The 72,089-nt window shown below is 37.6% G+C and overlaps 1 long non-coding RNA gene across 1 annotated transcript; it reads left to right on the forward strand.

Annotated features, from left to right (window-relative positions):
- Positions 1-19,279: 19,279 nt before the first annotated feature.
- LOC135446424 (uncharacterized) lies at positions 19,280-30,018 on the forward strand. The gene is made up of 3 exons (XR_010439806.1): positions 19,280-19,704; positions 29,128-29,181; positions 29,551-30,018. It is a non-coding gene; the product is annotated as an uncharacterized LOC135446424 (long non-coding RNA).
- The last annotated feature ends 42,071 nt before the right edge of the window (positions 30,019-72,089 follow it).

Here is a 72,089-nt window from a genome sequence, read left to right on the forward strand (position 1 = left end):
TGTATTTAGTGTTGGACATGCATTTAGATGTTTTTTTCACTCATGAGCAAAGTTCTACGTGAGTGAAATAGAACTTCTCTGCCTTATTCCTCCTGATAGCTTGTCTGGTGGCAGGAGGGACAAATCTATGCTGTGCACAAGGGTAGTGTTTACAGCTTGCCTTTTCGTATTACAGCATCACAAAAAAAGCAGGCAGAAGGGTTAATTTTGAATAATTTTCTTGTATCAGTTAACCTTTTAAAATTCTTTTTTTCCGTCATTATTTGTTTATATATGTATATATATGTTTATATAAGTATAAACATATATATATATGTTTATATAAGTATAAACATATATATATATGTTTATACTTATATATTCCAGTGAAGATGAGTTTTGAATGAAACTCAAAAATTAGTAAGATCTCTTGTGTAGTTTTGAGAGGGTATTGACAGAAGTAGCAGTCTCATTTAAAACACAGAAGAAACACAGATTAGTGTTCACAGAGAGCTAGAAATTATGTACAAAATGAACCACCATATACAACTATCAGAATGCAATAGATTACTTGCAAAATAAAGAGTCTGTATGTTCAGAAATTAATTTAGGACATGGCTGATTGTGCTAGGATTTATACAACAGCATGTGTAATGGCTGTGATTCCTCTTGCAGTGACTGTCTACATTCCTTTTAAGTTGCAAAGCCTATTTTATGCCTACCTGAATGTCCGCTGCCAGTAAAATATGCATTTTCTTAAATGCAGTGATGCTCTTCCCCACTTCCCAGTATAGGTTTCCAAGCATTAAAAAAAGGAATTCTGTTCCTCTTATTTTTATAGCAATTTTACAACAATATTTCAATTAGGAATGGAAGCACCCCTCTGAAATTCTGTATTTAAACTCTGCTATTTAAAATAGCACTTTTGTTTCTGACATCATTATTCCAATGTCCAATATTTGTTTTTACTTGAATTAATAATTTCAAACCAGAAGATAAGTAAAAGTTAATAGTTAGAAATCCAGGTAAATATGTGCACTTCAATGTTAGTATAAGAGGATATAGACTTGACGAATGTGGTATAAATTTGGTAGATGAGAAATGTAAGTAATCATATGACATTTAGGTGTGATTACTTAATTGTAAAGCATTTACAGTGCAATTTGTAACAATTGCATTAAATTAAATCACATTTGAAATTCATTTTTTAATTATAAAGTATTGTTAAGAAAAGCACATGAAACTAGCATTTTTGCTTCATTTTCATTCCTGTTGCAGAAAAGGAAAAAAAGACTATAGAAAGTGACATGTTACAATGAATTCTTTGTGTATTCAGAATAATAATTTTGCTGCCTTTTGATAAAGAAGCATTATATAATTTAATAGCTATTCTTCTGTAACTGAGTGCTACCTGAGCACAGTGCTTGGCAGATCTGTTGAGCTACTTGCCAGTCATGAGTAGGGATCCAGCTTTGCCCTCCCCTGCATGCAGAACATCAGTATTGGTGAGAGAGACAATTCCTCTCCCTGCTGCTGATAGTTTTGGGAACTTGACCTGGGTGCAAAGGCTGAAAGAGGCTTTCCTTCAAAAGCCCAGAGTCTTAGGATCTAAGGACAAAACTGTGGCTTGCACTGAGCAGGACGCTGGCGTTGCAAGGCAGCATTCCTGTGAAGCAGGCAGAAGGGATGCTTGGAGTACTGCCACTCCCTGACTTCTCTCAGGACTCAGATGGTCTTCTGTGCTCTCTCTGCTCCTGCTGTGTGCCCTTCTGCAGGATTTAGCACGTTGCTTCTAGGTGGATCCTCTGGTGTGTCAGCTTGTTCTTCCCCACTCAGCCCCCCAGTACTGCAAGACAACTCTACCTGAAAAACTCTACCCCTTAAGAGACCGGAGGGCCTGTCCCTAAAGCAAGGCAGAACTGCCTCTTACCTCCCAGGAAACAAATTCTGTGTACCTTTAATACCTAGATTCTGTCTGTTTATATACCTTTATTGGTGCCTCACTATTCTTCCTTGGGAAGTTCAACTTTCAGCTTCCTTTGGCGCTCCATTATCCCTAGGCCCGGCAGAGGACAGTGTGAGTTGTCACAGCTTTTGTGAATCTGATGCACTGAGTGGGGCTGTAGAAAAGCGTGGGACAATCACTCCCCCGGAGTGCCGCTGTCCCAGGCTGTGTTGGCTGTCCCTCTCTTCCCACCTGTGTCAGCCCCTGCTGCGGGATCCGGCTCAGCACGGCTCAGTGCCACGGCACAGTCAGCCGCGGCTCAGCCCTGCGTTAGTTTCGCTGGGAGAGTGCTGACAGCTGAGCGTATCGCATCTGACAGCTCCTGTGCTTCAGGCGTGCCCCGGATCCCTGCCCACCTCAGCCTGAGCTTTAGGGAGCCTGAGAAAACAAAAGCGGGCCCTCAGGCCAAACACGAAGCGCTCAATAGCAGATGTTTGCTCGGAACAGCAGCATCACTGACATTTACCCTCTTCAGCAAGTTCTTCTCTGAGCTTAGATGCTTTATTCATCTATCCTCTGACAATTACTCCTCTGTTATGCAGGTTTCACCTCAGTTTACTTGGCAAATAAAGCCAAATAGCATATTCATTCCTACTAATGAGTAACGACTTGTAATAAATAACTTCGCTATTCAAGCTTAATGCCTAAACTGCAGCACATTTGCTAAGCTGTAGCTGGGGTGTTTTATTGTTGTTTTTGGGTGGTTTTTTTCTCCTTTCTTCCTACCTCCTTTCACTGTGAGAAAGTTGAGGCTAACAAGCAAGTTATTACCAGTGCTCAGGCATGTGCCACGATTCAGAATGACAAATGATGCATCTTAAAAGCCCACAGGTGGGCAAAGTAGCTTGTGCTTCCAGGATGAAAAATGAAAGGCTGGCTGACCCACCTGACACACCCTGCAAACAGCTCATGACTGCTCTGTGGAAGCAGAAAACTCTCTGTCTTTACATCCTGACCATAGTAAGTGGAAGGACCCAGTAACTCTCTTTCTTCCTCTTTTCCTGCAGCCCTCTCTACAGCTTTCCATTTAAGATGAAGAGCACCTGCCCTGCTGATTTTCTTTCTCCTTTGTGATCTGGACCAAAATGAGGGCAGATCAAGAGCCCATAACTACTTTTGACCGTATTTTGTCCTTACATCAAGTGTGATGCTGGAATCATTTTGCTGATGAGGAAGGGTAATTCCAGGCTTTTTTTGCTTGGATACCACTAAGTGACCCACTAATTGAGAATTTGTATGACTTAAGTGGTTTACCTTTGATTGATAAAGTCCTCTGTTTTTCTTCTATGTCATACTTAACTACAGGTTATTTTCCTTTTACCTTTGAAATAATTTATATTTGAAGATTAGATTCTAAACCTAAATTGTTTTGCTCTCTTAACAGGTAAAAATATCCAATGAAGATGATATGCTTGAAAGCCTTCTGATCTCTACACATTACATTGTCATGTTGATCACAGGGTAAGATTTCTATAAGATCCAGTGTTGATCTGCATTCTAATACTTTCTGTAGATGATTACTGTAATGCTACAGTGCAGGCATTAGAATCTCAGCCTGCTGGCTTAGTTTGGGATGCTTTCTGGAAGGTGCGTGTAATGGAATCCTGTAGGCATATTGTGGAAGATAATAAGGATTAGCAAAGTAAAGCAATCCGCTGGACTGTTAAATAGAATAGCTTGTGAGCACTTAGCACGGACAACCATAGGAGAAAAAACCGTGAAGGATGTCTGTAGAATTTGTGCTGTTCTGACTTCCTGTATTAGTACCAGACTCTTCTCTTATAAGGAAAAAAAAAAAAAAAAAAAAAAAAAAGTAGGGGTAGAGAGAAATGGTGAGGCCTGTGAAGACACACAGCAGTTGGACTGTTCTGACACTGCTGTGTGACTGTGTTATTGTGGAATAGTGTTGGCAATTTCAAGTATATGTGTCTGGACAACTTTTATAAGTTTTCTGAAACAAAATAGGAACAATTAATTCCACTGCTCTGATGATGTATTTTCTTTTACTAGCAATTCAGTAGGTGTCACTTAGCCTGTTTTTTTTCAATGTATGCCATTTTGAGAGGGAGAGGTGCATATAAAGTGTATATACAAAGAGATATGGAATATGGCCAAATTTTCTGTAAATTTTTACATGGTCCAGAGGCTCTGTTTAGTCAAAATTCTTCTGAAATATACTGTGAATTCTGACAAAACAGAAATATGGGGAGAAATGATGGCAATTTTGAGTTTAATAAAAGAGGCATTTTTGTTAGAAGGGCAGCAACATTTAATCTCAGAATGCAAACTAAAATGCAGCTAATCAGATTGCTCAAATTTTATATAAATTGAGGCATATTTTATTTACATACCTTAGAGGATGAGGTTAAGTGATAAACATGGCTAAATTGTTGCCACACTCATGAACAGTTTCATTCAAGACTGTACATGTGGCTTGTATACAACGTTTACATTTGCAGTTGGTCCTTTACTTTTCTATTGAGCAGATGCTTTGAAAGACCAAGTTAAGACTGTAGTGAACTATAGATTTATAATTCATAAGGTACACTTTGTGTCCATTCTTCCCCTGAACATAAATTTCCTGGTGGTGATGAGTTCTGAGCAGGGGCTCTGAGGACAGTGGGTATATATTTCTCTGAATCTATCTCCAATTACTTCCATGAAGGCTTGGTGATGACACAGCATGGGATGATTCCTTCACTGTAGGGACAAAGATGCAAGTGCAATTATAATTGACAAAAGCTGCTTTATTTGGAAGTTGAGAGTTGTCTGATTAAAGGGAAACTCTGTTGTAAAGCAGAGTTCATAATCTCTCTGGCCATCCCTCTGAAAGGGAAGGTGTGACCTAGAGGTCACTTGCTACTCATATAGCTAAAACATTTTAAACACAATTACTGATCTTTTTACATTCTGAAGATTTAGCAGATTAATGATACTTGGTGGTGATTACGGTGAAGTTTTTGGCATTGTAATAATTCCTTCATGTTGCGAGGCTCTGCGTTGTTAACTGATAAGAATTCAAAAACACGTTAATAATTTTCAAGTAAAAAAATTCATCTGCTCACTAGTGCTAAATAGTTGCAGCTTATTGATGCTGATGAGTGTTTTTCATCACTTAAAGGACTGTCCTGGGAAGCATAATAATTTTTCACTAGTGGTTAAATACTTTGCAGACCCAGAATTTTCCATGGTGGATCAGCTGTTTAGAATATTCCTGCTTATCCCATATACTACTTAATATCTTTGATTTGGTTGAGATGTGCACAAAAACAAAAAAAAAAAACCAAAAACAAAACAAAAAGACAAATAGACTCTTTTAGCAGGCAAAACACAGTGCAGTTCCCTCAAGCTGACTGCTCAAGCTGGCTGTTCCTCACAACACATTCAGTCATGGAATCTGTCAGTACTCAGACACAGTCTCTCACTAAAAGACTCTCATACCTTGCCATCTGTCATGTTCTGCCTGTTCCCATGGTAAAAATGTCTCCCCCAGTTTTGTCAGATTTGACAATCATTTCCAGTGAGAATGGTGATGGAGCAAGCTTCAGAAATGTGTTCCTTTTCCCACTTTTTCCCTTGGATTGATCACATCTCACTTTAGGACTCACATATGTAGTCCTAATTGACTTTGGTGGGTCTTCTAAAGGATGAAGACTGATGCACAGAAAAGGTTGTGCCTGAACTTTGTCAGTAGGTAACAAGGTAGAAAGAGTTTGCTTTAAATTTTCTACATTCTTGCAAACTTTCGGTAGAGTTACTCACCTTTAGTAGAAAATCATACATATTAATTGGATGCTGTTCGCATAGATTTTCAGAAATATTGCTACATATTTCAGAAATATGTAGCAATGATGTTGGAGATGGAGGCAGTGAGAGGGCAAGAAGTAAAGAACTGTCTGCAAATATAATAAATAGCAGGGGTGTACTGTGTATGGATAAAATGCACTTTCATGAGGAACAAAGAAATGATAACACTGTCATATACATATTTCACCTTTAGCTATCCACCACAATGCATAAATACTAATCTGACAGCTCATACTTCTCTCTTCCCAATCAAATATGAATTTACAAATATTAATCCTGTATTTGTTCCAGTAGAATAGCAAAAGGAGATCTGTTACCACAAATTAGCAGCTTCAGTGACTTCTGAAATATTCTTAACATGTTCCTTTGTCACTGTGATGCTAATTTTATGTTCAGTCTTCATCCCATTTCCCAGATCATCAGTGTCTCCATTTGTGAGCTAAAATAGCTAAGTCTCTCAGCAAGCATCAGTGACACACAGATGATCTCCAGTTCCCTGTGCACCAGCTGCAACACATCTTCAGTGAACACCATGGACAGAAGAGACTTAGATGTGCCAAAGATTATGCCACAGCATCTGTACATAATCAGCGTGCTCATGACCCCAGTCCATCCCACTGGTAATATCTACTGATGTCTCCATCATTCCTCTCAGGCAGACCTTTCATGTGCCTTGGCCTTTTTTTTGCATGAGGATTCTTCACTGTAAAAATATCTAGAATTAATAGCCACATCCAATAATAGCCACAGGGTGTGCATTTAGATATAAATTCAGTGACTCTGTGAATAGCAAAGTAAAGAGCATCCTCACTAAACAGAGCTCTGTTTAGCTACCATAGCCCTTGTAGAATATCCAATTAAAAACATTATAGTGCATTCAAAGAAGACCTGATAAAGCAGGGAAGTGTGCTTGGTACCTGTGGTGGTTATGGCATGTACATAGTACAGCAAGTACACTGCACATAGCCAGACTGTCATGCATTCGTGACTTTAAATGCACTGTAAGAATTTATGCTAGCTGAGGAAGTGGCTTTATGTGGTATCAAAAATAAATTTCTAGTAATTTAAAAATATGGGCCCAAGCTTTGATGACTGGATGCACTGTTAATGATCTGAGAAATTTCTGCAAATCTAAAGTGAATATATGAATCCTGCAAGCTTTCCACAGTAGCTTTTGGGTTATATGTTTCTAGAAGTCTTGCTAAATACACTTGTGGTTATGTGTCTGTATTTTTCATACAGGTGGGCTGGTCAATATTGTGTGTGACCTTAATGTACAGTTGCTTTTAATAAATGCTTGTCAAAGAAGCCATCATGGAATCCATTTTCTAAGACGAAGCCTTCTGTCAGAAAATTATTTTATATTGTTACTTTATTTTTGTGACCCTGAAGTTCTCCCAAGTGAGAGAAGTGCATTGGATATTCAGGAAAGGACTTAATGGTTTCACAAAAAGCCAGTAGACATTAGAAATAATAGTAGTTTTCCACCTAGGAAAAATGTTCTAGGTTTTCTCATGAGTATCTAGGAATTAAAATGTAACTTCAGAAGAAACTCGTCTCTTCTGTTGGCTCCCTGTCTGGCATAGGAGCACAGCAAGTGTTCTGTGAACTACTGCTTCCAAGTGTGGATTTTCTAGAAAATCAGGAGAATGCTACAATGTGTGTCTTTCATGTGTTAAGTCAGCAGATGTTCAGATCTTCTCATTAAAGGCTTCATATTCATTTCCCTTAGCTTACACAGTTTATCACAAATCCCAACATTTTTTATCAGGATTTGCTATCATAAATACAACAGAAGGAAAACTGTAGCTAGTAGACCTGGTATTCAGCAGTTGCATTTTGATGTAACCTTGCAAAAAATCTGTGAAATCTTTCTGTTTCACACTAAGTGATGATTTTATGGTGGTAGTCACTGCAATATGTAGCTACGTGTTTATGTCATTTTACAGTCTTGTCAAGAATCCATTTCTACTAGCATCACAAATTGTTCAGAGAAACCTGTCAGGCTCTTCATGCATCTAAAAGAATATTTAGAAATATTTGTATTCATCACTTTGTATAAATTCAATGCTCAACTTGTTTGTGTGATTAAATTTTTTTAGACTTTGTGCTATCACAGAGTTAAGTGCTTAGTATATTTTTTTGACTGAAATAGATATTTGCTGCTATTATAAGGCAAGGGAAATAAATAGGAGATGCCAGATTAACATATCACCATAACCTGAATTTATTAACAAATGTAAAAAACTGAAGAAAATGGGAGCATGAGCGTTTTTTTTACAACGGAGACAGTACTATTTTCTCATTACAATTTGTGATGCTGTATAGGATGCTGTTCTTCTGTGGAAATCTGTTGTTAATGCTTATTTTTGTCTGTGTCACATTGCTATTACTGTGAAGTGACCTCTTTGCTATCTGGAGCAACAGTCCAGTCTTGTCCCATGATAGGGGCTCCTTAAGTAAAGAGAGACTTACTCCTTCCAACAGGCTCTGGTATCCACAGGCAATTACTCTAGAAAACCTGTGTCATGGAAGACCATACAGTGTTGAGAAAAAATGTATAGCTGGGCCACTTAATTCCAGACTTCATGGACTGATGACAACTTTCTGGCAGTTGTAGGCACCCCTGTCTCATATCAATAAACCTACTAGTGTAAATTCAGAAATGTAAGGGACAAAAATGATGTGCAATAATATTTCTCCGTACTTTTCAATGACTGTACCCTTTGGTGGGCATCTCTCTGACTTGTGGTTTGTTACTTCTGCAAAAAAATATTTTATTAAATTAGTATTTCATCTGCTTACCTCAACAGATGACTTCATTATACCTCCCACTAGAGTTCATTATGAGTCTTTAGTTAGTTTTAGAGTCAGAGTCTGCTGAGGGTTCTGTTTGGCTAATTAAATTTCCCTTTGAGAAATTAATGAAATTTACACTAAATCCTGTTCACTGTTTTTACTGTGGAAGCCGCTGAAAATCAAAGCTCTTTTTCTTGCTTATTTTTATTTCAGAGCCTTATCTTTGAGCTATCCAAGTTACTGGCTATATGATCTTTGTAGTTTTCCACTACTGCAGACTACTAAGAATAATTTTATAGTTTAGAGTAGTATTTATTGGGTTCTTCTTTTTCATGGTATAAGACTTTCTATGTCCTGGAAGCGCATCTAAAGAAGGGCTATGAGGTATTTTAGTGATGTAAGTGACAGTTTTGGCTTTATGTCTCATTATCTGAAAGACAGCATCTCCAGCAGCACAGGCATATCTCATCCTGCCAAGGCCCAATGTGAAACATAATGTGTGAAAGAGACTCCAAATGGGGGGAATGGATCTCTTTCTTGCTTAAAATGCTATGAATTTATTCCTTTAGGGTGAATGACTGTATTTTATAACTCCAGTTTTCAGGATTATAAATAATTTTAGGCCACTGAAGTGACAGGACAGTACATCTGTGTGAAAAGTGAATCATCTGGGGAATAAAAATGAGCAAGATCACTCTGAATTAAGTGCATGAGCCCAAAGTCTGAGTTATTGGTTTGATATTCAGATGTTAAAGTGCAAGAGCTCGCTTTGTGCTGTGGCCAGAGCTGCTGGAAAATGTGATCTCACAGATTGAAGCTGCTTGGATCTGGCCCTGGAGCAGAGATGATAAAAGCTCTGGTATCCTGTTTTCCCTTTCTGGGTTGTCAGCAGTGTTTTCCAGAGCCAGAGGATCTAAGTGACATGAGCATCCTGGTGACAAGGACATGAGGACCTCTGCAGTCTGTACACACAGAGATCCTGTGGGATTACCTGCCCCAACTTGAATGGGCAAGGAAGTCCAGCAATACATACCTGGCAATTGTGTCAGTGTCTGAAAGCTGGCCAGTAAAACTGATATTCTATTGTTAGGGCTAATGGTGATAGACAGACAGACAGGTGAATAGATATTTGATTGAATAAAGAGTATTTGATTGAGTAGACACTAGAAGGTCTCAGAGGTGGTTGTTTTGTGTTCACAGAGTGAACACAAGAGAGCTAGGGCTTTTAAATATATAAATTAATTACAATTTATTCAAATGGGTAGTAAAGTTTAAATGTAAACTTTCCAATTTGAACAGCCTATTGGAGTGTCACTTTTTACAATGACCCAAGTAATCATTCAAGAGAGTCCTGGTATGTCTTACAATGTCAGGAGAGGTTGCAAAGGGAGTGGAACTTCAGTTTATTGATTTTGGGTCTTAAAAACTTTCAGTGACTATTATCTGTAGTTAACAGATCCACAAGACTCATGCTGATCAATTTCCTTATCTGAAAGTCGTGCTTTTCATACTGTAAATTATATCCAATACTCCCTGAAGGCTGTATAGTTTATAGATTTTAAAAGAGAATGTGGAAAATGAATGCATTATTTTCTTGCCTGTTTTTGATGCTGTGATTCTGTTATTCATGGAATGCTCTATTTTAATACACTTTATGCTTTTACTAGCATTTTTACATTTCAATGTAAAAGAAAAAAAATATTAGTCTTTTATCACTCATACTGACAAAAGCACTTCAGCTTTAATCCACCCAGAGTCAGTAACTGCTATTTCATCTTAAAGGGTGGTGCTCATAAACTACAGAAAGGCAAGGGCTAAGAGATTCTTTATGGTGTAAATGTTATAGTGAATCTCATATTTATTGAGGGGACCATAATTATGCAGAGCCATTACAGTGGATATTCATGGCACTGAATCAAGCAGTATCTCTGAATTTTTTATCAACTCCATGAGCCTGAATGAGGTACCTGTATCTTTTCATTGCATTCCACTTTTCCTCCCATTTAAATCAACTTCCTCTGAAAGACTGTGTTGTTGCATAAATATACATGGCTGCAGCAAAGGAATTAAGGAAGACTGTAAGCATGGAGACTGTATAAGGGCTGGCTGAGTTATTGGTAAAGTGTTTAAACCTGTTGCTTTTTTAAAATTTATTTTGTAGCATTTTCTGTACCATCTTCTATTCATATGTTTGACTCATATCTGAGCAATGTTCTAGTGCAGTGGGCACTTTTTAGCTCCTTATTAGGAAAATACAAATTACTGATCACTGCTTATTCAAAATGCTTTTCCAGTGGTGCTTTTCTTACTGATTATTAGCATGAAGAGGTTACAAAGCTGTCCACACAGAGCAAGTACAGATTCCTTATTGATGTAGGAATCACCAGGTTTTGTGATGCTGTTTATCATTCAAAAAAACAGAACTAATAACTATAAATTGCATTGTGATAATGACATTGATATTGGAGAAGAACTGTTTACAAGGCCATGCAGTGATAGGACAAGGGTAGTTGCTAGAAAACTGAAAGGGGATACATATTTAGATCAGATATTAGGAGGAAATTCTTTACTATGAAGGTAATGAGGCATTGACACAGAGAAATTATTGTTACCCCATCCTTGGAAATGTTTAAGGCCAGGTTGGATGGGGCTTTGATTAACATGATCTAATAGAAGGGATCTCAGCTCACAGTGGAGCAAGAACTAGAAGACCTTTAAGATCCCTTCAAACCAAAACCTTTCTATAATTCCATGGCATTTTTCTCGTAACCTTATTCTCAGGTAGGGGCCTGGGAAACCGTGTCAAAGGAAGACAAATGAAGAAGCCAATGCATGTTTTTTAAGGTAGTTTCTTTACTGAAATAGCTGTTCAATATCCTAAACCCTCCAGAAACCTGGTCCAACAAGGAAAGGTCACGAGTAAGAGCTCTGCTTCTTCCACCTGACCTTGCACCAGCAGCTTTGCTCTAGTGTTTAATCTCAAGGAAAACTGAGACTACACTCTAAAAGTCAGTTTATCAAACCATGCATCTTATCTGCCTGCCTGATTCTATAGAAACTCTTTCTGATATACATTTTCTGCATACAAGAAAAATAACATTAATTAAACCAAAATATATAATGAAGATATATTAGATATAAATCCACCTTTACACAGCACACAACTCTGTGTGCAAGCGTTGAGATTTTCATATTTCAAAACAGAAAAAGGTTAATAACTGAGAGAAAATTGAGGAAACTTCCTTTGCTAATTTTGTATTCTGTAATTGTTCAGGAGAAAGGAAAGGAAAGGAAAGGAAAGGAAAGGAAAGGAAAGGAAAGGAAAGGAAAGGAAAGGAAAGGAAAGGAAAGGAAAGGAAAGGAAAGGAAAGGAAAGGAAAGGAAAGGAAAGGAAAGGAAAGGAAAGGAAAGGAAAGGAAAGGAAAGGAAAGGAAAGGAAAGGGTGAGATTTTAAACATTTTTCCCCCAATAATGGGGAAATAAGCATCCAAAGAATTTCAAAGAATGATAAATTTACTCTTCAAAATGCACTTTAATATTTTTTAGTTTGCAATGAAAAGGGTTCCAAAGTTGCATATGACCACTGAATTTATTCCTAATTATTGACATTATGTTTGGGAAGAGAGGATGACTCAGAAATCACTACCTCACTGCTCCTGTCCACTCTTTGACAAATGTCCATCTGATTTGAATCAGCTAAGTTCTCATAGTTCAAAAGATTAAGGCACACATGACCAGGAAAAACTGACTATTTACACAGTACAGTGTAGAATCAGGCTTATTTTGTGCAAGGAGTTAGATGAAATATTTGTGAATGTTCATCTAGTTCTCCAAAGAGGCATAATTTGAGAACTCTCATCTCAGAGCTCTGGTTATATTTTGGAAAAGCTAATCCAACTACTGAATGTTAAACTGGAAAAAAAAAAAAAAGTTGTTACATCACTGTGTATCTAAACGATCAGGTTTTCTATTACCAGTTTGATCATACTGTTCAATTTATCTGTTGTTATATAAATTATAAATGTAAAGAGAGCAAACTCCTTTGCTTTAGCTGCAGGTGGTGTTTTGTTCACGCTGGCCTGCTGTCAAAACCCTGGTGGGAATTGCAGGCTGGCTCTATTAGGACCATTCGCTTGCCTCAGAGGCGCTGTCGATGGCACAGCGAGGAACAAAGGATTTCTCTCCCGAGCCCCGGCCTGGGCGCGGTGCCCGGCGCGGCGCTGCGGGCGCGTCCTGCTGGGCACACGGGCACAGCGCCGGGTTTGCCGCCTCCGCAGGAGGAGCAGGAGGAGGCAGCCGGAGCTGTCTCCAGAACAAGGGAATGAGCTGGTTCCCGGCAGCACAGCGCTGCGGAGAGCGCCGCTCAATGAAGCGTGACAGGGACGGGAGGAAGGAAATCAGAGCGCTCGGCAGGCAGGCCATTTAAAATGGAAATACAGGCAGCCCTCATCTCATCCCAGCGCTGACACTCCTCAGCATCTGCCTGTGCCACTCATTCCGCGCACATTGCCAGGTGGATATCAAAACAAGCACAGCAGGCAAATAAATGCGCCAATCTGAGCAAATATTCTCTCTCCTGCAGGAGCTGTAGACAAGAATGACTGACAGGAACTCACTGCTACTGATGATCTTGTTTTTATCTGACTACACTCTGTAGGTTATTTCTTGTCATGCCTTGCATTTCAGATTACTTATATAGGTCTCTGGTAAACTGCCCTAGTCATATTGGTGTGTAAGAATATAATCTGAACATGCTGTGTTACATCAGATTACTATCTGAAGGAAATTCCGGGATAAACTTTTGTGGTTTAATAATTGAAATGTATTGGCTAAGATTTAATAGAACAGCTGTTAATAGATCAGAGATCTTCAATTGCTGCTTTAATAATTTTTCTGCTTAAACCAACTGTATTGGGATTAAATGTAAACCAATGATTTTGTTGGTTTTTTTTGTTTTTTCACTTCAAACTTGTATGTTCAAAAATAGGCGAAGTCTATTAGGTCTTCATGGATCTGTTATTAAGAGACGTGATGGCCTGACCACAGTCTGTTGCACAGACACTCTTTTATCTGAAATAAGGCCTGATAAATTCCTCCTTTGTAACAATAAATATTACACCTATGATATTTAGAGAGGCAACTTCTTTTTCTCAATCTGGAGGCCCAGTTGAGAGTGTCAGCAACGTAAAAATCACACAATTAACTCCATCTTGACAGAGAGCTTTACTTGCTTCAGTAAGATTTGGATCAGGCTCATTACAATCCTAGTTCTTATTTAGAAATTGAAAACACTAATAGTTGTCTACAATACAAGGTATATGAGAAAAAAAATTGTTAATCATGAACATTTCGATTATTGCCATAAGCAATTCAATATTGCATATCAGAAAGTACTTTTGGTCTCTGATTTCTTCTGCTTCTATGACTCCTCTTTTGCATGAGGACCTATCCCTGCTTACCTTAGGTTTCTTTATATTATCATTAGCTTTTCTTTATTTATCTTTGATTCTTCCTCATTCACCACTTGCTTGTCTTTTCCTGTCCCTCAGGCTGTCTGTATTGAAGTGGTATATGGTGCCACAAGTGGTATGTGGTGCCATCCAGACCACAAGTCATGTGAGGAGTAGCTCAGGTAACTGGGGTTGTTTGGAGAAGTCTCAGAAAGGACCTTACTACTCTCTACAACTGCCTCAAATGTGGTTGTTGTGAAGTGATTGTTGGTTTCTTTTCCCAGGTAACAAGTGATAGGATAAGGGGAAGTAGCCTTGAGTTGGACCAGAGAGGGTTTAGATTGGATATTAGAAACAATTCCTTCACTGAAACATTTTCAAAGCACTGGAGCAGGCTGCGCAGAGAAGTGGTTGAGTCACCATCTCTTGCAGTACTTAAATGGCACTTGGCAACATGGTTTGGTGTTGGACTTGGTGGTCCTGGGTTAATGGCTGGACTTCTTGATCTTAAGGGTCTTTTCCAACCTAGATGATTCTGTGATTCTATGACATATATACTTGGACTTTTTGAGGCAAGATCCTGCCTATTATTATTGATATACAGATATTGTGTTGCTGCTGTTTTACATATATTTGGTTTTAGTGTCTGGATATATGTACTTTTGGTATCCTCTTGCCGTGAATGGAAGACCAGTGTCTCAATAAATTTGGACAGTCTTTGGACAATTATGCAAATGTGTTGCTGTATTAAGCTAAGCTCATGAGCCTCAGTGCTAGGATTATCCAGCTTGCAGTTAGAGGAAACTTCTCCAATTCTGTGATGTGTCCTACTGCATTGCATGGAGTATTTTAGGAAGTGTATAGAAAGGACACTTCAGAATTAGATGGTAGTACTAATAATTTGTGCAGCACTTTTTTTCATCTTTGAATAGATCTCAGATAAGAAAACTTGTTTTATTTAATTCTAATTAATGGAAAAATATTCAAAAACTCTTCTCCCACTCCCAAGTCTTTCATTCCTCGCATAGAGCTTTTAATTGGGAGAAAAGAATGACTTTACTTTTTCTTTGCTTACAGGAAGCAGCGGTAGAGATAATCATACTATTTCAGGCTGATATGATGTGTGTGAAATAGCCTTTGTAACCATTTCATATTTACACATTTAGTCTATGCAACAGTTTTTCAGCTTATATTTTGGAAGAAGAAAATGCGTAAATGATATTAAAGTGATTTCCATTTTTGAAGAAATGTCTCTTCATTCAAGAAGCAAATGTCTCTTTGTGTGTAGAAGTTACATCCTTATGAGTGAAAATTAAACATCTTTCAAAAATCATACTATAGGGCATTCTCTACACAGCATGCATTTCCCCTTTATGCAGCAACTTAATTGCAAAGAGGAAAGAACATTATAGCTGGTTTGTTAATTGTGATATTAGTAAGGATTTTAAGCTTTACTTTCTTGTTCTTCACAAGCTGTTCAAATTTCTAGTCTGAGGACTGTTTAATTTGGACTGGTTCTTTGGTAGATTTTTAATCACTCTCAGAGCATTTCTACATGACTTCAAAAAATTTCAAAAATTTTCTATATGATTTCATCATCTCTGAATCATTTCATTATGTCTTACTATGTCCTAGACCTTTCCCCTCTGGTGGTTTGATGTACAAAGGAAAGGCAGACTTCTATGATAAAGGTGATAAATGCAACACTTGCAGATTGATGAAACATTTGGCTGTGGTATCACCTAGCTAAGAAGTTAAGGGAATTTGACAGTTTGCAGCTTTTGCACAGTTAAAGTACTCGAAGTTCAGTTATGATATATTGTTCTTTCCAGATATTTTCAGTTACTTTATCAATTTTTCTCTTGTTATAAACCGTTTAGCAATAGCCTACATGTTGTTCACACAGTGCAATTTTTTTCTGAAATGAAAATCACCCAGTACGTCTCAGATAATTTGCCTTTTAATATTTTTATAGCAACCCTATTCAAAAGTCACATTGCATTCATCTAAAGAAACCCTTAATGATACTGCATAACTCCTCAGCTGTAGAGTTCTACAATAGCTTTTTGATGCACTATTTATTCATTGTTAATTTTCTTTCATTAGAGGCTGTTGTGCTTATTAGTCACTTACCATAAAGGCACCACTTCAGGATTCAACAGTGCATTGGGGTGATATTTTTGACGTGAACTCATGGACATCTTTCACTACCTGAAGCAAAGTCTCAGAGCATCACGTAAGGGGAGGCGGTGTAATTGGGCAATGCTTTTCGTGGGCTTATGAGGGCAGATCTAATTTAACATACAAATAATTTTTCACCCCTTTTTCCCCATCTCCTTCACCACTTATCCCACTCTTTTTCGACTCTTTGGATCTTTCCTCCCACTCTTCACACCTACTCATCCCATACCTCCCAAACAAGGTGCAGCATCCTTTTGTCTATTTCCCATTTTCCTCTGTTCCTCAACTGCTTATTCTGCTCCTCCCATCTACTTCCAAACTTCTACCTTTCAAGAAGGTAAGTGTAATTTAGGTGTAATGAATGAAGAATCTGATGCTTTCTACTAATTCCACATTCTTTCCTGTCTTTACCCAGATGATGTGATAGTTTGGACAGCCTCATTTTTAGAGTAGGGATTTGTTTTGACAGGGGCCTGGTTTTTTAATGTATGCATTTCTGAAAGCACATGTTCCCAGAGGCAAGGTTTTAGCAGAATGTCTTTATTTTGGAAGATGGATGTTAGAAGGATTAGAGCCATTTCTTGGTGCTTGTAGAAGTTTGCTCCTTAGCCTCAGGCTCGCTCTGAATAAGTCATGCACAGGTAGGCTTTATTCCTGCAGTCAAGACATTCTATTGTGCTTCAAGAATGAAGCTGTCAGCAATCGTCCTAACACTGTAGGCAAACATGTCAGAAGATACCTTTTATCTGCTCACTTTTTTCAAAGGAGAGGAAAATGAAATCAGTGTTAAGTCTATCAGTGAAGCACATCATCAGCTGTGATGGTGCCAAGGGTTAAAATGTTATTAAGATCCTAAGCTAGTTCCCATTGCCAGTCTGACTTTTGACTTCAACATGGGCTGAAAGAGTTTCTTAAAAAATAAAGCAGCTTTTCAGGTGATGGATAAGCTCTATGGCAAGCAGAAAAGATTACAGTAATATTTTAAAAGAAGTGTTTGCTATCTGGCCTCAGAAGTAGTAATTAACCTGTGTGAGGCCAGAGCTATGTATTACGAAAAAGTGAAAAGTATCTCTGCTGTCTGCAGAAAAGGCAACTCGTGTATTTTACAGGCAATGTAGCATTCTAAAGTGTAGACTTTTAATACTTTCATTTTAAATGACAGTGGTTTGGTCTGTAACTGTAATATACTGCTGTAAACCACCTTTACCATGCTCTGTATTCCCTCTGTGGCTCTTTGTTCTTCAGTGGAACCTGAAAGAATAATACAGACAAATTTCATTTCTTGTTGTTTCACACTTCTGCACCACAACAGTATGCGTAGCTAACAGGTTAACAAGTATGCCCTGCTCATTTCTTTTTATTGAAAATATTTAACAGGTCATAGAAACCTTCTAAACCTCACAGTACTCTTCAGATCTTGCAGTAATAATAATGTTCATTTTCCCTTTTCAGTCTTTTTTTCTTTATTGCTCTCCTATTTTACTCTCACACTCAACCTTTTTTTATAACTTCTGACAGGATGCTGCCTTCAATCCAGTCCCTCCAACAATTATATATTGTGGGTTTGATTTTACATTAGGGATTTAATGATGCCTGTAAAAAGAATCTTGGTAGGAGTTAATCATTCTAAATTCACTGGGGCTGACTATCCAAACAACAATATAAATGAAAGTTGAAATTACTTTCTATCTACAGAAAGAAATGTTGAAATTACAGGACTACTAGTTTATATGGTATCAAAAAGAACTTATAAAGGGCAGGTAGATGTAAGTGTAGTGTAGAAGACTCAATAGGTTTTTCTCCTCTGGTTTTATTAAAAATACTCCTTTGAAAGTGTATTTTGTATACCATTTTAAACATGAGGAAGTTAGAAGGTATCATCCACACTTCTGCAGAATTCTAAAGAATAGTGAAATATTTGAGGTCCTCTGGCAGGGTGAAGTTTTCCTGTCATTTAAATGCTCAGTCTTAACAGGAAATGGGATGCAATCCAAAGTGCAAGGAGCATGGATTGTACTTTTAAAATCCTGCTGCTTTTGAAATTAGCTTTCTGGAATCCCAAATAATGTTAATAAATTCTACATGCATGATATACCAAAATACATATCTCTTGTGTGTCTCAGGAATGTAAGAGTGCTTATTACTAGACAGGTAACTCTTTATGAGACATAGGGTGCGGTTTTATTGAAACTAATAAGGATTCCAGAAAACAGGGTTTACTCTGGCTTTTGCTTATTCATGTTAATGCAGATCAGCTGTGTTTTGGTTTTGTATCACAGCAATGGCAAAAAACTTTAGAATAATCTATATTTTTGTCACTTGTCGTTGGGATTTTTGTCTTTTTTTTGTTTTTATTTTAAAAGCTTCTGTTTTGTTTAAAAGTTAGAAGATTCAATTTACATGTTTCAGTCATCCAGTCAGTGAGGAAAATCAATATGGCTTAAAGGACCAATTCCACACCATAATCAAAAAGCATTAAATATCTAAAGTGAGAAGTAAATGCAGAGAGCATAAATAACTCTTGAAGTGAACATTTAGCTCTCTAGCTTATGTACAAATAAGTTTTTCTCATCTGTGCATCATGTCTGGCTGAATTTATTATTTTCTTAGGGTTTTTACGCTGGAAGCCTCTATAGTTCAAAAGTGTAATACTGCATCATTTTCTTTAACTTTTGCTGCACTACTTTTACTCCCTACTCTTGGAAAGACCTGAATTATCCATAGTCAGACTCCAGGGAATCAGGGTAAAAGTAGTAAAATTTAGTGTGTCAAGAAGGATCTTTATGAGTCAAATGCAGTGTGCCTTTCAACTCCTTTTGTATGAAATGCCTAATTTTCTGTCTAGTTTGGTGATAGTTTCTGTTTAGGCTGTTCATGTAGGCACACAGTTTGTGGTAATTAGGAGAAATAATGGGCTACAGCTGTGAGCAGCAGGTGAGCAGCACTGACAGCAATGAGCCATGGAGTGCCCAGGGCACTGACCAACCACCAAAGGGACACACAGGTGCAGTGCATCAATGAGAGGGTATAAAAGGCTGGGCTAAAGAACAAGGAGGGCAGACACTTGGAGCTTTCTGAATGGGTGTGGTGTTACTTGGTATGTGTTGAAGCTTTCTGAAATTTATGCTGTGCTGTGTGTCATGGCTGTCTCAACTGCAACATGTTCAGTGTAATACCTTGGCTGAAAAAAGAATTCTTGTTGCACAGCAGCTTAGACTTGGCAGTTTGTTCATGTGTTTAAATGACAAGCCTACTGCTCTGCACTTATTACAACAGTGCTGAGTGAGTGGGCACAGTGTTATGGCATGGTGCAGAAATATGGCAAGGGCTGGCATCAAAATGGGGCTTGTTTTCCCCCTCTCTGTTACTGGGCTGCAGTTTGCCATTGTTAAGGTAGCTTTAATTGTCTGACACTGGCTGGTCCTTGGGTCCTGTTTGCCTGCCTTGAAGATCTCTGTTGGAAAGCTTCACATTAGGCAAACAGTAAGTATCAGCTGAGCAAGGTGAAGAGGGAATGGGTGAAATTAAAGTATAATGTTGTTTTAGCTGTTAAGTATTGCCTTTAACAACTTAATGCTTCTTCTTCTTCTTCTTATGCAACAGGTACATAGAACTCCTATAGACCTTGGGCTATGTTTTCAAGTTTCTGGCTAAAATAAAAATCTGATTCCAACTTATTTTATTATCAGCTTTAGGTTGAATATTTTAGACAACACTTGTGGGAATATCTAGTAACTAAAATATCCCACTTAACTATATGTAAATATTTGTGTATCAGAGATTCAAATTAATCAATAATTTTTAAAGGCAGTAGACATTTTTCTACTTTCCGCTAAAATTAATTTAGTCCCTACAGCCCTTATGTGCAAAGAAAAAATGTAGTCCATTGCACTTCTAAGAATTCTGCTTTTGGATTTCTTCTGCTTTACTTTTGCAGATAGTAATAATTATTTTTTTCTCTTTTTTTTTTTTTATTGTGGTCAGCTATTGTCATAGAGGTTACTAAAAAGATATTTTGTAGTGCATACTTCATTTTAATCCTCTGTTAACATTTCACTAAAAAATGTGATTATTTTTTCTACCAATAAGTTAAGTTGCTTACTAGCATGGGTTCCCCAAAAACCTCAGGTCTGAGGACCTCTGCCATTTTAACAAAACCTAGGTATTTGTATTAGGCTGTGTTTAAAGACTTGTAGTATAATATGAACACTGTGTATTCATAAAAAGTCACGTTTCCCTAAAGCAATTGAGTAAATGTTTGTGTAAGTAATTGGATTTGCTATTTGTTTACTTTGTATGTGCCTTTGGGTATCATAGGAGAGTTAACCCTGCTGGAAATCTTGCATGATGTGATGGTCTTGAGCTCTCATGAGACACTCTAATGTGAACTTCATAAGGTTGAATGATAGACTTCTAAACATATTCTATTTTCCATCTTTGTTTGCAATTTTTTATCAAAATATTCTCTAGCACTTTTAAAGCTATTCCTAACAAACATTAAAAACTAAACTTTATTAAAAAAAAAAGATGTGTGCCACTTTGGTTTGACATCTGGACAGAAGTTAGTGCTGGATCTCATTTTATCTGAAGCATTTTGACCATCCATAAAATGTAACTAAGTTTTACCCAATTTTTTCTTCTGAGCTAACTCTTAACACTATAATACAGTACATCTCCAAATCTCTCTGTCTGTTGCCAACATGATTATATATAGAGCCTCAGCATTAAATTTTGAATTCTTTGATTTTGTTAAAGAGAGTGACAGAGTTACAAAGGAAAAAGTTTGTGGGAATACAATTCCTCTTCCCTTTAGAAAAGTGATTTTAAAGTAGAAGTTACATTATTTTCCACTTTTTGCTGTTAGTAGATCTCCTGGGTACAGTTACCCTAGAAACATCATATTCTAAAAGAATAAGAATATATGGAACATTTTTTTGCACCCATTCATAATGTCTGGAAAAATGATGCTGCTGATAGTAGTAGAAAAACATTCAGTTTAGCTGAACCAGGAGCCTAACCTCTAAGATAAAGTTTGGGAAAAGAGAGTGAAATCTCGGTTTGGAATGTCTGGAGTTGAAAATACTTGATGCTTTCCAGCCTGTTTTTTTCAAGGCCAGCTGGTGGCTTAGAAGAGAGGATTGTATTTATGGTCTTGGCTTTATCAAGTGTATTATCCAAAGCAGAGCACAACTAGAATATAATATATATTAGAATATAATTGCATCATGAAGTTGTAAAGAAAGATGATGTAATATTCAGGTCTAGGCTCAGTTCCTAATTATTATTTATAGATGTCATGATTACAGCAAAATTGGAGTAAACACGGCAAATTCAGCCTTTTGAATTATTAAAATACTGGAAGCATTATTGCTATTAACTGTCATTCCTTTAAATTTCTGAGAGGTGTTATTGGCACTTGCCTTATTTTGCATGAATTTTGAGGTGGGGCATGTTATCATGATCAAGTGCAGCTGTTGAAAGGCTTTCTAGAGCCTGCAGGATGGAATTTTCTTAAGCTCTCAAAGGGCACTTGAATCTACATAGTACTTCGTATCTACTCAGGATACAAACCTACACAGGATCCCCTGAAAAGGATAGTCCTCATTCAACATTTTGGAACTTTGAAATCCATGCTATGTATGGGTTGTTTCTGTTGAAAGGGAGATTCGTCAGATTGGACTGGCCTAAATGCAAGGTTGCATGGTCCATTGCTGTCCTAGCAGTGACAGGAAGATGCTTTGTGCAAAGCAGGATAATTCTACCACCAGTGAGGTTGTCAAGTGTTGTTGATTTATTTACCTCCACTTCAGGAGATAATGAAATCTCTGTTTGTCTGTTTCATTTACTGAAAGATTTGATTTTATGTTACATCACATACTGTTTATAGTTCCTAAAAGAGATAATACATAAACTTACCTTTTCACAGTCATCTGACTGTAAATGCTGGTGCCTTGTCATGGAGTCTGTTAAAGCCTGTACCACAACAACCAGTGGTGCAGGAGAAGATCCAGTTTTCTATGTTTGTAAATCTTAACAAATGAAACCTTTAACAGCCCTTGTGTACAGTTGCACACAGAAAGGTACTCTGTCTAGGAATGTGACATCTCTGAGTGAAAAACAATAAATCAGTCAGGATCCTCAGGTGACATCTCAAGATTCTAAATCATGATATTCGTGACATAAATAATATATGAAAAAAGTAAGAAAGCCATAAATGACAATGGTGTTTCATATTAATCTGTAGCTATTTTTCTATTTAGTTTCAAATTTATTTCCTCAAAGCTTTAGTTTTCTCTCTGAAAACAGCAGAAGTATGAAAGAGAGAAAAAGATGATGGAGCTTCTGGCTGTGTGTTTTTTGCACTAACTCATTCATTAGCTTTTCTTTGAATTTAAAGCTGATAAATTGTGAACTATTGAAAACACTTGCGAACAGAACAGCTTCAGCTCTGGTTTGTGGAAGGGAATAGATGTTCAACAGATGCTTGATCAAACTTTTGGACAGAATACTGAGGATCTCAGAAAGTGACAAAGTAGTCACTAAAAGCAGAAAAAAGCATAAAAGAGAGAGAAACATTCAAAATTGTGCTACAAGTTACAGGAAATACTGCAGATGATGAACTGGGAGTACTTTTAAAGCAATAAGTTAGGTTTAATTTGTTATTGAGAAGGGAAAGAGTAGCATTAGACAGCATAGTATTGTTTGTTGTTTTTCTCCCCCTTAGATGTTTTTATACGGATTTCTTTCTCAAGGAAAGACACCCACTTGTCAAATACTGAGCATGATTCATGTAGATCTTATTTATTCCAGAGTGCTGCAGACATGTTTTGATTGTGTCTTGCCATTGGTATTATCCAAGCTAGCAACTTCTGTTAGTTTTGGGGTGGGAATGTAGCACTGGAGATTAAAGATATGGTCACTGCAGAGTCAGGCAGAACATCAGTCATGTGCTTGCTGAAGGAGCAGAAATAAAAAAAAAAAAAATAACACCTTCAGCTGACCTGTTGGAGCATGAATTTTATACACTTACCTTCAGTGATGCTGTGAGAACATGTAAGTAGTTAAGGGAGGTCACTGTGGTGCTGTGGCAGTCAATATAGCCAGGCAGATTGATGAATGCCTGACGCAGCATATGCAGGGCTAAATGCCCCAAGACTGCTCCTAACACATTATTGCCTCATGCTCAGGGACAAGTGACATCATCTACTGCCAGTTTAAAGAGACTTGAAAAAAGAGAATGGAGGCTGATGTATCAAGTCAGCAGTGAGGAGAAATATTTGTATCATTGACAGTCCAACTAGAGATTTGGAGTCATTATCAAGTTTGTTTGATAAGGAAGAGGAAAAAAAAAGAAAAACCAAAAGGAGAGAAAACCAAAGATTAATTCCTGATTAAAAACCAAAATTTTTTGTCTTGTACAAGCTTTCCTTTGAAAATTATTCTATATTTTCCTCTTGAATGTGGTGCATTGCTCTAAACAGATCTTGTCTCTCCCTAGATTCATAGTGATAGCTGGGTATTGTAGGAACTACAGCTGAAGACTGAATTTTATATGTAAGCATCTTTATTCAGCAATAATAACAAATAAAAGGAAACCACTACATACAAATGTTGAAAAAACATTTGGTAAAGCCCAGCTCTCCAGCAGACCAAGCTCCAAGAAATGAACCCAAGGGTTCCTTGTGCCTAAGCATCTTTTATCAGTTATTTTTGACAGGTCTTTGTATCTTGGACTATTTATTTCCTGAAGGTTGTTGCCTGCTATAAAACATTGATACTTTTATTGACTTATTAACTGATTTAGCCAAGAGGCAAAAAGTAGCGTAGAGAATGCTGCTCTAGGTGTTAGAGCAGCACTTTGGCATTCAGTTCTCACGAGACATCTTCAAATGCTATATAAATAATGTTTTCTATCATGCACATCCTCATTATGCAATATGACTGGTGTCTTTATGTGGACCCATGGTAATTCACTGCCAGATAATACACATGTTGCTCTATTATCTAGCTGTTTATCAATCATCTTAAGCACCTATCCCTTCATTTGCAACGCTTTATATTTTTCAGGTCAGCTCACTGTTGCCTTAATGTGCAGTCACAATTCCTTATTGTTCTCCTGTCTTTTTCCTCTGTGAAAGCTCACTTCTGAAAAAAAAAGTATTTAGATACCATGACAATACAGAGTTTGTGTACATGTGTCTAGGTGCCAAACATGGACTGCAAGATGGGGGCCCTGGAAGAGGTAAAAACAAGCTGACTCTTAGAGTGTGGGGTGTGTGTCCAACACTGGAAGGTGGAAGATGAGAGCATCTCCCTTCCCACACACATGGAACATCCTTCTCATTTGTGAATAGCTTCTGTTAGCAAGCAGGAAGACAGGGAGAGACTGATATTTATAGTCTCAACAGCTGGAAGAGCCACCCTGGATGGCGCCAGTCAGAACTGTTCTCCCATGTCAGAGACCAGCACATTGTGTTACGCTCTTAAAAGCTCTGCTGGCTGCACTCCTTCGTGGCACTGACAGCTTTAGAGAGAAGTGATGAGGAAAATTTTATAGCAGCAAAGAGTGACTCTGAACCAGGGAGATATTCAGCTCAGCTGCTCAGTGTGTATGCAGTTACACAGCTAATGCCACATAAGACAAAGTACATTTACCAGGTGTATAAGAAAAAACCCACAGAGATACAATAACACAGTTCTACCTTAGTGAATCATCTTTCCTAGGTAGAACCATTATTTAAAGATTGTAGAGACCACAAGTTAAAGCAAATTAATTGCTTGAAGATGGGGAGAGAGATAGCTTTTTTTTTAATCTGCTTTAATTTAACATTCTGGAAACTTCCTTTCCATTTCAACTAGTTTATTCAAATTTAATATGGGGGTGTCAGAGTATGAAAACGTCTAGTTATGATGTTGTTGGAGAATTTCAAGTTCCACTTTAATGATACTACTTGTGCCTGCGTTGAGAAGTATCCATGGAAACAGTGCAGTAATTCATAAACTGTATAGCTGTATAAAGTCTCTCTACCACAAACATGTTTCAGCGAGAAAATCAAGAGGATACTTTTTATGTCAGTGTTGCACAGCTAAAGAGGCCCTCTTAAGTCAATTATTTGTGCCATTCCACAGTATATAAAATTATTCCACATTTTCTGGCTTTAGGGATTGAGAAAACCAGATCAGAACCATAAAATTCTCACCCTCCCAAGCAGATAATGTATCACAAAAAAGCCTCAATTTAAGTTTTCATGTGACCTATCAACTATAAAGTTGGAGTCAAACTGCTACTATGAGATTTTTTTTTTTGTTAAATTAGTAGATCATAGTTGAATAAATGAAAGATAAATAGTACCTGCTTTGTTTTGTTTGGGTTTTAAAAAATTTTTGTTTGGTTTTTGGGGTTTTTTTGTTGGTTTATTTTAGGTTGGTTTGTTTGTTTGATTGTGGTTTGGGGTTTTTTTACACACCTGTAAACATATCATTTTACTCAAATTAGATGTCAACTCTTGTTCAAATAAATGCAGAAATTTTATTTCTGCTATATTCTTGTAAAATGCAAATCAAGGAACTGATTTTCTAGACTTGGGCTTTTCAAAGACTAGTTGTCTAGCTTTGGTCAAGTCAGTGAAGACCACATGTCCAAAAAAGGTTATTTCTCCTTTCTGTTTTCATTCAAAATGAAAAATTCATGTTGCTGTGATCCTGGCTGGAGGCCTTTGTTCACTGAGGAGTTGATGATCCCTGTAGCAGTGAGTCTGTGTAGGTGCAGCCCTGTGCTGTGTTCTGCCAAATGTACCACACGGACACCAAGTGTTGGACTTTGCATGTCCCCTGGCCGCAGGATGAATGTGGTCTGTAGGCTGGTTGTTATGCAGCAGCAAGTTATCAAGTGAAATGCTTTTTGTGTGGTAGTAGAAATGACAACTAGATTTTTTTCTCTAAAGAAAATCCTAAAAGGACACAGAAGACAGAAATGAGATTGGTCTGCACAGCATGCCATGCCCTTGCTGGACATCTGTTCAGTGCTGAACCTCAGGGTTTCCAGTGTGTGAATGCACTTAGGATTCTCTACACTATCCTCTCTTCCTTTATAGCTTTAGCTCCAGTGAATGGCATTTTAAGGGATGCTTTCCTGCAGGGTCTGAGTGCCTTTCTTAACGGTACTTAAATGAACTAACATTCCCTGGTACAAAACATGTATGTAATACAGATAATCAAATAAATCAGGTTTTTAAAAGGCTAGATGTGGGAACTCAGCACATCACTCCGGATGCCCCGAGTTACCGAGACAACCCTTGGGGGGCTTGGAAATCCTGGAATGTTGCCAGGAGTGCTTGGTGGTTGGGTTTTGACCCTGCACGGGATGTACCACCTGCTTGAGGACAAGAGAATCACTTGGGGATAAATGGTGTAAGAATTAGGTATTCACAGGGTGAAAATACAGGTTTTAGGGTTTTGGTACAGGGGGGTTATGGAGACAAGATAGAGGAATCAGGGCATGCCTTGTCCTTCTTCTTTCTTCTTCTTGTCATCTACTTTCTGTGGTGATGCTGGCACTTTGGGATTGGTTCTCGGTGAAGGTGCACTTGCTAATATGGGTGAAAGGTATTGGGAAATAAAGGTAAATATGATATACATAGTTTTTAGTATAAAAATAGACGACCACCCAGTGGGAGGTCAGAGTGTCCTTGGCTGCCTTGCTGGTCAGACCTCTGTCAGGCTGGAAGAAAATTTTGGAAATAAGCAATAATAAACAATATCAACGACTGAAAATCTGAAGAGTCCAGACTCGTCCTTTGGAGCGTGGGTGTCCCAAGGCCATCCTACATGTGACCGGGCAGAGACAAACAGCTGGAGCGGTCAGCTAGAGGGATTACACATAGCTCACAGTGAGAGATGAGGCATTGCTCTGACATGTTGCCTGTTTGCTTGAGCTTGGATGTTCAAATACTGATATGCTATATTGGTGTCTGATAACTGACATTTCTGCTTTACTACTAAGTAACTTCTTATACAAACTTTCATTCCTCTGAAGAATGCCCCTATATGCTAAATGTCAACACATATTTCAAATAACCTTCTTTTCCAGTTACTGCTGGAAAAGCTGCTTTTGAGATAGACCAGGCTAAAGGAGTTTTGGAGGAAATTTTGAACAAGATGAGCAGCACCTTTTCTTGAGCTCTCTGTATCAAAAATAGCTTTTCCAAATAACCTTAAATGCTGGCAAAATGAGTTTTGCTGTCACAGTTCAAGGAGGCAGTATCTGAAGTAGAAATAACCTTTTTAAAGAGACTTTTAAGGAGAAGGTACAGTTGAGCTTATAATACAATACTTTAAGATTAGAGTAGGAAACTACTCCTATGTTATCTTAGGGTGGGTTTTTATCAAACAGCTTTTGACAGTAATTACTTATTTCCAGTGAAATAACAGGCTGGACTTTTCAGTCTTCAATACATTCAGATTATCGGAGAACTAAAAGCTAGGATCTCAAAAATAGAAAGAAAAATTGCAACCTGACCATTGCATCCATGTTTAACAGCCAGTCCTCGAAAGTGAATGACCAGACAGGTCAGATACAATCAGGTCCTTAGTCCAAAAGTACAACTGCATTTCCCTTCAATAATAAGATAACACTTGCATGTATAGTAGTACAGAACAGGTTAGCAGAGAGATCTGCTCAGGATATCTGATTATTATCTGTTTGGAGCCAACACAAGCAGCATGTTTTGTTGCAGATGATCAGTCATGGACAGTTTTCATAGGCTGATGTGCACCTCTAGGTGTGACTAGGTCCTGTGATCCCTGGGCACTCAGTGACAAAGAATTTAAAAGAAAGTTCCTCTTTCCCTCACCATTCTGCAATCCAAATAGCTTCCTTGAGCTGGAGATTCCTTTCTCTCCCTACTGCTCAGGATGCACACTCTTCTGAGAACCTGCTAGTGACTTCATGAGCACAACTGAGCCATGGGCATTACTTCTGTTCTGCTCTAAACCCAGCCCCTGCCCAGCTTGCACTCTGAACAAGATGTGACCATCTGTGCTCAGCCTTAGCCCTTCAGGTTTCAACCTGTGCTTATGCTTTGTGCTTCCAAGGCTCCTGGTTCTGCAATCAGTACTCTGCATGCTTATTTTAAGGTCACTAGTTGTTCGTTTGATACAGAAATTACACCCTTGGTGTGTATGCATATGTTATTATCTTGACTACATGTGGTAACATCTGTTTAAAAATGATAATGTTACTTAAAAAGAAAGACTCTTATAAAGAATCATTACTTGGCTACAGTATGTTTTTGACAGTGGGATATATTATTGTTAGTTTACTTGTAGTATTTTTTGGTGAAATTATTTCTTTTTAATGACTAGTGAGATGTGTTAATGCAGGCATAGCCTGTCTGTCACATTGCAACTGATTCAGATTGGTAATCTTAGCAGAAAATACCATGGCTAATTTTCCTTAACTTATTGTAATATGATTTTCACTGCTGTTTACACTAGTGCATAATCAGAGCTATTAGATACTGTTTTGTATAAAATCATGGAATCATAGAATCATTAAAGTTGGAAAAGGCTTCCAAGATCATCAAGCCCAACCATTAATCTGACACTGCTGGGTCTGCCACTAAACCATGTCTCTAGGAAACACATCTGTCAATGCGTGTTTCTCCTCTGAGTCTTTAAATACCTGCTTCTCCCACTTAAATTATCTTTTTTTGTATTTATTTTACATTGTTTGTATTTATAATATGCTTTTCTTCTCCACCTATAATTCTTTCCTTATTACAAAATTCTCCTTAATATGTCATTTTCATAACTGTTTTAGGAGCTGAGCTTACCTTTTATTTACTTGCCCTTTCTCATGCCAGCATAAACCAGAAAGTTTTTATAACTGAATTTGTATTTTTTCAGGTGTTTTAGATGAAAAATGATCTTCATGGAAAGGAACTTTTACTTTCAAACTAGGTAAAAAATCATTTATATCCTTTAGTTTCTTTGTTCTCATATCAAATTGTTACCTCAAAACATGATATTTTGGAATTTTAACAGCCTAACAAGCTGATAGCAATAGTCTTACATTTCTTTGTGAGGGTATGATAAGTAAAGTACAGACATTGTTCTTAATACAAAATTACTTTAAGAGGATGTGGAAGAGATCTTTTTCTATACTGACATACAGTTCTTTCTAGTAATTTTACTATGCTCTAAAATGATGTCGTTTCAACCTGGAGACTGATCTGTAAACATAAGCTTTTTTTTAAAGTTTTGAGAAAATATGTTTTACGTAGCTTCACATCTATCAGGTTTTGGAGAACTGAAAACACTTGATTCTAGGTCAGCTGTCTGTGTGGAATCCAGCTGGTGCTTTCCCAAACTAGCTATGCAAGGGTCTTGAAAAAGTGGAAGGTTGAAACTCTGTGCAACATAAAGGAATGGGACATTTCACAATAGTTAAATTTCACTTTTCTCAAAAGCAATCGTATGACTTCCTACTACTATGACCCCAGGAAATTTTTCTGAAGCTCTATATTATGGAGGTAATTTGTTTAAAAGGTTTTGTTTGACTCTGTTTATTTCTCCCTCTTCTAATAATTACCTGAAAGATATTGTCAACACCTGCTTTCGTATCCTGAGTGTTAAGGTGGGATTTTGGATATATTCACAATATTGCTCTATGTCAAAATGCTTGGAGTGTAAAGTGCATTGTCGCTTTCCAAGTTGTGCTGTATGTTTTCTTACAAACAAGAAGTATCCATTTGTTTAAACTCTGAGTTACCGAAATTATATCTCCTTTGCCATGTCTCTAATGATCCCTCTTGATATTACCTTTATCCCTAAGCATTGAAGAACTATTTTCTACTCTTCCAAATCAATTTCTAATTACTGTTTTTTCTGATTAGATTTTTATTTCCTCAGACATCCTCAATTCTAGCTTTTTTTGCCTGCTTCAGTCTGCTGCATAGTACAACAGGACTTACAGAAACACATACACATACTGTTGCTCTCACAGGATATTAATCCTAACCATAATTAAGTCTTCTTAGTTTTTGACAGTGGGATAATTTTGGACATTACTCATGTGTCTTGAACTAATGACTATTTGACTAAGCTGATTGGTGAATTTGGATGTAAGTATCCAATTATGCCTGTTTATATTGTTATGAAAATACATAGTGCTCTTTGCAGAGTCTTTATAGATGACAAAATTAATTAATCTAATTTTACTGTTGCTTATTACACTATGAAAGGACTCACTGACTATTGTTCATTTCCCTACATCTTCCTTTAATCTGTCATCACTTAAGTCCATAAAAAGCAACTTTCACGGCATGTATTTGGAATTTGAAAAAGCCCATTTTCAAGTTCTGCAGAAAATACATCTTTTATGCCATCTTACTTTTCCTCCTCGAAACCTTAGGCATACATATGGACAGCTTTGTTATAGTATCTTTTTCTAATAATTCATCCAGGGCTTCCAAGCCAAAGCCCAACAAGTGCATAATTTTCCCATTTTCTGTTGCGCTATTTAATCTCTACCACAGAATTTCACAGACATTTAAAATTGGAGAGACCTTTCTGTATAATTTCTCATAAAGCTGTGCTGTGCATGTAGTTCTGTTTTGGATGACCCACAACCCCAATAAGAATCCCTGAGCTTCAGACTAGAAAGGTTGCACATGTAGTGGTATTAACAGTTTCCTACCCAGCATGGTTTGACAATCTTTGCCATTTACACTTTCTTATGGGTGATGTTATGCCAGGCCCCCATTGCTCCCTTAGGTCAACCCCTGTCCTTTCACTCCACTAGGAATATTCTAAAATCCTTGATAAAGTTAAGATTCTCAGGCTTTTTCCTGCCAGTTTTGCCAGGCTTTATTGCTTTTGTCAATGTAAACAAGAAGAGGACCAGTACTGGTATTCTAGTAGGGTCATATTGATCCAAATCTCTTAGTCTCCAACTTTACTCAGACTAAACCAGCTGACCTGAAAATATGAACTCTCTCTCTCTCCCCCTTCCGAAATCTCTTTTTTCCCCCGCTAAGACTTCAGAAGGAAAATTGTATGGCTAGAAATAGGTGGATATTAATTTCAAATGGATCTGCAACCTGTTAGATGAAGTAGATTAGCTCTAGCAGCAATGTAAGTGAATGGTAATTCAAATGATGTGAAAAACAAAGCCACTGAACAAACAAGTATAATGAGTAATGCTCAGGCAGTCAGTCTAAAAAAGAATTAGGGTCCTTTGTAGTCATGCAGAATCCATTCATTAAAATGGATCAGCCTGAGCTATGGACTTTGCCACTAAAGAAATTATAAAGAAAAAGCAGTGCAATTTATCAATTTTAAACCACTACATTTGTATCACTGGCAATAAAAATCCACAAGCTTCATTTTCCAATTCTCAGATATAGAAGCTTATTCAGTGATTCTTCATCTACAATGCTTCAACAATAACTGACAAACCAGCTCATCAATATATAGTTAACAGCTTTAATTTGGTTTACTCATGTGTTAGATCTCTGTAGGCTTCTCTATCCTTTCCACCAATTTGCATTTATCTCACATTTCTGCTGCAATAATGATTAGTACCAAGGCTCTTTGCTACTCTAAAGGGCATACTTCATCTTTCATTTCTTAATGTACTGTTTATTTTGGGTTATAGTGAACTGGAAAAATAAAATTATGACATCAAATATATAGTTAAAATATGGAAAAAAGGTCAATGGATCAGAGCCCATTTACTCTATAGAGGCCATGGAAATATAATTTTATAGAAGCATTTGTTTTCAGTCTGTGTTCATGAACAGGCAATGCTGCTGTCTTAGAAACTTGAGATTTGGTGTTCTCCAGCTCTGTTTTTAACAGAAGTGGAAAAACAAAAGATTTACATTCAAGAAAAGATATTCACAGGAACCATGCACATCAAGTTTCAAAAGCATTTTTCTTTAATTGATTGTGATCATTAGTGTTGGAACTTTCCATATCCCCTATATTTTCCTGTGCAGTTTATTCTCACTGAATCTGTGACTTGTCCATTGGGCATTATTTGTTTGAGGTAATGCAAAGGTGCTAGCAGCCTCTTAGTAAAGCCAGCATTTGACATTTTAAAAATCTGTGCTTACCACCTGTATTTATTAGCAAAAAAAAAAAAAAAAAAATAGAATCAGATCTCACACATTCCCATTTGCAGATATTTATTGGGATAAAAAAATAAAGAAAGACAGGTATCATATATTAGGGGTCTTGAAAAGCCATGACTTTTTGCTACATTTATTACAAAATACGAAGAGATTTGCTTTTGTTATATATGACAGAAGTCCTTGAGATAGCAGAGGAAGTAGGGAGAAAGAAGATTTTATTAAAAGATCTCTAAATCTCTAATCCATTTTGCAGCTGATGCAGGGATGTGTACACTGTCTGCATCACAGCGCTATTCAATAGCAGCACAGGCTGAGAATTGCTTCCAGATACCTCAGCCAGGAATTTGCAGAGAATAACAGTAGTAGGCCTTCACTATTTTTAACTGCTGTTAACTGTAGATAACCGCAAATGAGAAAAATTGAAGTTGACAGGTGGTCATGAGGTATGCTAGAGTGGTATAGCCACATCTCTGATCCATAGCATTTAAATGTCGACAGTACCATATATTTAAGGGAAGTTGCTTTGTTCTCCTGGAAGCAATATAGCTTACTGATGTGAAAGTATTGATCAAGTCCAGTCAAATTTCATCTGGGAAATGTGTTAAGATCACAGTTTCTCCACCTCTTCTTCCTGGTGCTCAGTAGTCTTAAAGGAGCTATCAAAGCCAAGAAATAGGCCCTTTGCTTTCTCTTCTGATTCTTTATGTTGAAGAACACTCATTTTTGTAGTTTCTACATTTTCTCAGTAGTGACTCCCAGTTCTAGGTTGGTGAACCCAAATGTGGCATTTTATCACTAAATCTTAAAAACAAGTGGAAATATGAGGAATAAGCCATTGGGAGTTAAAAGCCTAATTCCAGTGTGAGTCCAAGAGAGCTTTGTAAACCACAGGAAGCCATCTGAGTATGATCATGTTCAAACCATCCACATGCAATATCCTGGGTTTGAAATAAGCAGCAGTAGCATCTTGTGCTCAGTCTCAAACAAGTTGAATTGCCATACCTAGAGGAATAAAGTCAGTTGAATCTCTTGTAGTGCAAGGATGGACCTTCACTCAGTGAGGTGAACTGGTGAGGGTGCACTCAATCCCTTTGTCTATGTCATTAATGACTACATTAAATAACGCTGGTCCCAGTTTAGACCCCTGAGGGAACATCATTTATCCCTTGTTTTTATAATTTATAATCTATGAGACCCAATGAGATGCATCCTAGAATTCTGAAAAGTCATGGCAGTCAGGTAAAGTCCCAGGCGACTGGAAGAAGGGGAACATTGTACCCATCTTTAAAAAGGGTAGAAAGGAGGACCCTGGGAGGTACTGGCCTGTCAGCCTCACCTCTGTGCCTTGGAAGGTCATGGAAGAGATGCTCCCAGAAGCTATGCCAAGGCACATGAAGGAAAGGGCAGTGATTTGAGCCAGCACAGCTTTACCACGGGCAAGTCCTGTCTGACCAGCCCAGTGGCCTTCTACGATGGAGTGACTCCATCAGTGGACAATGGGAGGGCTACAGATGTCATTTATCTGGACTCCAGTGCCTTTGACACTGTCCCCCATAACATCCCTCTCTCTAAATTGCATGGAGATGGATTGATGCATGGGCTGCTGTGTGGATAAGGAATTGGTTGGACTGTTGCATCCAGAGAGTAATGCTTAACAGCGCAGAGTCACGATGGACACCAGTGACAAGTGATGTCCCTCAGGGGTCTAAACTGAGACCAGTGATATTTAATGTAGTCATTAATGACATAGACAAGCACCCTCACCAAATTTGCAGATGACACCAAGGTAAGTGGTGCTGTTGACACTCCTGAAGGACAGGGTAACATCCAGAGGGACCTGGACAAGCACCAGAAGTGAGCCCATGGGAATCTCTTGAGATTTAACAAGGCCAGCTGTGAGGTTCTGCACCTGGATTGGGGCAACCCCTGGTACCAACAAAGGCTGGGGGTTGAACAGGTTAAGAGCAGCGCAGGGGAGATGAACAGGGGAGTGCTGGATGAGAGGCTGAACATGAGCTGGCCATGTGCACTTGCATCCCAGAAAGTCAAGCACACCTGGGCTGCATCCAAAGCAGGATGGGCAGCAGGGCCAGGGAGGGGATTCTGTCCCTCTGCCCCACTCTGGTGAGACCCCACCTGCAGTGCTGCATCCACCTCTGGGGTCCCAGCACAGGAAGGACACTGACCTGTTGGAGCAGGTCCAGAGGAGGCCACCAAGATGATCACACAGCTGGAGCACATCTCCTATAAGGAAAGGCTGAGAGAATTGGGTTGGTTCAGCCTGGAAAAGAGAAGGTTTTGAGGTGATCTAATTGCAGTGTATCAGTACCTGAAAGGAGCCTATGAGAAATATGGCAACACTATATACAATGTAATGATAGAACAAGGGGCAGTGGCTTCAAACTGAAAGAGAGTAGGTTTAGACTAAATATTAGGAAGAAGTTATTTTCTGTGAGTTTGGTGAGGCACTGGGACAGGTTGACTAGAGAGGTTGTGGTTACCCCATTATAGGAATAGGAATCCCAATATAACCAGTTAGATTGTGCCTGGGTCAGTGTGACCCTCGCTGCTGAGCCAAAGGCGGCTTCTGTGGTGCTTTACCCCAGAGATACCTTGGCTGCTGGAGATTGCAGCGGGGCACTGGTGCAAGTCCAGGCTTGTCAGGAACTCCGTTTACCTCAGGAGAGAGAGCTTCTGGCGATGGTGAAGAGAAGGAAGGAGTGGATTCTGCTGGAGGGTTATATCCAGATGTTTATTCCATGGGTACAGAGGTCTGAACCGGGGCAACTTCTCCAACAGAATCTAGGCCGCATGGTCTAATTAACCTTTTAAGCTCCGGGACAGGGGAAGGGGAGGGGACAGGTGAGCTACCAACCAGGTGAAAGGGGCAAGGTCTCAAGGGACTAGGGACACCTATCCAATGTCCCCCAGGCCTGAGGGACCAACCACACGATGCTGGTATGTTAGCCTGATTGACAAGGCACACTCAGTGAGGGGCGAGGGGGAAGGGAGAAGGTATAGGCACACCTGGGAAGGGACCCGGAAGTTTAAAACAGGACATTGCAACACACCGCAACACCCCATGGCTGGAAGTGCTGAAGACCAAGTTGGATGGGGCTTTGAGCAACCTGGTGTACTGGTAGGTGTCCCTGCCAATGGCAGTGTGGTTTGGAAATAAATTATCTTTGAGGTCCCTCCCAGCCCAAACCATTCTATGAATCTATGCGGACAAGGGACAATAATAAAGTGGCAGTAGTAACTTTTGGGTGTTCATCTTAGCATTATGGCTTCTGCTTGGTCCAGCGTGCTGCTGATGGAATCCTGGGTGTGTGTATAGAGAGCAGCAGAAAAGGAGGAGCTGGACTCACGTTTCTTTTACAGTTCCATTGATTGTTTGCTCAAAGGCAGGATCCACAAATAGCATTAACTGATGCCAAAGTACTGGTGAGAGACATGTCAGCAACACTCAGTATTGATGAGAATCTAACATGGTTTGTCCTACGATTTATTATCTGCCAGTGTTTTACATAGCTACACTTAAAAAATAACTTCAGGCTTAATACTGTAGAAACATGCATTTTCTGTGGAACTGGTCTGTGCAGGCATATATCCTTTTACATATCCATTTTTCACATGAAATGTTCAATGACTCACTTTTATTGGCTGTTAGGATAGCAAACCACACAGGAGAGGGTGGTGTTCCAAACTCATCGCTCCATTCGAGTATTTCTGTGTTTCAGGTCTACAGAATAACTACTTCTGGTTCAGAATACTGTCAGCATTGTGTGTATACTGACACTGACATGTATTTTAAGTATCTTTTAAACCAGTTTGGTAAACTGAATAAGTTGAGTATGGAGAATGAACTTGTGACTCTCACCCCTCCCTCACTCTGAAAACAATTTAAAATTCAGTTGTCTCAAAGCTTTGTTTTGTGTTTGTTTTGGCTTTCTCTTGTTTGATTTCGAGCAGAACATTGTAAAGTTTATGTAATTTTGGGCCTAGCAGTTAATGTGTCCCCTGCAGGCAGGCTCCATATGAATTAGAAAGAAATTCAATTACTGAGCTACTGATAACTTATCTCAACAGAATGCAAATGGATTAAGATGGTTAAGTGGTCTCTTGCTTATAAATGTACCATTTAAGTAGAAAACATGCTCTTTAAGAAAAGCAATGACACAAAAGCTATTTTTATGTTTTATACTTCTAGGGATTTATGTATTTCATATTACACCACTTACAATTCAAACTAACTATAGTGGTCTTTATGACAAAAAATTAGAATGGAAACAATAAAACAAATTAATTTTATTTCCCAAACAGAGACCATGGATATATTTCCTCTCTAAAAATGATTAATGGCTCTTTTGGTAAAAAGTGTTATACATTTAGATTTGTTTTTCTAGGACATTAATACTGAAATTAAGACTTCAGTTTCTGTAAAACATGGTCATCTCTGTGTGATCATTATTTATTATACATGGAACAATGAGCTAATTTATTTTTCCTGTTTAAAAATACCCTCTTCTTTATGCAGTTCTCATGCTCATGTAATTTTATGTATCTACAAAAATTTGTCTGTGTGTGTTTCTCATCTTCACAAGTAGTGGAGGCATATGATTATTAACTTAGAGAGTTAATGAATTAGCCCATGTTTCTCTATGGGCTTACAGAATATGGAAGTTATTTATTCATAGTGCGTGTAATGTATATAGCTGTAGGCTCTTCACTGATGCATTTCCTTCCCAAGAAAACAAAAAAAGAATTCTGTTCTCTGTTTTATAGTTATCACATAGGAAACTGACTGTCATGTAATTTTGGAAACTGGTTAGATGGGGACTAAAACATAATGACTAAGTTCACTACTACTTTTGATCTTAAAACATCACATGCTTTGGTCTGAAGAGCCATACATTTTTAACAAGAAAATAATAATAAAAGTATAAAAAAAATCCTTTGTGCCTTGAATAATCACACTATGAAGTCACCCTACCAGAGCTGCCAATTGAATTAAATTAGAATTTTATTACAGTAATAAGTGCTAGATAAATATGCAACCTTTGTAGGCTGAAGGAGCTAATTTATCTTCTTTATACTGAATAGCTATAAATAGCCTCATTGAAATAATTGCCATGAGTCTGGATACTTGATTCATTCCAGTGGACCTTTAAAAGCAAATTTATTAAGAAATATTCCTGTATAACTTTTATAAAACTGATATTTCTTCAGATCATAAACCAATTTTTTTCTTTTTCACAACAGTGAAGACATTAAATATGACTTGTAGTTGTGGGGTTAGAAGAATGACTTTCATAAAAGTCTTTTTATGAAATAAGTTTGAAAGAGAAACAACAAGTGATATATATCTGGTGTCACTACCATAGCATATAATTATTACTGGATTTTTCAGGATGTGCAAAATGTGTTTGAAAACCAGTATCCTGGGATTAGATCTTAGTCCTAAAATGTATAGTGCTTTACAATCCTGTCAAAAAAAGCATTCATATATATATTTAGTCATAAATACAGAAATATTTCAGTTAGTATTATAGTTAGGACCTGCAGTCTGCCCACATCTTATAAAAGCAGCAACTGCCTGAAACACCATCAAGCAGCTTTTCAGAGGAATGTCAGTGTGAATGAGAGGCTCAGTGGGCAGCGGGGGGTGGGCTCTGCCTGGGACCCCCTTCGTGCAGCCCCGTGTGCTGTCAGCGCAGGCTGCAGCCCTGCACCTCATGCCCAGCTCCTTGCAGCCACATGGACACAGCTGGGAGCCTGCTCATGGTGGCCAGTTCAGCAAAAGCTACAAACACTAGCAGCCTGATAGATTCAGTAAGGGCTGAGTCAGGAGAGTAGGAACGAGACTTTAATATTAACACTTTACATGGTGACATGGGCTTTTTTCCACGTTTTCATCCTTAAGCCAAAGATCTCAATCTACTAAGGCTCTGTAGCATAGTAACAATGTAAAAACATAAAGTCCTGCACTTTAATAGAGATTATTTAATGTTAAAACCAGCTGGAATTTCCAGTACCGACCTATTGGTGGATCATGGCTAAGGTATCCTATATATTATAGGGACAAGTTCTCAGAGCAGAAATGTTTCTGCACATTAATAAATTCAGATATATGCTATGGTATTGACAGCATGTTTAATTTTATCTTTGCCTCAGAAACATTTCTGGAGTCATTTAACATGTTAGCTTATATGGAATAATAGCTAACCTACTGTACTCACATGCTTCTTTGCCAGCTCTATGGGTCTGTGAGAGAAGATACAGCTTAGTACACACAGCAGAGCTGCATAGTTGGTTTAAATGCTGAGGTGTGCTTGAGAAAGTCTAAAATAGTAGACAGCTTTTTGTACAGAAAAAAATACAAAAAAAAAAAGATAGCAAAGATAGACTTCTTAAATATTTATGGCTTTAGTACATTAGATTTCTGTTTGCTTCTATTTCTCTACTTTCTCATTCTTCCCTTTCTTTGTAAAATAGTATGGTCTAGCCCATGAGGATTCATATATCTTCTGTTAAACTTTTTCAGTTCAAGTGAGTGAAAACTAGCAGTGTATGTGTCCTGTTTTTTTTTTTGTTTGTTTGTTTGTTTGTTTTTTGTTTTTTAAACCATCCTGAAGAGAAGCCTATTTTTTGGGACTTTCTGTATTGTATTTTTTCACATAATCAGAAAAAGCTACCTGTAGGCTGCATAACATCAGGAGATTGGACCATGTCTTAAATTAAGGAGGTATGCTCATGCCTTCAGTCATCTGTGTCTGTGCTGGAAGTAATGTTTTCAAAGCTTTCCTCAAATGTCCTTGGATAAGATGGATGGTGTCCATCTCTTATGGAAAAATCCATAAATGCCAGAGGTTTATGTCAAAAAGGGAGACTGAGGAGTCCTGCAACTTTATTCAAATAAAGGGAGAGAATCCCCCAGGGCTTTCTCTCTTAAGAGTTTTCTCTCTTAAGTTTTCAGAGAGCTCTGCTTCCTTTTATCCCAAACTCCTGGCTGCACATTGCCCTCTTCCTTTCCCCACTGGCTGAGGCACTAGGAAGGTACAGACTTTCTGAACCACCTATCACATATTCCTGCCTTGAACCTACTCTTTTACCCCAAAGCTCAGAAACTCAGGCTTGTGCAGACCCTTTCCTGTTTCAGGAGCCCAGCTGCCTGGGGTCTGCAACAAACCTGCTGCCCAAGGTTGGTAGAGACATTAAGACCCATTTCAAAGATGTTAACACCCATATCTTTATCCATCCAATTGTTTGTAAAGACATTAGCTTTCCTCTTGCTCTCAATAATATTACTAGTGAAGATGCCAATTAATAATTTAATACCTAAAACACCTACAAACTGTGATTCTGATGATTTAATACTGAAGTTGTTGTCCAGAGTGCAAGATCTTATAATAAAAAGTACTGATTAAGAAATGGAGAATTTTTCTCCTAGGCAGTCCAAGGAATACATTACTGTTTTCTCTGAACTTTTCCTCATTTAATAGCTCCAACAAAAGATTTTCTGAAGTTTTAACAAATCAATTTTAACTTCTTCGTTCATCCCAAATTTGGCTTAGTTTTATGTGACAACAATGGAAAGAAAGTTAAAAAAGAAATTATATTTATGCTGAAAAACATTCCATCTATAGTTCTACTCCAGACACAGTCAGTGCCAAGTTACTTCTGTTTTCCTCAAAGGTACCTTCAGTAGTGCTAATCAAGAAAATGCAACTTTCACTGCCAAGGATAATTAAATTGTTCTATAGCCAACAAAAGAGAATCATTCATGCTGTACCAAAACAAGATGTGCCTCTAATTAGTGAATTTTTCTACTGTTACAGTGCAGGAATTGTTTTGAATACATGTACCTGAAAGCACACAGTTCTCACAAGGTGCCTTTTTCTATGTTAGGACCATCCCAGATACATTTGTTGTTCATAAAGATCTGTTTCTATAAAGGAACATCACTTGATCCTATAACATCAAATGAATTTCAAATGTTTCTTCAAAAAATACAATCTACTAAAACTTGCCAGTAAATAAACCCAAAAATCTGTGATGCCTGTGGAAGTTTTAGATTTCACTAAAAAAAAACTACATACACTACAAAAAACTGTTTCAACTTATTTCTTAGAGTAAAACGTTAGATCAAATTATTATTTTGGTAAAATTTTCAGAAAATTGAGTTATGAGAAACTTTGAGGCAAAGAAGGGAAAATCCTAATGCCCACAAACCTCTCTGTGAGTCACAATGTTCATTAACTGCAGCACAATCTAAAACTATGGTGAAGACATTTTTTATATTTATAACATTGGAAGAAAACTAGAAGAATGTTTAAAATCAGAGAAACAGATAGAAACAGATCATTATGATAGATCTGTAATGGTCTTTTAGTAAAATCTTGTGAGAATTTTGTGCTTTCAGGTACATGTATTTTTTAAAAAATCCTGCACTGTAGCAGTGGAAAACTTAAATAATATTGAAATTGAAGAATTTAAAAGTTCTTTAAAATATACGTTTTCACAATTTCTTTCATGGAAATATTCAACTTTTGATATTTTAAAGGGGTAATGATCTACAAAGACAGAAATGGATAGATGGGTAAGAATTCTTGAAGGAACCTCTTTAAAGGTGGAGAATTCCTTTTTATTAGTTGATCTCCAAAAGTGTTATTAAAATATTTATAGTGCTACAGAGGTTTCTGCAATAAACATTTACTGCATTACTGTGCATTTTTTTTCCTCTAAAAGCCAAGTGTAATAATTTCTAAAGGATGCAATACTGTGCTTTATTACTGGATAAGTGGCTCAGGAATGCAGGGTAAATGCAGTTATCAAAAGAATCAGTTTTTAGAAATCAACAATATCAGACATTTTACAAGGATAAACTCTTTCAGTGTAGATGAAGAAAGTATTTATCCCGTAATTCTCAGTACAGGCCCTTTTCCTTGAGGGAGTTAACACACAGGGATCTGGAGTAGTTGTAGAAGGCAATGTAGTCAAAGGACAGCTTTAAAGCCTTTACTCACCTTCATAAGGAATTCATCTTTCCTTTATTCTCAAAACAATATCTAAATATGCCCTATGATATATGCAACTGGATGAGTAATTTATATATAAACAATTCAGACATTAAATAACTTCAGCTTAGCAAAGTCTTGATGAAATTCACTCCAGAATACTTAAGAATCTTGCCAAAACTTCTAGTGACTTTTAGGGGAGCTAGTGGAAAATTGATGAGATCCTTGAAAACTAAGGTAGCTGTAGTGTAGAAGTTGTCCCCAATTTGGGGGGTTAGATGGGGGGGAACATTAGAGGTCTCTGGCAATTACAAACCCATCTATTTCTGTTTTGTTCATTTAGGAGGTACTTGAACAAATTACTAAGCAACCTAAAAATGTATGGAAAATAAGTAAAAGCAAGCATTGATTGTTATTAAAAAATCTATCTGATTTTCTTATTTGACATAATAATTTGGCTACTGAAAGAGAGAGAATTAATAGATATTATAGATCTTGACAGCGTCATAAGCAAAGTAGATTAATACAGTCTGGGGTAAAATTACCATTTTGTGGAGTGATGGATCAATAAGCACTATGTAGCGGGGAAGGAATTAATTCCAGCAGCAATTAGGGATGTAAAGCTATAGAGACCCATCTACAGAAAAAGTACTGGCAGATGACTAGGAAGGGAGGAAAGCTGTCTGGAAAAAAATCTAATCTGTGAGCAGGGTTGCTAAGGAGGTCAGATGCAGACTTATCGAGGGGAAAAAAAGACAACTTCTGTTAATGCTGTTAATTGAAAAAACCTCATAAGCTGAGTAAGACCAGTGTGTGTCAGCAGTAACAGGCAGTAGCAGTGCCTGGGAGTGAGTTTCTGGTCTGGGATGGGGTGACCCTGAGTAGAAAGCAATAAACCTTTAAATTGCTGCTTTAGCCCAAAGTGTGATAGCTTCTTGTATCTGTGCTGATGGTTATGGAAGGTCTGTTCAGATTGCTCAACCACAGCCACACCACTTTTAGAGGATTACAGCTGCAGTGCTGCTATGTGGCTGTGGCCCAACAAGAATGCCTTGGTGCTGATACAGGCACTGGCTGAGGGTGAGGACTGGCAGACCAGAGGCCCTGGCTGGCTGAAATGGCTTTGGATAGTGGCCCTCAAGCATCACAAAATCATAGAATGGTTTGGGTTGGAAGGAGCCTTAAAGATCATCTGCTTCTAACACCCTTAGCATGGACAGGGGCACCTACTAGAAGGAGGAATGTCTGAGGATTTTGTCTTAGGCTTCTTAGCTACATCCTGGGCATTACATGGGGCCAACATTCTTGGTGCTTTTCTTAATGCCAATGGTCATATCATTAGAAACTCTCAGCTATTCAGTTTTGGAACTGATTGTCATAACCTCTGTCCTGGCTGCTACTCTAGACATAATATACCTTGCTTAGAAAAGGCTAAAACCAATAGCGAAATCAGTCCTAGGATGATGAGTTTAGCTGGTTTAAAGAGTTTCCCCTGAGACAATTGTGTGAGGGAAGACAGCAGTGTCACTGATACTGTTTTGAAAATCTGAGAAATATAATATTGTCTTGCTACAGAATTATACTGTCATCACTTAAAAGAGTGGTATAATGATATGGCATCTTGCCAGTTTGAAGGTGTACTCTGGGATATAGGACCCATCTCACAAGTAGTCTCTTGGATGATGATGGAGTTAGCTGCAAACTTCTGATCCTAATGTAGTTCTTCTATCAATAACTGGGAGGCAAAGAAATTTTCAAATACAAGGAGGTAGATAGACTGAGCTCTGACCATTTGTTCATCTGCATCAAACAACATGTGGAGTTAAGTCAAAGGTAAAAATACCAGGTGTGCAAGAAAAAATACAGAATATTAGGGAGTAGCCTCAAATTTTAGGCATTGACATGAGTAAAAAGTCATATTTAACAAGGAAAATCTATAAGTATCCAGAGGAGACATCATGTCTCAAAGATATTAACTCTGAATTGTAACTTTTCTGTGAATCTTGTCATTGTTCTATATATGCCTCTGCATGTTCTGCCAGTGAGAATATAGTGGTGGAAGCAGAGCCCTGGGTCTTTCTCAAGTGCTTAGTCTTGCTTATTTTCTGGCTGCGTGTAAACAAGTAGATACTTTTGTTTTGCCACATTGCCTACTAATTACCCTGTACACGTCAGGAGGCTGAGTGGTTCTTGTTGTCTGATCTATTCAGCCTGTACTGACTAATTTTGCTCTAACATAAACCATATGCTTGCCAAATGCTGTTCAAGACTCTTCTGCTAAATATGCAGGCCTTATGCAGTGAGAAACACCAAAAGAAAGAAAAATAATACCTAAGAAATTCAGTTAAACATCTCCAGCATAAGAAGCAACAAGTATGTAAGTGGGAACATATTTCAGAAGAGAGGAAACAGATAGTTATAGCCAAATTATCATGTTCTCTATCTAGGAAAAAATTATGTTGGTCAATAGGTAAGAAAATTACTATGAACATGTTATAGGTATGAATAGGTTGTGTTTCAAAATGTTATGAATCCAGCACTGGAGAATATCAACTGTCAGAGTCACAGCTGTCCACTCACTGGGCTCTGTTAAAAACATCTGTTAACCCTTTACAAATAAATTGAAGTTTTACAGTAGACTGTAGTTCCATAGCACATAAAATAACATAGGTAGTATATCCATGAAACACAACTTTTGGAAGGCAGTGCACCTAAAAAATAGCAGAGACGTTTTGAAGATGAGTGCCACACAGATCCAGGTCACTGAGCTAAAACTTTAAATAAAATTACATTATAAATCTACATTTCAGTTTCATCATTCAATGCTACTTCATACATTTAAAGTCTTCTAATCTTTGTAAAGAACCTTGGGTTTATACACCTCTCTGAACAAAGAACCAAAACCAATGGCTGTTTTATGAACACAGGCAGAGTTTCATATTTAACCCAGACTCATTGCTTTGCAGTCATTCACTGCAAAGTGAGTAAAGTGGTGTTCTGTAAATGAATGCAGACTTTGATCCTCTACTGGAGTGCATCAGAAATCACTCAGTATTGTGCAAAGAATGGGACAACTACATGGACAGAAAGGACAGCAACATGAGAGCAAGAAATGTGACAGATGTTTTCAATGAGAAAATCTGTTGATTAATGCCCTGAAATGCTGATAATATTGCAGAAATTAGCAAAAAGGTTAAATTCAAATATATATGTGCTTTTTATTATTTGTTGGAACTTTGGAGCTACTTAGAAATACTGTACAACTTCAGCAAAATTAATTAAAAGCATACTTTTAGTTAGAGCTGAATATTTTTAAGGGATTTTAAATATCATAGAAGAAAATAACAGGTTTGATGCTCTTGTTTGTGTTGAGAAAATTTTTCATTAGCTCGGATATTTTTGTGGGACACAAACCCCCTTTTTCCCCTTGGGGTATTAATTAGCACAGTTGTGAGCCTAGGCTGGATAAGTGAGCTTACAAGCGGATGAAATGAAAATTTCGCCTTTGCAAATAATATGCAGTGTTCTAGACTAAAGCCTTTCAAACCTGATGAAACATGGTATGTAACTGAATTAATTTAGGAGATAATTAGTACTGAGGTTGCATTTAATCATTGTATTACTTTATACAGTTCTCAGAAGACAATGAATTCAGTTTGATTTTTGTAATGTTTTCAAAAAGCAGACTTCTAAATAAGCCAGAAGAAAAGAAGAAAAAAATTCAGAAAAATGTGCTTTTGTTTTGCACAAAATTTATATTTATTTATTATACTCTCAGTTAAAGCTTTTTAAGTTTAAAGATATGTATGATAGATTTTTGAGACTGAGGTTATATTTAATCTCACCAATTTTTTTGTGTGTTTGATCTACACAATATTTTTCAGACCGCTGTGGTTTCAGTTTTGCCCAAATCAAATGTGGCCTAATCTTAGAAGATGTTTAATACTGTGCCTCAGACATTATATCCTGTCCTTCACCAAAGTCCTTTGACTTCACAGACACAGAATTGTTGAGCTTAAAATGGACCTTTGGATGTCATCTGGCCCAGCCCCCAACTCAAGGAGGGTTATGGTGGGGGCATTAAGACCCAGAAATAAGGGTCTTAATGCAGCTGTGACCTTCTCACATCCTTCAGCAAATCTGTTCACATAACTGTTTAGGGGAAAGAGTGTCAGAAGCTAACTCTGTCTGTGGTGTAAAACAGTATGTGGGGATCTTAGAAAAATGAACATGACCTTTGCTAAAATAAGATGCAGTTACACTAGCAACTGAATCAATATTCTTCTTATTGTACCCAAAATACACATCAAATACTACTTGCAAAATACTTTATTGCTACTAAATGAAGTGCTATTGTAAATGTTGACAATATACGTAGGTGTACATTTTCCTTTCCATGGTGACATTTTTTACTTGTAAGGCACTAAAGCTTGATGTTTATAAATAACACATATCCAAGACTGTATCATAACTATCAAAAGACATAGAGGTTTTATAATTATATAAAAACATTGCTAAGTTATTTGGATTTGCTATGAACATGAGCATGATAATGCACATGGTTTAATCAATACACCTTTCAAAGGAGCCCCATTTGGGAAAATGCAAAAGCCATATCTTGCAGTCAGTAATAAATATTTCATTAAATTATCTCTAATTTAACTTTCACTCCAATTGGCAAACCCCTAGTGGTATGTACTTTTTCCCTCTTGATTTCATTGCACTGGTAACATGCAATCATCTCACAGCCCTTTCCTTTCTGATCTATGGTATATTGCTTCACCTTAGATTAATCTCTTAGTCGTTATCTCATTTACGTAGGCAATATTTGACCATCTAATCAGCTTAAAGCAACCTGAGTGGAATAATACATTTGGCCTTCTGAAACCACAACAAATTTCACAAAAATACATGATCTAAATTATTCTCTTTATGCATGAAAATGCACAGTGTTTGTAATTTAATTGCCCACATTTCTGACTTTTTTTATAATGAAAAAACAAACCCTTCAGTGTTTAGATGATTAGGTGATTTGCTATGTTGATTTAAAGCAGGGAATCCAGTAGTACTTAGGTACTTACTCTTCTTGTGGAAAATAGAATTAAATCAGTGACATAGCTTCCTTAGCATGAGAGATTTCATTGAGAGTTTTTATTTTCCTGTTTTAAGTACACCTTTTCAGCGCTTGCATTTGTATATAGTATTATAGTGAATAGGAAAAATTCTGTTTATCATGTCATCCAACTATGGAAAGAAATACGATGTTCAGATTTCAAACTTGTCAATTTTTTTGGCTTTAATGTTTTCTAGGAAGACAGTAAAGGCTTCTAGATGTTCTTGCAAATTAGTGACTACCAATCCTGATGCCAGATTTTTGATTGGCAGGTAAAAGATGCTGCTTTTATGGTGGCTAGTACAGCACTTGTGCCTTTGGGACTGTGGAGATGTTGCCCATCTCCAAGATTAATTTTTTTCAGAATTCTGAATGGAAGTGAATGTAGAATAGTAAGGAAACTGAATATAATGTCAAAGAGGATCTCATAAGATTTGTCTACAAATGGAACACAGGACACTAACAATTTAAGTACAAATTAATATTTAACACAGATTAGCAGTAAGTAAAGAAACACCAGACTAAATGTTTTTCCTCCCTGTGTGTCACAGGGAAGTGGTGCTACAGGTCAGTTGAGTCATCAGTGATCTAAAATTAATTGACTCAGATATTTGCTTTTAGGGGCTTAACTACTTGCTTTTATTTGTTGAAAGACTCTTGACTTGCTTAGACTGAAAGTTAGATAAAATGAATTTGCTAAGACATCTTCTCCATTCTTTATGGGTAATCTTTTCTCTATGAAGCTTTATTTCTCATTCCCTGCATATTATCCAGCCTCAACTTTTTTTACATATGTGCCTCATAGGCTTAATACTTTCCTTCCTCTCCAAAAATGTGTCAGTAGCTTTCCACATTGCATCATACTGCTTTGTCACATTCTTAGTTTAGTTTAAATTAACAAAACTTCATGAATTTCAGAATTTCTATACTAGGTATTTATTTTGACGTAATCAAAGTTTTGATAGGCGTGCGAATTTGGTCCTCTTTGCCTAAAAAGCCAGCTGGAAGAACAAATCCTGCAAAACCAAAACTCTTCTCTAGCTGTAATTTCCATCAGTTTCACATGCTTTAGTTGAGGTGTTGGGGCATGGGTTGGACTTGATGATCTTGATGGTCTCTTCCAACCTAGTAATTCTGTGAATTCTGTGAGTTTCCATGCTACATCTGCTTCCCATATGATCTTTTTTTAAAATTTTTCTTGTAAATTTTTGATGCATTAAACTTACAACAGAAGCTTTCAGTGTGGTTCTTTCCAATATCACTCCCCAAGAAACACTTCTGAGTTTGGTGAATTGGCTATAGGTCCTACACTGAGATATACCTGCTACTTTGAGAGATAATTTATGTCTACCATCACGTTATAATTTTAGCAAAACCTCTTCTGATACTGCTGTAACATCCATTTGTCATTTACCTTGTTGGTTAGCTGTTCATCTTGAGAGAAGAATACTGTACATTTTCCTTCAGGAAAGGGCAAGAGAAAAACCAGGCACTAAAACCCAAATTCTACTCTACAAACTCTAGAATTTTGCTTCAGGAGATACATGACATTGTATATATCTATGCTTATGTAATATTGTTTCAGAGTCTAGTAGTTATTAGAAAGATATAATTACTGTTATAACTCACTTGTATTACCCAAATTAGATTGCATGTGTAAACCAAATATAGAAGAAAAGCCAAAGTATACCTTCTTGAACAAAGCAAAATTGTAACCCCAGTGGAGATTTGATTTTATAGTTGTTTGTATCTGTGCTAAAGAACAATATTTAATCATGAAAAATACAGTTTATTCTCTTCAAAAATATTACAATCAGTGTACTATCAGTAATTGACAGGGGATAAATAGAACCATAGAACTATTCCGGTGGCTTTTCTGCAAAGTATGCTGGAAGAAGAAACTGCAAAAAGGCTCTGGACCATGAAATAGAGTAAATAAAGCATTATAGATTTAGAAAATAATAATGAAAACCACAGGAAAGAATAAATAAAGAGAAACATTAATCCTTTTCTCATAGCTAAATAGAATAAAAGGAGTGAATTTAAAGATTAAAGCTGCTCTCACAATGGCAAACTGCTAAATATTTTGAGACTCATTCTATTATTGAAGATGTCATAGTGTACTGCCATTAAAATTATGATCCTGCTTTATCTGTAAAAAGATCTGAAATGCAATAGCTCCCAAAAACATCTGGTGACAGTGATGTAGATACTGTTTGTTCCTTTAGATGAGATGCATATATTCAGTGTCATTTTAGTTCTCATTCTGTGGGAAAAAGGGATCATGGGTTTCTGTTTTCTCCTTTCCCAAATGGCAGAATTCATTCTCTGGTGATGTGAGGAAAGAACAGTGTTTATACTTATCCTTGTGCTGGAAGCTGAAATAAAATATGTTGTAGCATCTGAAGCTGCTGGAAGCATTTTTCATTCTCATGCATTCCTGGAGGGAAGTCATATAACCAACAGGTGAGCCTCTGAAAGGTTACTGCCCCTTCAAGCTCACTCTGTGTTTTCAAGATCCTCTTTCCTGGATTGTTTCTTTACCACTGGCAGTTTTGTTTTTATCTTTAGTCCATCTGACAGAGTTTAGTGCAAACATCTACACTGCCACAAAGTTGCCCTTTTTTTTTCTTGAAGCCAGCCCTGCTCCTCCTAAATATGAATAGATACATTGGGCTGTCTAGTCATGATTTACATGCCCAAATCATAAAGTTTGGAACATGGCATGTAGATTTTGGCATAGAGTCTTTTCAGCATAGGCTGCTTACAGGAAAGATCTGGATGAAATATAAAGAGCTTAAATTATTTCCCTGAGATGGAAATGAAGGTATTATTGTGATATCACATTTATAATGATAATCTTTTTAATTAAGCTGTTGGATATCACAGACTTCTCTATTTTCTTCCAGAATAGATTGCTTACTTTTGTTCAAGGAGTTCTTGGCTTGGGGTCTGATCTTGAGGGTTTGGTAGGCTTCAGATATTTCTGTAAATGAAGTTCTGCTTGAACCTGAAATACTCAGGACATAGACCTGATGCTGTGCTAAACATCCAGGAATGCAAAGGCAGACTGCAGAAAGTCTTATAGGTGCTGGTAGTCTTGGGATCTCAAATGGTATTTGCTTCCCTTTATCTGCCTCTCTTTGAAGGAAGGCAACTCATAACCCTGTAAATTCCCAAAAATGGATTAATGTGCCTCCTGAAGTTATTTTAAAACAACAGACTCAGTTTGGGAATCTGAACAGTGCATGGCAGGATGATAAAAAATTAAGATGGTTTCTGAGAGACACATGCTTGTGACTTAAAGTTTGCAAAAAATTTAAGTTCCCATCATTGCTGATATATCTTAATTTTGTAGGAAAAAAATATTTTACTGGAAAATGCTCAGATTTCTTCATTAGAGGAACTTAATTCACACTAAATACTTTCTGGGGATTCAGTCCATATTGAGTTAAAAAGACATGAAAGTTCAGACTATTGTCATAAAAATATTGGAGATGAGGAGCACATGCAAATGTTTGGAGTTCATAACATCCAACTGGAAAGAAAAAATTTTATATCAATGCACAAAATCATTTTTATTTGATAACATGGATTCACTTAATGGAGCATAGTGAGGAAGATAAATTGATACCTCCCAATTTTTAACCTCTTATTCCATTCATTATCTTTCTTTGATTTCCAGTAAGTATAATGATGCTCATGCTTTCACATGTATCTTTATTAAGTTCTTTCCAAGAAAGGGAAAATCCACCAATCATCCCAAATGCTGAAATTGCTCAACTGATTTTTACATTTTTCATATCATCCAGAATTACTAAGAATGTTAATTATTGATAAAGGCTTGATTATTCTTTGATTACTCTGCCAAGATGTGGTATAAAATACAAGTCCATGTATTTTATGGCATATTGTAAGGGAATTGGTTTTAATGATATCTTCATGTTCCAACATGTGTATTTCATTACTAAGCTTTATTTATTAGCATTTTAATATGACCATTATTAATAAAACTCCTGGGTTATGTACATGAATAAGGAAATTACTACTGCATAGTTTTCTGAGGCACCTGAAATGATGGTACACTTTTATGTCTTGCAAAATTTCAAATATCAGCATTGGATCTGGCTGTGCAAATCATAAAGCTCTTCCTCACTGTCACTTACTATCATGTCAATATCTGTTTTAATAAATGACATATTGAAAAATATGCAGTCTGCAAAAGTAAGTATACTCCTCAGAACATGCTTTATTGGGTAGAGAGCTAAAACTCTCTTATCCTCTGTGGCCCTGATGATCTGACTTTCTGAAAATTAGGGTTTGGCTTTGGGGAGTTTTCCCCTTGGAGCTGTAAGAGATTTCCCCTGAATCTGTAGGTTCAAAGCTGAGATGAGAATCGGATGCAAGCCTGTGACTTTCTGCATGCTCTGATGGAAGGGTATTATGCATAAAATGAAAACAGTAAGCTCCTTAAATTGTTGTTCTAACAAAAGATTCAGCACTCACTGCCTGAAACAAGTCTCATTCCCTTTCACATTGAATACATTTTTAGAGCAATGTTAAACTAGCTTGAGTGAAATGACTATTGTTATTGACTGATAAAACAATGCTAGTTTAATTTATCTGCTTGTTTATTACAGTCATATTATGAAGATGACATTTATGTATCAGCTTTGATTTGAACAAATAACTTTGACATTCAGCAACAAAAGGTCAATCTCTCAGTTATGCTTTGAAGTTTAGAATTCTGTTGTTCAAATACAAACTTCCTCCTCTTTACTTGCACCCAGTTTTGTACTACAGGATAGGAATAACCAGGTGAAATAAAAAAAACATTGCATGCATTTGGTGGTGGGATAGTCATGTGTTTCCTATAATTTGCCCATTATCCTTTAAAACCAAGAAAAGGAGACATTACAATCTAATTTAGCAAAGGGAAAAGGCCATCAATATCCATTGTGTAAGCATGAAAACTGGCTTTGACATTTTTCTTCCCATTTTTACGATTCTCTTTTCACAGACAAATTCTCATCTGAAATACCCACATCTCACTAAATCCAAATACTTGTACCCTGAATAATTAAAAAGTCTATCATAATCTCCTTTTCATAATATCCTATGCACTGCAAAAGTGTCACATCTCACTTTGTAAAAACAATTAAAAATATAAGAGAAGCAGATGGTGTGGCATTTTGAAGGTGGTAGACTGCAAAAAGATACTGAGTTCATTCACAGGGTTGCCTTGTTCAATTAAAAAAGATGCCTTGTTAATCCCAGTGATCTCTGTAGGACTGATGATCTCACGCTTCACATTTGAATATGCACACATAATCACTTTAATAGTCTTCCAAAAGCTGAGATGTTACATTCTTGAAGGAAAGCTAAGGATTTCTGTACTGTAGCATAACACAAGAAATGTATCTTGAACAGAAATTAGGATAATGGCTGACATTCAACAGTCTTTGGACCAGAATTCCCTTTTGATTTCTGAAGACAAAATCATGATCCACTACTGATAAATTCTGACTTAGAAAAACTGGAAAAGTTCTTCTAGACTGAAGGAGAGTAACTGAAAGCCCTGAGACACAAATGTCTGGATATATCATTGCATTTTGAGCATATGTCTAGGTATTCCTAGGCACTTTAAAGCTGATTTAGCTTTTATTTTTTGATCACTTTCTAGATGAAAAAAAAATAAAAAATCTGTGCTTTAGAGCAATAGATACCATGCAAAGAACACTTTCTGTGGATATAGATATTTAATTAATTGAGAGCTTTAGTTTTGCAGTTGGAATATAGGGCTAGAAAGCTGGCATTCTTCAATTCTTAGTGAGTTTTTTGCTCTGGCTCACCTTTTCTTTACAATGGGAAAGAAAGCTCATAGTTCAAAGTGTCAAATGAAAATGAATCTATTAGAATAATACTGCTGACTGCTAGTGTTAATGACTTCCCTTGTTTCTCTCTAACGCTGAGGCTATTAATTGTCTGCCAATTTTGTCTTGCCTGTTTTCAAATATCGCCAGCTTTTGCTGAAACAATGTGGAAAATGTTCCCATTAGGAACAGGAAACAAATAGTCCATGCTAACCATATTTTTTTCTTTAATTATTTCATCATGTATTATATTTCCAAAGCCTGCTGGCTTACAAGTACGTAAATTCATGGCACTCATTTAAAGATCAATTTCTAGTCTCATACCTCTGTGAATGAAATGTATTATGTATTTCCTGATTTATGAGTCTTGTTCAAACTATGCTTTAAAGACAGAACCAGGATTTTCTTGCTGCTTCTGTCACCAGACTGTCCTTTCCCCTAGAAAAAAAAAAAAAGTATATATATATATATTTATTTTTTTTTTTTCAGTCAGAAGGATACCTTAAAATTATGTATTATGTATGTATTATGTAATTATGGCTGAACAGTTTAACAAATGTGGGGGCTAGGCTCCATTTGTTTTGTACTAAATTAATTGGGATAGCCCAAAACCCCACTCCTGTACCTTCAGGTGGAGCTGTGCAGGTGCCCACTGAAGCAGAAGCACAGAAAATTTCAGCCTGGTCACTGCTTTAGTATAATGGGAAGCTAAAGGTAACAAATGGAAAGAAGCCTTGCTACAAAAGGCAGGCACACAGAGCAGGGCAGTTGTGTGTTATTTGGTGGCAGCCAGCTGGTTAATCAGCACAGATGTGTTGGCTACTCACTTTGTAGATTTACAGCTCTCAGCTGCAGAATGTGCTGATTCTTCCTCACTGAAGTGGCACAAGAAGGTAGAGGGAGGGGAAAAAGGAAGCTGAAGGTAAGAAATAAAGGATCAAAGGGCACAAAGCTATAGGGAATTAGGCTTTATTACAGTCACTATACCTAAAACAATTTATCCAGCTGTGATACAAGGCTGAAACGGTCCCAGACCCTTGCTCTGGGTTTGCATTGAGAGGCAGTGAGCCTGTGGAGATGCTGAGAGCAGGATAACAATGTCAGATACTTCACATTAATACTTGCTATCTACTTTGCCCTGCCAGTCTCCTACTAAAGCAATCTTCTGACTTGGAATTTGGCTTTTGGATTTTTCCATAACCTCACATACACTGTGTGCTGGCAAGAGTGTGCTCTATAAGGACATAGTAATAGAAACTTGAACTGTTTTGTATTATAAAGGTACTGTACTCTGTAATTACAATATACTGACAAAGTATGTGCATGCAATTCTTCCAGTTCTTTATGTAGTGATCAGGTTGGCTTAGATACTTACCTAGTTTTATATTGTGAAGTTTCTCCTTTCAGTAAGGAGGGAGAAAGTTATTTTTATATTCACTGAAACATAAATAATCCTGTGCTTATCCAGGGACAGAAAGCTTTGGATTTTATTGTTTGCTATAGGGATTTCATCTCAGGTCATCATCATGGAAAATTTATGAGATGCTTCAAGTGCTGTATCTCAAGGTCACCTGAAAAATGTCTTCATTTGATTTGGAAGTATCACTTGTCTGTTTAATAATTTTAATTAGTGTGTTTATTGACATCGTGACATACAGAGATCCTTGGCAGCAAAATCTGAAATTTGGTGGGTATTAATCTGTATGTGTTTTTTTGAGGGCACCACAATAGCATGAGAGTTGTGATTACACAAACTGAATGTAGTCAAAGCAAATCCAGAAAACATCACTGCCCCAGAAAAGATAAGTGAGATTTGTTCCATTTGAGCCCACTGGAAAAAGACTGCATAGTAGATACTGTGCAGTCATAAATTTGCAATGTGTAGCCTTTGTGACTGGAGGGATAGATATTCAGTACCTGTTATTACCTGATAAAGTCATAAATATGTATGGATCCATTTTATGTGATAATTGGAGAATCTAGTTTTAGCATCTGCCTTTTACCTGATAAACAAACTTTATTATTTTAAATAAAGGCAAAGCAATAATTTACAAGCTATAGGCTCCATGAAGAGGTGAAGCAAAGGTAAGAAAAGGGAGGAAGAGAAGCAGTGTTTTAGATACACATCCACTGTTACAGAAGGCTATGCAAACAGGAACTACATGTGCTATTCTTCTATATTTTTTTGAAAATACTCCTGTCTGCTTTTTGAGTACATTTGTAAACAATTGGACTAAGCTTAATTTGAAATAAAATGGATTTATGGACAAATATGGCCATACCAAATATGTTTATTGAATGGATGAACTTTGAGTGCAACCTGGATACCTGATTTGTATAGCCCACCTCTGGTGGAAAATTGGATCAATATATTCTGATCATCCATTGTCACAATGGTCAGACAATAGTCAATATACAAATAATTAGAAAATCTAAGTCAAGAATTGCTATTTTATGTTATAGTCTTAGTCTTGGGCCATAACTATTTCACTAAGTGCAAAATATTTGGAGTCCTCACTTTTCCTTCCAATCAGCTGCAGTGGGAGATACTCATGGGGAATTCAGATTTCTTTGCCAGATGATAAGATGAGAAGTAGTTTTAAAAGGTACTGCCTATTTTCAGAGCTTTTAAACTCCTACTGCTGTTTATCAATATAAATTACTTTTAGTGTCTTGTAAGTGCCATTTCCTTAAAAATTGTTCTATGATGAGGAATATATCTTCGCAAGATGGCCCTATAAAACACAGAAGTATAGTTGTGAGAAATGGAGAATGATGTGTAAAATAAATAAATATTTTCTGTATGTTGGAAAAGTACAGGAAGAAATCCAGAGAGCCCAGAAGATTTTTGGATTTTGAGTCTGTGCTGTCACTTGCTTTTTAAAAAAAAATTTCCTGACTGTTTCTGATGTAGAAAAGCATTCTGGTACCATTGACATTCCTGCACCTTCTTCCTTTGAACTCCTATTTTGGTTGCAACTGTTTCAACCTCTGCTGCTGTCTTCCCACAGACCTGTTGACTGCACACATTTGCTCCTGCCTGGTGCTCTTTTCAGTTGTCCTCATCTCCCCATTGGTTGCAGCCCTTTATTCCTGCTGAGAAAATCGGGCAGATGGGCTGTGTGACATAAAAGCCTTGATTCTGAGTGGAAAGGGGTGCTGCTTGAGTCTTATGGGAGGAATGGAGTGCTTTATTTACATGGCTCATGGGAAACACATCCTACACCTGATATTCATAGGTTAAGGTCCAACCTATGGATGTACCTAGAATTAATTTGACACGATACTCCTACCTTTATTTTTCAAAGTGTTTGGAGCCACTCATGGAAATCTGGTTGTTTAATAAGCTATAAAGATAAATTCATTATTTCATTCTTTGAAAGAATAAATGTTTATTTATCTGAATAAATTATCTATTCTTTAAATGGCTTTCATAATGCAGATGTGAAGAAAGGATGATAATTTCTTTGCCTTGTTGAGTAGCAAGGTAGTAGCAAAAACTTTTTTTTTCCCACAACATACGTTTCTCAACAATGTGTGTCCTTCTGTCACTCTTTCTTCCTTCTTTTTATGTGGGCAGCCTGAGGATAAATGGCCAAAGCAGAGGTGTGCCATTTCCCCTGAGTGACAAATCCCTGAGAGTCCACTGCCAGCTGAAATGGCTCTGTCTTGAGGTAGCTCGGGGTTTCCTCACTTGAGATTATTATAATTAACTCCCTGATGATGCTACCACCCCTCTCCTCTGTCATATGAGGCTGCTCTTATATGAGGTCCCTCAAGGCTGTTCCTGCACCTGGCTGGCTGGAGACAGGCAGGCTGCAGGAGTATAAGATGTAACATGTTCTCCTTTCTCATGAAAATCCAAAGCAGGATTCTTACAGAATTAGTACTCAGCTTCATGTTTTGCATTATTTACATAAATAATTAAAAAAAAATAATTACAAGGTGATTACTGATAAAACTCACGAAAGACACAGAAAAACTAGAAACAATAATTAAAAGAGGCAGATGGTTAATGTGAATTTGTGACCAGGTGTTTTATTGGAACCATAGACAAGTCATATATAAGGACAAGGGATTCAGCCCACAAATTTAGAGACCCTGTCCATGAAAGGAGTGACTTTGCAACTATTTAGGTTTTGTAAAGCGCCTATATTGGTACCTTAGTTCAGATGAAGAACATGCTTTTAAAATCTGTTTCCCAATCATGCCATTGAGACACATCCAGTCTGAGAGACCAGCCTGGGTATAGTCCAAAGTAATTCCTACCAGAAAAGGATGCAGTGTGGGCATGCAGCTGCATGACAGTTCTCTGAGTGGCCTGATAGCAAATAGAGTTGCTGTGTAAGGCAGTCTGTAGGATAATACATTATTTTGCAAATAGGTGTGGGTATATTTATGGTCATATGACCAGGATATTGAACACAGTTCTAGTATCCATAGTTTCAAAGGAATACAATGATACAATCAGAAACTGTGAGGCTGATACAAAAATATATCTTGGAGTAAAAGAGCTAGGCATCCGGATCTGCAAAGCGGTGGGGTTTTTTCTTTGATTCATGTCCTAAAAAATTTTATTTTTTGGACTAAGAAGCTTTTTAACAGACTTGGCAAAAGGTGTGCTGCAAAATAATGATTAGAAGATAGGCAAATTTAAATTACCTATATTCATCACTTTTCTTTTTTTTTTTCATACTGGGGATTATCAGTCTTTGGCACAAGCTCCCATGGAAGGCCATGATTTTTTCATCGCTTGATCTCCCCAGATCAGGACAGAATGCCCTCCTGGGCCTCATAGTCTAGCTAAACCCAAATTACAGATCCTACCTAGTACAGGAGAACTGTGGTACACACTAGGTCAAGCTAAACAGTATCAAACAAATAGTCCTTTCCAGCCCTAAAATTCATGAATCTGTGTAGTTAAATTTATATGTGACAACCTTTTACAAAACTGACTCTTCATTTTCAGTCACCTCATTACTCCGAGTTATCTGTCACCTGTGCTGTCTAGTTTCCAGCATGCTTTTGTTTCTGAATTAGTAAATCTCTGTCCTGAAAATTCTCAAGACTCTTTTTCCAGGCAGTGCTTTATGCAGATAAGGCATTCTACAAACAAAAGAGCGCAATGCTCTTGTGACAGGTGGTGCTGTGATGTAACCTTAATTAATCAAACATGCTGCTTGGGATTTTTTCCAGAGAGCCTTACAAGGGCACTCAGTAGCTGAGGGTGTGGGTGGCAGAAATGTGATTAAAAGGAGATCTGATATTATTTCCATTTCTCTCATTATTTAAAAGACAATAGATTTTTCCTTTAATTTTATCTCATTATATTTTCAGCACCTAATAAGCCTATACAATTTTAAACTTTTCTGCTACAATCTACCATAGGATTTTAAATTTTATTTTCTCCCCAACCCCATCATCCCAGCCTGGGGAATGAGATGAGGGCCAGCAGCTGCATTTTTTTCTTTAGGAAGCTATAATGCTCCTTATGTTAGCATGGAATGGCAGTTGATGTATGAAATGAAGATAAAAGATTATGTTGACTCTGATAGGGGTTTTGCCACACTGTTTAGAGAGAAATGCTTTTTATTCTGACATCTAAACACTGGTGACTTAATGAATCTTGGAGACCGGGCCATTGATGATGGGAGCAAGTCAAGGCATTTTCCATTCTTAGATCTAGTTTTGAGTGATTTAGTAGAGGTGCTATAAGCAGAACTTGATCTAGGAACAAAATTTATTAATAGAGGGCCATATATTAGAGCACAGTGCTAATAATGCCAAGGTTGTGGGTTCAATTCACTTAAGAGCTGTACTTGATGATTCTTCTGGGTCCCTTCCAACCCAGACTATTCTGTGATTCTGTCTCTGATCTGTAGCTCTCTGTAGATTACTAGACATTTATAGTAGAATACTAAAGAGCTCAAATGGACCAAATTCTCAAAACAATGAATAAGAAAAATATTTACTTCAAAAGTTTAATGGCATATAACATGAGTAAGAGAAAAGAAACTATTCAGATACAACACAAAACATCTGTATGATGCATTAATATAAAATATGTGCAGTTGGTACACATATAAATAATTTAAAAATAAATATATTTGTTTAAATACAACAGTTAAACTCATTTTGAAGACCAGTAATAAATAGTTAACTTTTTAGAGCAGAAAAATCTGTATTTAATCTGTGCTTAAAAGAGCTTTTGGACACTGCAGACAGAATCACCTGCATGGATGCACACTCAGCACCTGGGGAGAGCATCCTGGTGCTGAATCCTCATTTTACTGTCTTTTATAATGGTACAATGATTTTAATCTATATGAGGTAATCCAATATGCTAGCCTTTAGCATTTTAATCCACATTATTTTAGACTTAAGGCTACTTTTTGTGCAAACTTATTTGCCTGATTTTTGCCTGTCTGCTTCTCACAGAACCACCTGTCTCTAGGATCTCTGACTTTTCCGTTCTCTAATTCTCAAGTAAAACTAAGAGGATTTAGACTGTTTTTATAGCAGCTTGTGCAGACTTGTACACACTAATTTACTTTCTTTTTCTATCTCCAAGTAGTTATCAAACGTTATTTCTAAAATTACCTTAAACTAAACAGTGTGTAGATTTGCATGTGATCAAACAACTGAATGAATGATGAGTAAATGGTAGCTTTATACCTCTTCTGCTGAGTAGAAATATTCAAATAACAGATGTAAACCAAACAGGAAACAAAGTCCTTCAGATATATCAGTCAGAAGTCAATGATATTAACCGATGGCTTTTATTTGCTCTCCTTTAGGGTGATATGTAAAGTCAGAGAAAATCTTTTTTAAAAAGCTATTTAGAAGACAGTTGTTGGGGGTTTGTTTTTTCTTGATGGAAGCTCAAAAACTACAATTAATTGCTGAAGTGCTTTATTAGTATTCTTACTTACTGTGTGTGATGTGTTGTTTTATGTCCTGCAAATTAATAGCATCAAGGCCAATTGCTTGGAGACAGCATAAGTATTTCTGTGTGTAGAAATGAAAGGAGCTCTGGGAATATATGAAGAATAGGTTTAATTAAGTAGGGAGAAGTAGGGAATGATATGCATTTAATTTAAGACATTATAGAAAATGCCTCGCTTCATGTGCTGGCAGCCATGGAAGCAGCTATCCTGTTAAAGTGAACCTGCTGTCCAATTCCCTCTTGTATTCTCAACCAAGCACATTTTCAGCTCAAAACCAATTCAACAAGTGGGAATAAATTTTGTCAGGAGATTGAGGCTTATATTATTTTTTATTCCAGTTGATTCTACACAATTCCCTCCATAAGCAGACATGTTTCTCTCCTGAATCAGTTACTGTAAATCTGATAAAAAAGCTTTGAGTGGTATAAACTGTGCTGCTCTTCACCCTACCCCATGCCAAGTATCTCTGTCATAGTCACTTTCCTCACTTCTCAAATGGGTGTGAGGGGAAAAAGTCCTAAAAAACCCAGTGCTCTAAGTGGAAAAGTAATACGAGTTTCTTTACAAACATTCTACTGCGTTAAGATAATTTTGAGCCTATTCTGCAAAGTGATACAGTCTGATTCTGATGAAAGAGGCATCTATGAAGCTCCTCATCCTGACATGCAGCCAGGTGTGAGCAGCTCCCCAGGAACACTGAAGCAAGGCATTTGTGTTCTTTTGAGAGTCAGGGACATAAGTCACTGCTGCAGGTATGTGCTTCTCCTTCTTATTGTGCTCTACCAAAATACCATGGTCAAGTGATGCAGCAGACAGCTGAGGTTGCTTTGGGGAAGTTCATTGCAGGGTTTTAATAATAAAAAAATTTATGAAGAGGTGTAGCTTAACAGTTATGAAGGCACATCTTAACACCTGTTATGCTTGTTGTGCTTATAGAAATGTGTAATGAGTACTCTTAACAATCAAGATTAATTTCTTACTTGAAGTGTAATGAGCTACCTAAAACTTTGCTGCTGATCAGTGTCTGCTTATTTTTATTATGCAGCACTGCTCACATGCAGTCCTTATTTCCCAGTTCAGAAACAGACTTTAAACATCAAATATATGGATTTTTCTCCTGTTTGTCTTAGAAGGACCAATAGAAACAGAGCAGAAAGGTTCAAAGCCCTTGACTCTTTTTTGTCTTTAATCTCCAGCACCAGCAGCAGCAAGTTGAGTAAGAGTTCCTCTGCCCAGGAAGGGTGCTGACCAGGGAATATTGCTTTAACTGCTGCATCATTCCTGAAGGCTGATCTTTTGAAAGGGCTGTATGATGGTAATAAGGATGTGAATTTATAAAATGGCTCAATGTCTGAACTGCAGTATCACATCAGCATTTGAGAGTGTCAGATGCAGACCTTAAACAGTTATGAATAAGAGAGGTGTCCTGCATTGAGATAAGGACAGGGAGAGTTCACTCTCAAATTACATCGTGGGCAAAACAGACTTTACTTGGGGAAATTACCTGAATTTATTAATAATCAAGTCAAAGTAGAATACTGAGAAATAGAGCCAAATCTTAATACTTTCCCTGACCCTTTTTCTGGACTTTAATTTATTCCTGAATTCTCTACCTCCTCCCCATCAGTATTGCAGAGGAATGGAGAATGGAGCGTTGAGTTCTTCACGTGTTGCTTCTGCTCCTCCTTTCTTCTCAGGGGCAAGACTTCTCATACTTTTCCTCTGCTCCAGCATGGACTCCCTCCTACAGGAGACTGTCCTTCATGAATTTCTCCAATATGAGTCCTTCCCATTGGCTACAGCTCTTCACCAACTACTCTAGCTCTCCCTTCCAAAGGGGGCAATTCCTCAGGGACAACTTGCTCCACCATGGAGTCGCTACAGGGTCACAAGTCCTGTCAGCAAACCTGCTCTGGCATAGGTTCCTCTGTCCATGGACTCCTGCCAGGAGCCTGTTGCAGAATGTTTTTCCCACAGGGTAGCAGCCTCCTTCAGGATCCCCCTGCTCTGGTGTGGAGTCCTCCATGGGCTCCAGGTGGATCTCTGCCTCCATGGGCTGCAGGACAGTTACCTCACCATGGCATTCACCAGGCTGCAGGGGAAATCTCAGCTCCACTGCCTAGAGCACCTCCTGCCCCTCTTTCTTTACTGACCTCAGCATCTGCAGGGCTGTTGCTCTCACACTTTGTCACTCCTCTCTTCTCTGGCTGCAGTCACTTCTGTACAATAACTTTTCCCCTTCTTGAATCTGTTCCCACAGAGGTGCCACTGTCACTGGTGGCTTTGGCCTTGGCCAGCAGTGGCTCTGTTTTGGATCCAGCTGGCATTGGCCCTGTCACACATGGAGGAGGCTTCTGGCAGCTTCTCACAGGAACTGCCCCTGCAGCCTGCCTTGTACTAGAACCCTGCCACACCAATCCATCACAGAAGTTGTACAATTAGAGCAGTAAAAATATAGTGAACCTAGCCAAATTTCCTGAAGGAGAAATGGACAAAAAGAACAAATACTTTGTAAATATATATAATTTGTTTTCTGTTTACATTATTTAGTTCTATGTTGCAGAACTCATCATTCCCTGAATTTTGATATTTTATATTAAACTACAAATCACTTTATCCTTTGGTCTGGGCATCTCCTTTTCCTGTAATTTTAAAGTGACTGAATGATTTATCTTTTAGTTTAGATCTTTTCTCACCTGAGGTTGAATGAAATGTCCAGAAGAATGAGAATCTACAGGTCATTTTTACAGAATTCAGAACTCTAGTAAAGCCTCAGTTTCTTCCGAGCTTCCAAACTGTGTGCCTTAGAATAAATGAGCCTGGAAGCAATTTATGGACCTTTTCTAGTCCAACTCTCTTGCAAAAAGCAGTGTTTCTAGAGCAGGTTGTTCAGGACTGTGCCTAGTTGTGTTTTGAACCTCTGCAAGGTTGGAGACTCCACACCTCTCTGGGCAGCCTATTCCAGTGCTTGATCACCTACAATGTAAAAGTTTTTTCCTTTTATTTAAATGGAACTGACCTGGGGACCTTTTCTGCCTACATGATTTTCAGCTGGTCAGCTCCCAGCACATATTGGTGCACGGGGTTACCCCTCACGTGCAGGAATTCTCATTTCCCTCTGCTCAACTGCAGGATATTCCTGTCAGCCCAATGCTCCAGCCTAGCCTGTCCAGGTCCCTCTCATTGATAACAAAACCACTTGGAGCATCCTGCCAATTTTTTATCATCTGGAAATGCAATGGGCAGCTAGTATTTGAGATTTGGAAAAGCCATGCGTTTTACAAGTACAACATCTGAAACACCAGTGTAGTATGAGTTGAACTGTGGGGTTGACAGAATTATCACATTTTTATGATCTCAGACCTGTCTTAACAGCACTTGCAAGAATCACTGACATGGTCTTTTCAAATTTATCATGTTCTGGAATTTTTTTGAATTTTTTGAACTGTGAAAACTTGTGCACTTTTAAAAGAGCCATAAAAAGAAATTCAAATAAGCCCCTTCTATCAAGTGTATATATAAAGTGAACAAATTTAATTAACCTTATGATCTTCCCAATAAATATCCCCCCAAAATAACTGTAATCTCTTAATTAAATAGATATGGTTTAGTTAATCGCTTTAAATATTTTATTATGTCCTTAAAGAGAAAGGAAGGTATGGTAGTTGAAGTGCTAATTGAGGAGACTTAAATTGAGTTCTTAACTTTACTGGGATTTTTTTGTCACTTGACATAGACCTGCTAACAGAGAACTGGCAGAATAAGCTTGAAGCATTTGCTCACACTTCACACAATGAGAAGAGCCATATAGTAGACATCTTATGTAGTAAAGGTTCCTAGAATACTCTTTTATTTTCTCGCACTCACCTCACACTCATCCCAAAACTGATACAAAACTCTGTCTCTTTAAAAGGTAAAGGTTATGTTGGTGGCTGTTTCTCCAGCTCTGTTCTTGTTAGATGTTAGTTTAACATGGCATGTATTTGGCAGAGCTAGATACAAAGGTCTCTGCAAAAGTATTGCTGCAGTCTTGCTAGAATTTTGAAATGCCAAAAAGCCTCTGTGCACATTCCTTTCTTCCAGAAATAAAAGCAGCGAACTTCAAAGCTATGGACAGACTGAGATGGATCCAAATCATAAGACACCCATGGATTAGCTTGACTGAGAGAACTGGTGTAGTGCCTATGGGATAGATTGGACATCACCAGGGACAAAATGTTGTAAGGTGATGATATTTTCATTGCAGGGCAGGTAATTTTGTTTCTTTCTAAAAGTCTGCTTTGATTCCAGCTAGGGTCTAGAAATACAACACCTTACACCTGATTTCCCTGGAAGGCTCCATACAATAGCATTCATGCAATGTCTAAGAAGACAGACTTGCATTGGTAGCATCAAGGCCATGACATTATTTGCTCCCAGCCTGCCACCATTTTTATACACAATAGCATTCTTCTGGGTGTCTTACCTTGCAATTGCAGTTTCAGCTCTTATTTCCACTGTTTTTAGATGGAAGGAAACAACAAATGAAAGTATGTTTCTTTAGATAATACAGCCTTGGTGTTTTTCAATGACAAGTGTATCTTTTCAAGGTTAATAAGAAACTTGGAAAGCACAAATTTTCTAGAAGGGGTTTTGGACTGTGTGTGTTAGAGAACCAATCTGTGTGGGTTACTGTCCCTAACATTTTCTCCTGATTAATAGCTAAGATTGCAGTATTGTGGCTTGGGGTTTTTTTTGTGTATGTACCGCTTGAAAAGCCTGTTGTTTTCAATGCACTGTGGAGGATACCTAGGCATGTGCATATTTTTAGCCCATAATCTCTCTCTGATCTCACATTTATTACATAATTGTGAAGCTTTCTTATCTCACAGGGGTTTACATGGCTAGATATACTAAATCACTATGAGATTCTGAGGGAGAAAAGTCTGTAAACCACACTGAGGAGAATAAATGGAAAACAGCTTGAAATTTTCAAGTGCCAGAAAAGTAGAAACATAAAATATTAGTGTTATTACTGTTGTCTGCACTACAAAAGTAGAAACAATACATTTCTCATGTAAACAGCTCTTACTTTGCAGTTTAGGAAGAAAAAAAAGGAAAAAAAGAAGTAAAATTTGCATGTGAGAGCACAGTGCAACTCCTCTGTAAGATGTTGTGCTATGTGTTCCAGCCAGATGTGAAATTTGGGGGGTACTTTGCAAGTAGAAGTGAATCACCTCTTTCTTCTTTCCTTTTGAGGAACTTAAGAAGTGAAAAATCTGACAGAGGCTCTAAAAGGACAACCCACTAATGCTGTGAGAGGTTACCTAACAGCAGCTTTAACAGAATTATATTAACACATGGTAAAACATATGAAATACATTCTTTTCTCAATTATGCCTCAATTATTCACAATCTATTAGTTGCTGGCAGGAGTGGATTGCAGAGAAGCCCTTATACAGGTATTTAAATTTGGCATTGCTTAAATCCACCAGAGTACACACCACACAGGTGTGTTTGTGGACTGGACTCTGGCATCTCCTGCACCCATACTCAGCTGCTCACTCACCAGTCTGCTGAGACAGAGGTAAGGAAGAAACAACACACCCAGGCTGGCCTGGGCTGCAGCAAGGAAAAAATCCTTCTTAAGGATTAAATTTTAAGAGACGACGTTGTGTTAGATCCTTGCTTTGAGAACTTATAACAAGACTACAAAAACTATTATCCTCATGTTTTTATTCATTGTGCTGGAACTTCTAAAATGAGGATTGGCTGAATCATGTTGCCAGTATGGCAGAATATAATATATTCTGCAGCGTTCATCATCTCCTGCAATATATAATCAGCTGAATACACACACATTAGACAACTGTTATTCCATTTTCTTATTGATAATAAGGTGATGATTTCTAGACACTGAAGACTGAACTGCAGAGAGACCTGTTATCTCAAAGAAAGCATCCTGAAATGGTTCATCAATTCTCTTCCAGATTAACAGTGCTCTGCTAACCATTTGATTTAACAAAGCATAAGCCTTTTTCTGTCTTCTTTTATATCCTGTGTTTTTTATTTCAGCCTATGTGATCCACATAAATAATTTCAGATTAGGAACAGTTAGCCACTCTTGCAGCATAGCAAATAAAACTCTGAAATGCCTTCCCTGAACATAAAATTTAACTTGTTTAACCTGTTTACAATGAAAGTTAAAAATCTTAAACTTGACATAAACAAGAAGGCATATCATGCCATCCCATCCCTGGTAAAAAAAGAAGAGAAAAAAGTAAAAAAAACCCCAGCAAACTAGTAAACAAATGAAAACCCAGAAAAACCTCTCATCTCCCGGAATTTCTAAAGTTCTATGGACAAACATAAGCAACATTTTATTTCTAAATGAAAATTTTTGCCAAATTATATATATTAGGGATTCAGATGGAAGTGTATAATTTTATATGTCAATTTTTCATTCATTTAAATTAATACACTATGAAATTGCAGCTGCTCTCATTCCATATCACCATGATCAAGTAAATGTTGGAAATACATCATCGTAAATTTTAAGGGGAGACAGAAAATTCCAGGATGTGAAGCTTTTATGTGCATACTTTTCTGCTCCACCCTTTTGTAACTTTACAGTCATTACTTAATAGAGACTGAGCATAAAGAAAAAATTTTGATTTACTTTTTCCTCTATTCCTCTGACTCTGGGTCAGCACAATGAATGGCACAGAAGGGTGCAAAAAGGACATGAGGCTCACTTTGCAGAGGAGGAAAACGAGGCAGAGGTTTTCCAGGGAGCTCTCTACCAAGTCACCCTTTCCAGTAGTGTTGCTTTTCCAGGCAGCTTATCCCTGCCTTGTTGCACTTGGTTGAAGCTGCCTGTGCTGCTCAGGCAGTGCTGACACATGTGCAGCCGTGGTGTCAGAGCAGCTCTTCACACCTCAGCTCTCCTTCGCCTCCAGGTAACCCCAGTGCCAGCTTTGCCAGTGAGGCTGAGAGTTTGGGCTGGGGTAGCAGTGTGTTTTGGGCTTCATACTGTCCTACTGCTATTTGCCGAGCTGGGCTGGATCTCAATAGGAACTTGGTGATTGCATTAAATTAAATGACTGGGTTTATTTAATTTTGGTTCATTGTATTTGTTTATAGTTATCAGCTTCTACAACAATAGTTTTTTTCACTAATTTATTTTCGGATTAGCTTTCTTATTATTCATCAGCTGCATGATTAGCAGACAGATTTTCACAGTTGTCAAGGAAATTCTTATTGGAATTGGTTTTTGTTTTGCTCTTTCTTAATGACATTCTCAAAGCAAAAATTTAGAGTGTGCATTTTGGTTATTAAACTACAATTTATCTGTAATAGTATAGAGATGTCTTTTTGTAATGACTTCAGTTTGTGGATCTTATTACTAAGTAACTTCAAGACAGGGATTCATAAATGAACATCCTAGTCATATTGTATGAACTAGGTACCTGAAATTATTCTTATATTTCCTATTGTCTTCATAGTTTTCCATATCTTACTTTTCTTGTTTCTTCATTTTTAAAAAGAAGCCTAGTTTCATCGTATAACTCTATTCCCCAGATTTATGCATCATTCAGTGTTCCTTTTACTTTGCTTTCTTCATCCCTTCCCATATCAATTTTATATCAAGGTGACCTTAATTTAGCTTGGTAATATAATGTAGTGTTGTTGTAGGACCACCAGGCATCACATTTATTATCCACTAGCAATTTTTCTCTGAAAATTCTGCTTGCCACCAGGAAAAGAGTAATGGAACTAAGATGTACACTCACTCATGTATTGATGTTGCTCTGAAGGCATTTTTTTTAAATCCATGCCTCTAAATTCTGCAGTTCATAACTCATCATCATGGAAGAGCAAGAAGTTAGATGAAATTTAATTGCATGAAATTTCAAAGATGCAAATTGGTCAGGGAAGGGAATATTTAATCTATTAAGTTTTGAAAAGCATCTGATGTTAACATTAAAGAAGCTCTGGAGGCAACAGAATTCAGTGTGTGATGAAGTTCTTCTCTGTAAATCTGTTTTGCACAGTCTCCTCATAAACTGAAAAAAGCTCCTATATATCTGCATTTGCAAGTGGAGCAGAGAAAGGCACTCACTGTGGTAATGACATTAAGCCTCTAATTCCCTTACTACTCGCTCAAGCAACTTGTGAAACATTATGCTTATGTGCAGCTTTAATTTAAACATGGAAGTAAGTTTAAACCAGTCAATAAATGTGCCAGCAATGCTGTGTTTTCCCACTGGTAGCTAGTAGGTAACTGTAAAAGCCTCTCACTTCATGCAGGCTGGTTTGTCTGCATATTAAATGGCCACGGAGCAAACCTCTGATTTTTTCCAGTGCTGTGGCTTTTTCTTTTTGCCACAAAAGTATGACTTGGAGAAGTACAGCAATCTCAATGAAACCTTTAGCAGGTGGATGAGGGAGGGAGTGTCCCCTGCACATCAGACTGAGAGGCCACTTCTCTAGCAATGAGATGTGAGGGAGTCTCATATTTGATCCCAGCTACCTGACCTAATTTGAGAGGGAAAGAAGAAAAGGAAAGGGTGCTGCTGTGCTCTGACATAAAATCTGAATGTGTGCAGGAAGGAAGATTGCTCAAGATGTCTACAAGTACTTTCGTTTATCTCCCTATGATTCTGTGGCAACCTTAGCATTAGGGACTGTGAGCTGCTAGGAGTAGCATTAAGCCCAAAGGAAGGAATTGGCCATCCAGATGGTTAATAAAGAATGAATTACCAGACAAATTAGACTTCTTTTAGAGGAAAGCACCTCTTTGGCTTGAGACTTTGCGATAGCTTTAAAGTTTGATGTGTAGTATGTAGTAAGTTAATGAATGAAAGGGGAAAACTTTGTATGAACAGATATTGCTCTCATCGGTGCAGTGTGTGCTCATTTAATGTATTGTAATGTGCCTTTAAGATTAATTTTTAAGAGGATAATTTAAAAATTGCAGACGTATAGATACTCTCCTCCCTTTTTAAATTGGATTTGTCATGTAGATTTTAGTAGAAGCTGTTTGTTAGTAAGTGCTGCAAGAATAGGTTGTGTTTGCATAAGCTCAACCACCTTGTAGAAAGACAAATCTATCAAAGTGGCTCAGTAAACAGCTACATTTAAGCTTTCATTTTGCTGTAAGCATGTGAATTGCGATTAGTTTCACTGACCTTAAGACAGCTCCCACACATGAGTTTTGTTCAGCAATGTCTGCAGGAACTGAGAAAGGATCACTTCCTAAACACTGAAAAATTAAAAATAAGAAAAAGGAAGGTAGTCTTGGTTCATAGCTTTTTTAGTTCTCAAATGTAAAAGTAATTTTTTCCTAGTCTCCAAGTCCATTCAGTGAGCAATAGTACTGTAGGAATACTCTCTGTATTTTTATCTCAAGGCTTAATACTAGTATCTGTGGCCGCAGGTCTCTTCACAGAGAGCAGCAGGCACAACTTCCCCAGGATTTTTCCTGGGAAAGGCAGTGAGAAAGCTCAGAGAAGGGAATGATAAACAATTCTTATCTCTATTTGCTGCTCCTGTTGTTTGGCACATGTGTAATGTGTTATGGAGATTGTTTACCGAAAAGGGATTTGTTAATTGGGCACTGGTGATGGTGTTTGGATGGATTGACCAATTAGGTCAAAGCTGTGTCATGACTGTCTGAAAGGGTCACGGGTTTTTCTTTAGTTTAGTATTAGTAGAGTATAATATAGTATCGCTTAATAAAGCAACTGTTCAGCCTCCTGAATCATGGAGTCACTGCACGTTATTCCCTGTTCAAGGGTTTGCCACAATAAGTTTCCCTTTCTTCCCATGATGCTTAATATAGCTTGCAGTCATTAAATCCAATTGAGAACAATGATCACCCACTTTATCCTGAGATTTTTTTCTTAAAATTGTCTCCATCCACTTTCCCTACCACTTCACTGGTATGAGTGCTCTTATGCAAACAGTGAGTGAAGAAAAAACTCCTTTACTTGAAATTGCTGAAATTGCTTTCTTTTTTTATCTTAGGCTATTTTCCTCTATCATCATCGTAAATTGGCATGATAGATTACAACTTCTCAATTTTTTTTATGTAGCACAAGGATAAGTTTTGAAGTTTGGCTGCTGAATAATTGAGAACAAAAATAGTTACACTTATGGTAGTCCCAGTATTTGTAGTAGCAAAACAAACACCTATGTGAGCTGGAGGGTACTAGCTCACTGACTTCAGTGAGATGGTGGCGATTGTGATGCTATCTCCTTCCCAGGATTTTTACCTAGATTTTGGGATAAAAATGGCTGTCTGGAGGAATAGAGATGACAGCTATGATGTATTTCTACTCTTTTATATTTTTTTTTTCCTTTCAGTCTTACATCTCCTCTCTGATGTGCTGCCAACTTTGGTTAGAGATCTCACAAAGTATAATTTCTAGAGATGACAAGCCTAGTTACAGGCTTCCTGAGCACATTGATGATCACAGGATTCAATCCAGTTTATACTTCAGCCTGTGTCATAATCACTTTATGGTAATTAACCAGCTTTCCCTAATGATCAAGTATAGCAACTCAGAATATGTTTTTCATATTAATCTAAATTTCCTGCCAAGGAATTGTGAGTCTTATTCTATTGCTGATTTCAATTAGATGATTTTGTCACAGTGATTACTTAAAATTAAGAAAAGTGAACAATTAATTATGAATTATTTATAAATTATTAATCATGATTATATCACAGGAAAGCTGTGTCAGTTGTCAGAGTAGAATGAAACTGGACAGAATCTATCCAACAACATGCTCGTGGTTACTTGTCATTTAAAGATCCACAGTTTTACTTCAGCAGAGACTCAGACATGAGGAAGCATTCCTTTAATGTGAAAATCAGGGGATGAGATGCTGCCCTTCATACTACAATGCCCAAACCTGCATAGGTCACTCACATTTATTTAAGTCCTGCATTGGCAACATCATTAATATCAAAGAGATAACACGGCTATACTAGTGTTTCTTTTCATAAAGACTTGCAGGCAAAACATCTTCTGTAATTCCCCACTCACAAATGGGGAACCCATAAACATTCAAGGTGATGTAGCAGTTTCTGGTCACCTCCTGGTAGCCCCTGGAGTGCTAGTGTGTCATCACATTCCTTTCTGTGGTGTGTGGGGCCATCCCTGGTGCTTCTGGGCTCTGCCAGCCCCTCGGTGCGCCTCCAGGTGCAGTTCCAGCCCAGCGCAGCAGCGGGGCGCTTGGGGAACCCCTCCCTGCCGCCTCTCCAAACCCACACAGACTGCTCTGCAGGGCCTCCAGCTTCACCTTGCGTCATAGCAATAGCCCAGCTGCTTTTTGGCTGCTTTGATTTAAGCTGTAATTACTATAAGAGAAGCATTGCATCATCTTCTTTAAGTTTAGGTTTTTAAATTAAAAATTAGATCTTGCGTTCCTCTTTTCTTCATTCTTCTTGAACATGCTCTGCATGGGCAGGTGGTGTTAGCCTCCCCTTCTGACCGTGACATGCTGGGAGCACAGGTAGCGGCTCCACTCTGAGTCAGGAGCCTGCTGCTCCTGCTCCCTGCCCTATCACGGCTGGTGCTTCCCGCTCGCTCCCGCTTCCCGGCGCTTTCCGCCCTTGGGCTGCAGCTCCTGGGCTGTCCTTGCTTCCCTTTCGCCACCTTCGGGCTAGACCACCAAGACTCTGTGCCACATAGCAGGGGGACGCCTGAGCCACTCTGCTTGAAACCAGCATGTCAGGCTGCACCTCTCTTCAGGAAGGATAATAATGAAAATACCTACTAAATTATTTATTAAAGAAAGAAATCATTGTAGCTCATGCTCTTCTTTATTCCATCAAGACTCAGTGTCTTGGTATCTGGGCAACTCTGTGCATAATATGTGTAGTAAAAATAACAATATAACTTACTTAAAATTCAACTCACTTTCCGATAATTTTTTTAAGTCCCTCCCCACATGACTTCTGCTGTGCTAATTATGCTCCCCTGTAGGATCAATGCTTTACTCATTTAAATATGTTGTAACAATATTGTTACCAATTATCTTTACTGCTTCAAAAGGCAAATTGCTTTATGCCAACAATTAGGAAAAAATTGCTTTGTTTTTGCTTTATGTAAATTATTTGGCATTAGCATTTACCTTTTCAAGTAGGCGTTTGATACAGGACAAGTAGCTGTATTACAGACAAGGATAGAAGGCAAAAAAATAATCATATCTCTCAAGAGAGATAAAATTATAGTAGTCTCTGTGATAAACAGGTAATTCTTAGAAATCAGCTACTGAAGTTACATCTGCTCTTGGGAAACCTGATCAGCAAATATTGTACACAGCAGGTGCAGCATGTTCTCACAGCACTGAGCAAAATTACAACAGCCATCCTTACACCTGTAAAACACATAGTATGTCTGATTTATTTTTAAACTTATGATTTGCTTTTCTTTAAATGTTAGGCACTGTGTACTTTTATGGTAACATACAGTCTCTACCAGCAAACTATTTTAGGGGCAAGTACTACTTGCCTTACATGAACTATCACATTGATAGTCCCGAACAATTGCTCACTAAAGATTTGCTGCCTCTCCTTGTCTGTTCTTTTAACTTCATAATTGCTTGACTGTAAGACGAAAGGAGAAAGAAGAGCAATGTCTCTTCCATAGAGACACTCACATTTGTTTACTTGCTTGATGGAAAACCAGTGTGTATAACTGGCAATTAAAAAAAGATTGTGTACTGAAATTGACAGAGTAATATCTCCCTTTTGGGCTTTGATTTCCACTTTCTTGTCCTTTCATTTGCTG

Source organism: Zonotrichia leucophrys, chromosome 4 (assembly GCF_028769735.1).
Source record: "Zonotrichia leucophrys gambelii isolate GWCS_2022_RI chromosome 4, RI_Zleu_2.0, whole genome shotgun sequence".
Taxonomy (NCBI): Eukaryota; Metazoa; Chordata; class Aves; order Passeriformes; family Passerellidae; genus Zonotrichia; species Zonotrichia leucophrys.